The sequence below is a fragment of the Urtica dioica genome, chromosome 4, assembly GCF_054948205.1.
Source record: "Urtica dioica subsp. dioica isolate 48M chromosome 4, U.dioica_male_clone48M_v1_H2, whole genome shotgun sequence".
Lineage (NCBI taxonomy): Eukaryota > Viridiplantae > Streptophyta > Magnoliopsida > Rosales > Urticaceae > Urtica > Urtica dioica.
In genome coordinates this window covers 9,361,525-9,429,290 of record NC_142759.1, presented here as the reverse complement: position 1 = coordinate 9,429,290, position 67,766 = coordinate 9,361,525, and the positions used below count along the sequence as shown (strand labels likewise).

General features: G+C 37.1%; 10 protein-coding genes and 1 non-coding gene across 14 annotated transcripts; 5 read left to right on the top strand and 6 right to left on the bottom strand.

The window, feature by feature from the left end:
* Window positions 1-4,847: 4,847 nt before the first annotated feature.
* LOC149400187 (putative pectinesterase/pectinesterase inhibitor 45) lies at window positions 4,848-7,440 on the top strand. The gene is made up of 4 exons (XM_089610397.1): window positions 4,848-5,588; window positions 5,745-5,905; window positions 6,001-6,161; window positions 6,740-7,440. Exons 1-4 carry the CDS (start codon window positions 4,848-4,850, stop codon window positions 7,438-7,440), a joined length of 1,764 nt encoding a protein of 587 aa, XP_089466523.1.
* A 430-nt stretch (window positions 7,441-7,870) lies between these two features.
* Window positions 7,871-8,467, bottom strand: LOC149400186 (cysteine endopeptidase Rep1-like). Its single transcript, XM_089610396.1, has one exon. It carries the CDS (start codon window positions 8,465-8,467, stop codon window positions 7,871-7,873), a length of 597 nt encoding a protein of 198 aa, XP_089466522.1.
* Window positions 8,468-14,272: 5,805 nt separating this feature from the next.
* On the top strand, window positions 14,273-18,604 carry LOC149400185 (Plant invertase/pectin methylesterase inhibitor superfamily). Its single transcript, XM_089612888.1, has 4 exons — window positions 14,273-14,678; window positions 14,756-15,346; window positions 16,780-17,080; window positions 17,948-18,604. Exons 1-4 carry the CDS (start codon window positions 14,342-14,344, stop codon window positions 18,339-18,341), a joined length of 1,623 nt encoding a protein of 540 aa, XP_089469014.1. The 5' UTR covers window positions 14,273-14,341; the 3' UTR covers window positions 18,342-18,604.
* A 2,434-nt stretch (window positions 18,605-21,038) lies between these two features.
* On the top strand, window positions 21,039-23,935 carry RAD51 (RAS associated with diabetes protein 51). Its single transcript, XM_089612406.1, has 9 exons — window positions 21,039-21,271; window positions 21,687-21,831; window positions 21,947-22,057; window positions 22,166-22,257; window positions 22,776-22,870; window positions 22,949-23,062; window positions 23,171-23,300; window positions 23,392-23,513; window positions 23,604-23,935. Exons 1-9 carry the CDS (start codon window positions 21,182-21,184, stop codon window positions 23,725-23,727), a joined length of 1,023 nt encoding a protein of 340 aa, XP_089468532.1. The 5' UTR covers window positions 21,039-21,181; the 3' UTR covers window positions 23,728-23,935.
* A 2,864-nt stretch (window positions 23,936-26,799) lies between these two features.
* LOC149400183 (sec34-like family protein) lies at window positions 26,800-35,562 on the top strand. The gene is made up of 25 exons (XM_089611645.1): window positions 26,800-26,992; window positions 27,228-27,311; window positions 27,482-27,589; window positions 28,342-28,386; window positions 28,519-28,593; window positions 28,697-28,792; window positions 29,434-29,511; window positions 29,836-29,921; window positions 30,109-30,175; window positions 30,300-30,362; window positions 30,563-30,664; window positions 30,848-30,952; window positions 31,034-31,126; window positions 31,326-31,414; window positions 32,183-32,402; window positions 32,679-32,765; window positions 32,888-33,007; window positions 33,099-33,131; window positions 33,288-33,374; window positions 33,482-33,544; window positions 33,905-34,021; window positions 34,433-34,525; window positions 34,692-34,814; window positions 34,952-35,052; window positions 35,183-35,562. Exons 1-25 carry the CDS (start codon window positions 26,849-26,851, stop codon window positions 35,313-35,315), a joined length of 2,412 nt encoding a protein of 803 aa, XP_089467771.1. The 5' UTR covers window positions 26,800-26,848; the 3' UTR covers window positions 35,316-35,562.
* Window positions 35,563-36,429: 867 nt separating this feature from the next.
* On the bottom strand, window positions 36,430-48,025 carry FAB1A (1-phosphatidylinositol-3-phosphate 5-kinase FAB1A). Of its 3 annotated transcripts, none has more exons than XM_089611642.1 (12): window positions 47,931-48,025; window positions 44,343-45,416; window positions 43,508-44,239; window positions 43,172-43,325; window positions 42,648-42,992; window positions 41,467-42,303; window positions 41,021-41,352; window positions 40,558-40,681; window positions 40,313-40,471; window positions 38,002-39,528; window positions 37,505-37,771; window positions 36,430-37,244 (listed from the first exon to the last, which is right to left on the bottom strand). In XM_089611642.1, the coding sequence occupies exons 2-12, from the start codon at window positions 44,984-44,986 to the stop codon at window positions 36,921-36,923; spliced, it is 5,445 nt and encodes a 1,814-aa protein (XP_089467768.1). In that variant the 5' UTR covers window positions 44,987-45,416; window positions 47,931-48,025; the 3' UTR covers window positions 36,430-36,920. The 3 variants fall into 3 exon arrangements, with proteins under 3 accessions (XP_089467768.1, XP_089467769.1, XP_089467767.1); XM_089611643.1 differs by lacking the exon at window positions 47,931-48,025 and having other exon boundaries at window positions 44,343-45,075; window positions 45,220-45,704; XM_089611641.1 differs by lacking the exon at window positions 47,931-48,025 and having other exon boundaries at window positions 44,343-45,704.
* Window positions 48,026-48,844: 819 nt separating this feature from the next.
* On the bottom strand, window positions 48,845-50,883 carry LOC149400181 (transcription factor LRL2-like). Its single transcript, XM_089610394.1, has 3 exons — window positions 50,824-50,883; window positions 50,634-50,705; window positions 48,845-49,030 (listed from the first exon to the last, which is right to left on the bottom strand). The coding sequence occupies exons 1-3, from the start codon at window positions 50,881-50,883 to the stop codon at window positions 48,845-48,847; spliced, it is 318 nt and encodes a 105-aa protein (XP_089466520.1).
* A 1,829-nt stretch (window positions 50,884-52,712) lies between these two features.
* Window positions 52,713-54,450, bottom strand: LOC149400179 (E3 ubiquitin-protein ligase RSL1-like). Its single transcript, XM_089612899.1, has 3 exons — window positions 53,511-54,450; window positions 52,905-52,975; window positions 52,713-52,812 (listed from the first exon to the last, which is right to left on the bottom strand). The coding sequence occupies exons 1-3, from the start codon at window positions 54,341-54,343 to the stop codon at window positions 52,793-52,795; spliced, it is 924 nt and encodes a 307-aa protein (XP_089469025.1). The 5' UTR covers window positions 54,344-54,450; the 3' UTR covers window positions 52,713-52,792.
* TRNAN-GUU (transfer RNA asparagine (anticodon GUU)) lies at window positions 53,045-53,118 on the top strand. The gene has a single exon. It is a non-coding gene; the product is annotated as a tRNA-Asn (tRNA).
* Window positions 54,451-55,537: 1,087 nt separating the features above from the next.
* Window positions 55,538-58,342, bottom strand: LOC149400178 (RING/FYVE/PHD-type zinc finger family protein). Of its 2 annotated transcripts, none has more exons than XM_089613238.1 (6): window positions 58,216-58,342; window positions 57,051-57,836; window positions 56,704-56,859; window positions 56,408-56,608; window positions 56,103-56,298; window positions 55,538-55,975 (listed from the first exon to the last, which is right to left on the bottom strand). In XM_089613238.1, the coding sequence occupies exons 2-6, from the start codon at window positions 57,789-57,791 to the stop codon at window positions 55,791-55,793; spliced, it is 1,479 nt and encodes a 492-aa protein (XP_089469364.1). In that variant the 5' UTR covers window positions 57,792-57,836; window positions 58,216-58,342; the 3' UTR covers window positions 55,538-55,790. The 2 variants fall into 2 exon arrangements, with proteins under 2 accessions (XP_089469364.1, XP_089469365.1); XM_089613239.1 differs by having other exon boundaries at window positions 57,051-57,803; window positions 58,216-58,333.
* Window positions 58,343-59,545: 1,203 nt separating this feature from the next.
* SMU2 (RED family protein) lies at window positions 59,546-63,707 on the bottom strand. The gene is made up of 11 exons (XM_089613045.1): window positions 63,550-63,707; window positions 63,293-63,433; window positions 63,147-63,196; window positions 62,819-62,933; window positions 62,427-62,475; window positions 62,243-62,332; window positions 61,996-62,064; window positions 61,787-61,910; window positions 60,861-61,222; window positions 60,227-60,622; window positions 59,546-60,148 (listed from the first exon to the last, which is right to left on the bottom strand). Exons 1-11 carry the CDS (start codon window positions 63,594-63,596, stop codon window positions 59,861-59,863), a joined length of 1,731 nt encoding a protein of 576 aa, XP_089469171.1. The 5' UTR covers window positions 63,597-63,707; the 3' UTR covers window positions 59,546-59,860.
* Between the last annotated feature and the right edge of the window lie 4,059 nt (window positions 63,708-67,766).

The window sequence follows — 67,766 nt, the reverse complement described above, 5'->3', positions numbered from 1 at the left end:
AAATACATTTAAAATAGATTACAAAAAACCCGGTTACACCTTTATACTAAGAACCGGAAAACAAAAAATAGGTCGAAAAGTCGAGGCCCGTTGGACGGTCTCCTTGAAGCTTTTTATCGCTCTCCCACAGGTGCTGGAATCCGTGAGCGAAAGCCTCCCAGGATACAACGACTTCAGAGGCAAGGTGAGCACCAACCACTTGACTCTCTCGGCGAACTAGAACCTGCGAGAATACTATCACCAAGACAAAGAAAAATTTCTGGGAACCAGAGAGAATCGGGAACAGTGGGGAATGTCTGGAATTTTCGAGTGCCACTGAATGAGAGCTTAGGACCTCTTATATAGGCCAAGACAGCGAATTTGAACCAGCCATCAAAACGCCCAGCCTTAAAAGAGTTTAATGCTCCTAATGATGCCATTAACGCTCGGTTACAAGCCAACGTTCGCTCCTAATGAGGCCATTAACGTCGTGCCTTCATGGCGCATTGATGCACGGTTTCATGTTTAATTTCATGAGGAATTAAATCAATAAGAAGTGAAATTTGTAGTAAAAAGAAAGCCCGAGACAATTCCCGAACCCCGAACCCGAGCCGAGCCCGGCCCGGCCCGGCCCGGCCCGGCTCGGCTCGGCGGCGCGCGTGTGTGTGTGTGCGCGCGCGCGAGGGGTTAAGAGATAACCCACCCACACTCTCCTCTCTTGCACTTGTTTGACCACTAAAGAGAGAGGATAGTATATAAACACTACCACAACACACATCCCCAACCAACGTGGGACTCTTGGTTTTCACTTCCACAACACAACAACAATTGTGTTTCTTTAGCCTACTTTGAGCATCAATTTCTCATTCATCTTAGGTCCGATTTTGGCAAACAAATATTCGATTTTATAGCCCTCGTTACGAGGAATCCGTATCACTTGGAATTATTCAATTCCGATGAGTGGAACCCACTCAACTTGTTGCCACAAATCAGCCATCCACAAGATAATAAATAAAATTTATTAACACATTCCAACAATTTATAATCATAATTACTAATGCTATATTATACTATGACCCCGTTTGACATAACTTTGTTTTTAAAAAAAGCGCTTTTATAAAAAACTGTTTTTTCAAAAAATGACAAAGTGTTTGGTAAACTGTTTATAAAACAGTTGTTGCTGATAACAAAAATTGATTTAGCGTTTGGTAAAATAAATATATTATGGTAAAAAAACTAAAATAGACATGTTCTTAATAATTAAATAATAATTATTGATATGCTTATTTATATACATATAGATAAATAATATTTTGTACGATGATATTACAGTAATTTATATGGTAAACTTAAAAACACTTTTTCTAAAAGCTATCCTAGCTTTTCTATCTCGTGTACAAAATCTAAAAACGTTTTTGAAATTTTTTGTAAAAACATTTTTGTCAATCACCGGATAAACAGTTTTGTTTTTTCTAAAAACAAAAACAAGGTTTTTTAATCTCAAACAAACGTAGCCTATATCAATAACATACATTATTTTGAGTTTATGTTTGTTTTATATTTTCTTTATTAGTTTCTATTTGATATTTATTTTCATTCACCTTATATGTGTCTCCATATTTTATTGGAAAGCGAACGCAAGTCTTATTTACCCATGAAAGTCTAATCAATGTACAAAATACAGTTTTTACATTTTATTATTCATTTATGATTTTTAAGGGTTTTTTCTTAATTGCCGGTTTCTTTAGTGCCCATTGTTTACAAATCTTGATAACACAAATTAACCTCTACAAATTTTACTTGTTATTATCATTTATAATATGCTAAAATCATTCGCGCGTAGCGCGATGCTAAAAAACTAGTATATACAAAAGCTCACTAATAAATATAATTTATTAGAGTGTATTAGGCAATTACTTTTTGTTTATCTAATCAATATAATTTAATTTTATTATTATTAAACTCCTAATAAATATAATATTTGAGCCACATGGTTTCCCACATACAAAAGCTCACTAATGTAGTTTGAAAAATATAGTACAACATTAATTGCCTTGCACATAGCTTATTTAGGATAGAGTTTTCTCAACTATGGCCATTTGTTTGAGAACGTATCTCAAACACTACTTGATCATGCTATGTTTGTGAAAGTATCATCGGGGTTCCATCAACTCATAATCTTTATAAATCTTGTTAGTTCTCATTCTCTTTTTTCATGTGGGATTCTTAACAATCCCCTTCATGATGATCACTAGGACAAATATAGTCATCCGGTGCGACGATTGTCGCACCAAATACCTCAAAAGTCGCACCTAATAGTTTATTAGGTGCGATAAAGTCGCACCTAAAAGTCCGTCGCTAAAGGTATTAGGTGCGACATGTCGCACCTAATATGTATAGTTTTCGGTGCGACACTTTTAGGTGCGACATGTCGCACCTAATGCCCAAACGGATCATTTCATATCAGGTGCGACTTTGTCGCATCTAATAGGTTATTTTAATTAAAAAAAATAGAGAGAGAGAGTGAGATGTAGGCGGCGGCGGGGCGGGGGGCTGATGTAGGCGGCGGGGCGGGGGAGGCTAGTCACGGCCGAAGGGGCGCGGGGCGGTGGGCTGGCTGAGAGAGAGAGAGAGAGAGAGAGAGAGAGATAGTGAGATTGAGAGACGGTGAGACGGAGAGAGAGAGGGGGGACGTACCGGAGTGGGCGGCGGGCTGGTCCAGGTGGCAGGGCGGGGGAGGCTAGTCACGGCCGGCGGGGCGCGGGGTGGGGGGCTGGCTGAGAGAGAGAGAGCGCGCGGGGGGGGAGGCTGGTCACGGCCGGCGGGGCGGGGGGCTGGCTGAGAGAGAGAGAAAGAGAGAGAGTGACGGTGAGACGGAGAGAGGGAGAGAGAGAGAGAGAGGGGGGACGTACCGGAGCGGGCGGCGGGCTGGTCCAGGCGGCGGGGCGGGGGAGGCTGGTCACGGCCGGCGGGGCGTGGGGCGGGGGGCTAGCTGAGAGAGAGAAAGAGAGCGCGGGGCGGGGCTGGCTGAGAGAGATAAAGCGAATGAGTGAAAGAGAAGAAGAGACTCGGGGTTAAAACCCCTAAAACTATTGGGTGCGACTAAGTCGCACCCAATATGAAATCCCAGATCCGAAAACTTTCAGAGGGATTCGGCGGGGAAGTTTAAATTTGAAACCCATTGGGTGCGACATGTGTCACACCTAAAGGTATTAGGTGCGACAAATTCATATTAGGTGCGACATTGTCGCACCGAATAACACTAAACATTAGCGAAATTTTTAGTCATCGATCCGGATGAATCCGGTGCGACATGTCGCACCTAATATGGGCTTAGGTGCGACATGTCGCACCTAATACCCTTCCGCACTCAATATGTTAATTTGTAGTAGTGGATGGCTCTTTTTAACGATTGACTCATCATCTTGGGTCGAATCTCGACGATTTGACCGATTACCCGTTTTGGTTTAGTGGGTTCTGATATCATGTGAAAGTATTATGGAGTTCCATCTCAAAGCCAATTGATAATGAGATGAGTAACTCATGGTCTTTATAAACATTGTTAGTTCTCATTCTTTTTTCCACGTGAGATTGCTAACAATGTTTGTCATAATTTGTCCTTAAATTATGAACTCGATGTTTATCATAATTTATAATTCTCGAATTGCTTATCCCCAAACCTTACCATTGACATAAGGAGACATACACAACGGGCATCGGCGATGAGACTTGTTGTAGTTACGGCTGCCTCCTCGAACACAAGATCTAACACTACATCGACTATATTCATGTCAAAACTCACAAACATTGCACACAATAAAAATGGAAGAAGGTTTTCATCTATTTGTTATTAAATTGGCACAATAGTGCACACTTTCTAGCAAAGTGAGGTCTAACTCCTCTAATAAGTATTTGGTATGGATCATCTCAATCTAGAAACCGAATGCAGATCCCAATAGTTATATTTTGTGTCATTTTAATATATCCATGTCTTTACTCATATAATGAGCACCCAAATCTTCCCGCGCCTTTCAAAATGCCAATAATTGATTACCTCGGACTAAAAAGGATATAGTTAGCCAAAATTTCAATACAACCTCGTTATAGATACAATTAATTGTACAAATTAAGGCTACGAACAAAGTACAGAATTATCCAGATCCTCCCCTATGTACCTCAATAAAGACAGGGTCACCTTATTGCAACTACAAGTTATTCATAAAAATTTAGCGCCAGCTTTTAATTCATAGAATGATGAGTAATTATTTTATGATTTAATATTATGTATATGGTGCATATTCAATATTTCCCATTAATCAGAAATAATTTAATCTAAACTACATGTATTGACGTTGGTTTTAGAAATTTGTAATGAAAAAACCCCCCAACGAAGTGATAACATTTTTAAGGCAATTTCAGCTCATTCGCAACCTCAGAAAACCAAAACACGGCTTCATTACCAACTTTGGGTGTACAAGAAAAGAAAATGTGCGATTCCCAAAAGAAGTAAAGCCAAATCGATGAGCTGAAAGAACAGATTACGAGGGTAAAAACGTAATTTGGCAAAACAAATTAAGGATTTGCGGGAAATACGGTTGTGAGCCATCAACCGAATTTTTAAAATAGGAAGAAGACCTGAAAAGCCTCCTGGCCAGACTCTCTACGAACACCAAAACTACTTCCTTCACAACAAATATATAATAAAAAAAAAAGAAGATATTTTTACGTGCCTTTATAAAATCAATTCAAAAGAAACCATTTCCAAGGCAGAGGAAGCGTAATATTACGACCTCTCTGCCTTGATCACCCCGTTCTCTTTCTCTCTCTCTTTCTCTATCCGGCGAAGTTGATCTATCCAAAAAACGCCGATGGCGTTCCAAGATTTCGACCAGATAACGGAGCGGCGACGCACGTCGAACAACCAGAAGTTCCGGCGGCGAGTCCTCATCGCGGTGGCCTCCGGCGTTGCTCTCCTCGCTGTCATCTGCGTCGGAGCGTTCGCCGTGGTGTCTCGCCTCAGCCACAACCACTATCCCTCCGGCAAGCCAATGTCGGAGCTGGAGGGCCAGGCTGGCAATAAGGCGCCGGAAAACGTGGTCCGAGTCATCTGCAACGCCACCGATTACAAAGAGCGCTGCGTTTCCGCTCTCTCTCGGGTCTCCGGCGCCGGATCGCCCAAGGACCTCGTCGGAGCGGCGATCTCCGGGGCCCGCTCGGAGCTCCGGTCGGCGTTCGAGAAGACGCGGTCGTGGAAGTTCACTTCGCCGGAGGAGAAGGGCGCGTTCGAGGACTGCGAGGTCCTCGTGGGCGACGCGCTCGAGGAGCTCGAGTCCGCGGTCTCGACCGTCGGCGCCGGCGGGGTTCCGGCGAAGAAGTCCCAGCTCGACAGCTGGCTCAGCGCGGTGATATCGTACCAGCAGACTTGCGTGGACGGGTTCCCCGAGGGGAAAACGAAGGCCGACATGGCTAGGCTTTTCAAGGCTTCGAAGGAGTTCACGAGCAACTCTCTCGCCCTCGTCTCCGAGCTTTCGTCTCTCTTCTCCGCCTTCCAGATCTCCGACGTCGTCCCTTCCCGCCACCTCCTTCAGGCTGCTCCGGTGCCGACTCCGGTTCCGACGCCGGCTCCGGCTGAAGTCATCGTCGCTACTCCTGCCTCTGCCTCTGCTCCAACACCTAAGCCTGCCGTCGTGGCTGCTCCGGTTCCGGTGCCGGCGGTGGCTCCGGCGCCGGAGACAGAGACGTTGTTGACGCCTCACGGATTGGAGGACTTAGGGTTCCCGGAGTGGATGGAAGAGGACGATCGGAGGATCCTGAAGGTGCCGGGAGTGAAGCCGACGCCGAATGTGGTGGTGGCCAAGGACGGGTCCGGGAATTTCAAGACCATCAATGAGGCTCTAGCAAGAATCCCTTTGAGCTCCAATACACGGTATATACAAAGTTACAGTATCAAATATTCTTACACATATGTACGTGATGGAAAGCTTAATGCGATAATTCATGCATGGATATGCATGCATGCAGGTACGTGATCTATGTGAAAGCAGGGGTTTACGACGAGAATGTGATACTGATTAAGAAGATGTGGAATGTGACAATGTACGGAGACGGGTCTCAGAAGACCATCATCACTGGGAAGAGAAGTTATGTAGATGGTTTCAGGACCTTCCAAACTGCCTCATTCGGTATATATATTTATTATATATAATACAAACTGATAAATCGCTCCGTACTGAACGAATGAGTTCTAAAAAAAAAATATTTGATCATTACTCAGTTACTCGCTTGAAGTAACATAAGTATATAATACAGATATAACTATTTTGTTTTTAGACACCAAAAAGACAAACCACGTCTGGATTCATATATGACTAATTATATTTTATATTAAGCTTTTAACCAAATATAGCTCAGATTTTCCGTCCGTAAAATAATATGCTAGCTATTCACATGTGGGAGTTGCATATTAAAATCTAAATGCAATGAGATTTATTTATTAATTAAGCTAGTAGTTATTTTCCAGGAAAAAAAAAAACGGAATTCGTTACAGATGAAATAACTGTAGTATATAATTAGTGAAAAATTGTAAAAAACGTATATTTATATTCTTTCAAACATAGTAAATAGTAATTGAATTTAAAGGTTGACTTTTTATCATGAAATTTGTCAGTTATGGAATAATAGTCAAACTTTGACTCGTTCGCAACGACCGATATACCTAAAGATATATGACACGCTCATAATATATCACTTCAAATTTCAGCCGCTCTGGGGGACGGGTTCATCGGAATAGGCATGGGGTTCCACAACACTGCGGGTCCCGCAAAGCACCAAGCCGTCGCGGCTCGGATCCAGTCGGACCGCGCTGTGCTCTTCAACTGCCGTTTCGAGGGCTACCAAGACACCCTCTACGCGCAGGCCCACCGTCAGCTCTACCGGAGCTGCGTCATCACCGGCACCATCGACTTCATCTTCGGCGACGCCGCGGCCGTCTTCCAGAACTGCCTCATGGCCCTTCGCCGCCCGATGGACAATCAGCAGAACATCGTGACGGCCCAGGGACGGTCGGACCGCCGCCAGAGCAGCGGATTCGTCCTCCAGCGCTGCCGCGTGATAGCGGACCGGACCCTCGAGACGGGCCGGCCCGTTCGGTGCTATCTCGGCCGGCCGTGGCACGAGTTCTCGCGCACGGTGGTTATGGAGACCGTGATCCATGACGTCATCGACCCTGCTGGGTGGCTTCCGTGGATGGGCGAGTTTGCGCTCGACACGCTTTACTATGCTGAGTATGCCAATAGCGGGCCCGGCTCGGGTCTCGGTAGCCGTGTCAAGTGGCCGGGTTATAAGGGTGCGCTTTCTAAGGCTGATGCCGAGCAGTACACCGTCGGAAGCTTCTTGGAGGGACAGACGTGGCTCGACGACGTTAAGGGCGTCCCTTTCCTCTTCACGCTATATGGTTCTTGATGATCATGATCATGATTTTTTTCTTTTTCTCTCTGGTGATCACATGAGATGGAATAGATTTTTTATTTTATTTTTTTAAAGAATATATATATATACTGTCGTCATTCTTTAAATTCATTTGATACGAACGTCCATCTTATATGTAATGCATGACTTACAAAAGTGATCATTAAATACAATACTCTTCAAAGGAAATAGATTTTTCATGTATTCAAAATACGAAACAGTTACAGGTATCAATGCATTAAAAAAGCACTCCAATTAATTTGGCTGGTCACAACTCATGCATAAACCTTCCAAAACAAAACGAAAATTCTAGGTTTTATAACTTTTATTAAACAAGCGTAGTAGCGTTATATAATATGGGACATGGGACATTAAAACGTGGTAAATTTTTTTATTTAAAAAAAAAAAAATTGAGGAGGACTAATTAATAAGGAAATGTAACGGAAGACACAATCTGACACTGCCCTCCTTTGATCCCAGAATTCCTAAGAAGCCTGATGTAACCGGCCTCGCCCCAATTCGGACCCCACTGGTTCCTCATCAGCCAATAGTCAACGCCCTCCGGCGTTGACCCGTACCCAACAAGAACTCCAAAATGGTTAGTCGTGTCCCCGCAGATTCCGGAGAACACTCCCCCGGAGTAGAACTGAAACTCCTTACTCCCCGTCACCAAATACGCCGACACGGGCTGGCGGGCCACGGCCAGCTTCACCGCCTCCTCGTCGTTGGGCGGGTCCACGTGGCTGAACCCCGTCGCGACGTTCAGAGAAGCCGCGGTGCATTGCCCGGAAGCGTAAGAGGCATCGGTTGCGAGGCCTCCGTTTCGGATCACGAAGCTGTACGCGTCTTCCACGGAGCCCGTGTAGCATCCGCTCCGGCCGTTGTTCGCGTACACGCAGTCCACGAGCTGATTCACCGATGCCGATGGAAGATTTCCCGTCTTTATGAATGTCAGACTCTCCAACGCTGATGCCGACGCATACGCCCAACACACGGCTGCCCATGCATGCAATACATGCATTATTATTATGCATGTAAATAGTGTTACGTATATATATGTACGTATCTAATACTTCTAATAGAAAATATATGTTTATACCAATGTTCAAAATATCGGGATATATCGATGATATATCGCCGATATATCGTTTTTTAAAGAGTCTCGATAAAATATCCGTAATAATCGTTATCGTTTTATAAATATCGTTAAAATATCGATGATATATCGACAAAATATCGTTTTATTTAGTAGTTAAAAAATCCAAAATATCGTCCAAATTTGAAAATATCATTTTATTTGTTTGTTTTTATTTTTATTTTTTCTTTATTTTTTATTTATTATTTATATCTTTTACTTATTAATTTTACTTAATATAATGATATTATCAATATTTCCTTATTTATATTTTATAATACATATAAATATATGTATGACAAATAACGTATTATATATAGATATAATATCTATACTAAATTACTAATGGACTAAATAATTAAATATATAATACTATTCTTTTTTATTATTTTTAAGAATATTTGTAATGTAGTAGAAAAAATATTACAATTTCTTTGAAAAAAATTTATTTTATTACATTTTTTAATATTGAGAAAGTAATGTAAATATTAATAATGTATATCTATAAGAAAAAAGTTATAAGTGTATTTTAAATTTGATTGTTTTTTTAGAAATTTAAAAATATAAATAGTGGTACATATATTATTATATTTTGTTATAATATTTTTGTTGATATATCCGTCGATAATCGATATATCACCGATATAATCGGTAGTCGGTATTAAAATTGGTATAAAATATCCGTCGATACTCGATATATCCATAAAATCAGAACTTCGGTATGGGTATCGGTATCGATATTTTCAACATTGGTTTATACAAATTGAAAATTGTCAAAAATTCGCCCTAAAACAATATTTAAAATTATCCCCTAATCTTGGTGTATATATATAGGGACAGAGCTACTTCACTCAATCCTTTTTGTATTTTTCATATTAGCCTCTGTCCTATATTATATATATATATATATATATATATGATAGAGAAACTATAGTGATCAGTACGCAGAAGACAAAGACTTACGACATGTTTCTTGATCTCTGACGGGATTCACAGCGCCTTTTTGCGTCCAATCCACGCTCATGGGAGCTGATGAGTTATCATCATGATGAGGCGAAGAAAATACTTGATCATGGTCAATAAATTGGACGCCGGGGTTTCTGTTTCGAGTAAGGCGGCGATTGAATTCTGTATTGGTGAGGTCGGCAAAGGCGTTGGAACGAAGACGGAAGGTAGTGTTGGGTTTGGAGTTGAAGTCTTTTATGAATTCTATATTTTCTTTGAAAACGTCAAACCTACGACGCTTCTCCAGCTCGTCTGCGTAGACGCGACCGTGTTTGGCAATCCAACGCTCGTGCTTCTTCACCATTTCATCTTTATCGCCGCGGCATTCAACCACATTCACTACTAATACTAATACTATCAGTAATGACCACACATTTGTTCTTGGTCTCATCTCCATGATTTTTTTAATACATTATCCACCTACTCCGCGCGCGCAAATATATATATTCTCAAAACAGTCAGTAATCCTAAAAAAACCGAATACGTATCTTAAACAGCCATAACAACACCCAAGTTACATTTCTATTCAAATATTTATTATTGTTCGAATAAATATTGAATATTGTAACATCTTGCTTATCTTAAAAAAATATGTAACATAAGTAACATCTCGTTTATATTTGCGTACCCATTAATTACCAATATCTAGCAAACGGCCGATCTTGTCTTGGATCTAGCTCCGAAAGAAATGACTTTCCCATACGTATATATAATGCAACAAAATATAGTGTCCAATGACCTAGATATACATGCGTTTTTAAGTCCAGTGGATATCAAAGGGCCCTGAGCAAATGATGAAATAGACTTTTGAGCGTCACAATTGTTATTTACAAAAAAAAAAAAAAAAAAAAAAAAAAAGCGTCACATTATTACCGCTGAAAATTGGACTCCCTAACCAACGCTTACAATTTTGATAATTGCCAAGTATCAATATCTAGTTCAATTTTCACAATAAATTTAAAAATATATACACACGAATAACTTTTTTCATCTATATAAATACTTGGCATAGTCCATTAACTTTATGGAACAATCAGTTCCGTAAACATTCCGTACATTAGTTTATTTTTCTTTCGTCCATTTCCCCTCAGTGTGAGTCACGAGAACGGTGTACTTTGAGCAGTACTGTGTAGTGATTTGGGCAGTAATTATTGGGTTCCCGGGAACTCCAACCAGGGGCTGCCACGTCAGATCAAGAAATTTCTCACGGAATCCGATCAGATGACTGCAAATTCACTACGTACCCATCGTCGTGTATCCAAAGCCCAAACCATGTTGGGTTTGGAAAAATCAGGCTTACTTCAGTACACTGACATGATGATATCTATTCTGGTCAACAAAACAATACAAGAGTCAACCATCGCTAATATTCCAAGGAGTTCTAGTATCGTTTTGAACTCGCAACTCAAAGCCGAAGAGAAATTTCAAAAACCTCCATCTTTCTCAGGTTAGTGTTATTATAATTCACTACCATACGTCCCACGAATTATAGTTTTAATTAGTAATAAAATTGTATACTCACACACACAGTCACAGACGATTGCGAGAATCCCTAATAAGAATGGCGTCAAAACGGCTACAACATGAAGGCTCTCGAGGCCTCGGCGCCTGGGAACAAAGAGGACATCCAAACGTGGCTCAGCGCGGCGTTGACCTATACTAACAGTCCTGCAAGGACTGGGTAGACGAAGGAGGTGACGTGGCAAGCTACGTGTCGGAGAAGATGGGGTATCTGGCCGAGCTCAGCAGCAACGCTCTAGCCCTGGCCAATCGAATCGTCGAAAACCGCCGCATCACAATGGAAGAGGGATATTTCCCCGAGTGGGTCTCACTGCAGGACCGGAGGTTGTGTATTTCAATTTCACCTTATGCATTCATTTACTTCTTGTACCCCTTCCCGAGTAGGCATGCATTGTGTATTTCAATTTCACCTTATGCATTCATTTAATTCTTGTACACCCATTTTGCACCTATGGGTTTACATCATTCCAGCTCTGCTAACTCCAAAGTTTCATTTTTTTTCGATCGCATGTATCTCTTCATCCATAGCAGCCTACCATTTCTTATCTCTCACCGCCTTCTCAAAAATTATATGCTTGGAATCTACCAAGAGACACACAAAGTGTGCTCACTCGTCGAATCGTAGAGGTCTTGCAAGCTCCGCATATTTGGTTGTCTCAACTCTTCTTCATCATCAGATGTTGGAGCGATTGTCATAGTGACCATTTCGGATGCAACTAGTCGTATCCATTTTTTGTTTGGATGCGAGTTGTCCGACGCCAATAATACAGTTTGTCCTAGTGTTAGAGAATTATATAAATTTTGACTAATCCAAAACTTAATTTTAGACGCGACAAGGTTTTATACGCGACAAAAGCCGCGTCACATCTGAAAGTACTAGAACAAATGCGATTTCAAAGGAGCTTCATATTTTCCGAGCATCTGAGGAGTCTTTATATTTTCCGGGATAACCAAACTGAATAGATTATAGAGGGTATGTATTCGTTGTATCGTAGTTTTCATACAAAATTTATCTAGTCTAGGGTTTTGTTAATCAACAACGCTTTTTTTTCATCACTAGAATTTCGCTTACAATTTAATAGCTAAGAGATATATATATATATATATATATATATATATATATATATATATATATATTTTTTTTTTTTGATGATTTTGTTGATCTTATGCGTTGCTTTTTGTGTCCTTGTCAAGTTTTTTTCACGGATTTCAATAGAACACATTATTTTGACCAGCCCAACACTCTTTGTTTGTAGATCGACCTGGATTTATTCTTCTGCTTCGACGAGTCGAGAACGATCACAAGCAACAAGTTTGCATATTCTCTTGCAGTCCGATATATTTGTCTCCGATACTAGTCTTAATTTCATTATTTTATGTATTTATCATTGTAATCTAAATATTACATTATGGATTTTATTGTGAAATATATCCTTATTTATAAAAATTCTTGTTATATAATCTTTTATTAAATTATACATTAAATTAAATTGAATAAGAAAAGAGAATCTTATATTAAACATGAGATCCATATTTACAGGTCATTTTTTCATGAATTTGAAAAAAAAAATCCGACATATGAAGACACTAAAATCATAGACACGCAAGGAAAACAAAAAATAAAAAAAGTGTTGCCCACGTGGACCCTTTTTCAAGGCATTTTTTTCAAGATTTTGAGTTTTTTTTTTTAAGATATGGAGTCTTAAAAAAAATGTTGTGGAACCCTTTTTAAGTAATTTTTTAAGAGATTTAAAGTCATTTTTCTTAAACTTTGAAGACGCTTTTTAAAAGTTATAAAAAATACGGACTTTTTAAGTCATTCACTTAGAGGTCTTTTTTTAGAATAACTCGAAATGTTTTTTTTAGTGATCCTATTTACAATGTTAGCATGTTAAAAAAGGCTATGTACGGTCTACATTAAGGTCTACATTAAGCTCCACGTGCGTGGTCTGAGCAGCTCAAGTATGCCTTGGAAGGTGAATAAGTAATGATCTACGGAACAGCTCAAGCCTTCATTCACTTAGAGGTCTTTCCCTCCTTTATCCATGCGTTCTATATGTCAAAGATGTCCTCTTCCTCTAGAGAAACTCAATGCAATGATATCCTCCATTGATGGTTGAATTAAGGAACGTCGACGATAAAACCACAAAAAAGTGGACAAAAAACAACACTCTTAGTGGCCATGAGCAACATGACCGACTAGAGAGAGAGAAAAAAAGGTATAGACTAAATTTTTTGACATTAAATATTAATACCTTTACTAATTGAGTGTATTTGATTCGAGATAATGCAATATAATCACATTTTCATAAATCTCATTTGATTAATGACATTCTCAAAAAAATGTAATATGTTATAATTTATGGTTGTAAAATCTACTACTTTAAACGTATTATAAAGTAGTAGATTTTACGACCAAATATTGTAATCCACAATCTTGTGCGGTGGGTATGCTATGCTGTGTGAATACAACTTTTGGTTGTAATCATAAGAGTTTTTTTCAATACTAATGCTTATCAAACAACATATTTTTTTTTTTTTGGTAAAATGATTAATACATTTACCTCGTAACAAACGCACCATCAGGTATTACTATATTTACTTGCTTGAAAGACGACATTTTGTTTACCTTATTCTTAGAAACACAGTAACTTTTGCATTCAATAATTCTCAGTGCCTTATGTTTGTCAGGTTGTCCCTGTAACATATGTATTTTATTATATTCTCCAGAAACGTGAAAGAAAGAGATACGTATATTTGCGTACCCATTACCTATATCTAGCAAACGGCCGATCTAGTCTAAATCTAGCTCCGAAAGAAATGACTTTCCAATATGTACGTATAATGCACAACATAGTGCCCAATGACCTACCTATACACGTTCTTAAGTCAAGTGGATATTAAAGGGCCCTAGACCCAATGCAAATAATGAAATAGACTTTTAAGCGTCACAAATTATTGTTATTTATTAAAAAAAAAAAAAAAAAAAAAGCGTCACATTATTGCCGCTGAAAAATTGACTCCTTAACCAACGCTTACAATTTTGATAATTGCTAAGTAACAATATCTAGTCCAATATTCACAATAAATTTAAAAATACATATACGCATGAATAACTTTTTTCATCTATATAAATACTTGGCCTAGTCCATTAACTTTATGCAACAATCAGCTCCATAAACATTCCGTACATTAGTTTATTTTTCTTTCGTCCATTTCCCCTCGGTGCGAGTCATGAGAACGGTGTACTTTGAGCAGTACTGTGTGGTGATTTGGGCAGTACTATTATTGGGTTCCCGGGAACTCCAAGCAGTGGCTGCCACGTCAGATCGAGAAATTCCTTACGGAATCCGAGATGACTGCAAATTCACTACGTACCCATCATTGTGTATCCAAACCATGTTGGGTTTGGGAAAGTCAGGCTCACTTCAGTACACTGACATGATATCTATTCTGGTCAACAAAACAATACAAGAGTCAACCATCGCTAATATTCCAAGGAGTTCTAGTACCGTTTTGAACTCGCAACTCAAAGCCGAAGAGAAATCTCAAAAACCTCCATCTTTCTCAGGTTAGTGTTATTATAGTTTACTACCATTCGTCACACGAGTTATATTTTTAATTATCAATAAAATTGTATTCTCACAGTCACAGACGATTGCGAAACCCTAATAAGCATGGCGTCAAAACGGCTTCGACAAGCCATGAAGGCTCTCGAGGCCTCGGCGCCTAGGAACAAAGAGCACATCCAAACGTGGCTCAGCGCGGCGTTGACCTACCAACAGTCTTGCAAGGACTGGGCCGACGAAGGCGGTGACGTGGCAAGCCACGTAGTGTCGGAGAAGATGGGGTATCTGACCGAGCTCAGCAGCAACGCTCTAGCCCTGGCCAATCGAATCGCCGGAAACCGCCGCGTTACGACGGAGGAGAGGGATTTCCCGGAGTGGGTCTCGCGGCGGGACCGGAGGTTGTTACAGTCGCCGTCGACGACGGTCAACGCTGACGCCGTCGTGGCTCAGGATGGGTCTGGGAATTACAGGACGATCTCTGAGGCCGTTCACGCGGCTTCTTCCGGCGGTGGGCGTTTCGTAATTTACGTGAAGTCTGGGGTCTATAAAGAGAAAGTTAGGATTAACAAAGACGGTGTTACGTTGATCGGAGCTGGGAAATCCAGCACTGTCATTACTGGGGATGACAGCGTGGCTGGTGGTTCTACAATGCCCGGCTCAGCAACAGTTAGTAAGTGCTCTCTCTAGTTAATTCATCATTTCTTTCATATATATACACATATATATTATAATAGATCTTCACTTTAGGCATTGTTGGTCATTGAATATTTATCTTATCTTGTTAGAAATTTTCTTCATTTCATTTATTGCATTTACTGATCTTGAGCACGTAGATATATATAAGTTATAGTCAATAACAGCATGCATGCTAAAATGGTAAAGTGTCATGTATAAGATTATATCCATGGTGCTCTTGCAGATGTGATCAACGTGTTTAACCGAACTAAATGTATAGTTTTAAATTACTTTTGTAATTATATTTCTTTTGTTTTACGTACAGTTTTTAGGCTTGCTATGTTGGTATCATGATGGGAAAAAAATTTGGTTTGAAAGAAATTCCTAAGAAAAAGTGTATCAATGTTATAAATTCCATATTGATAAGAGAATGAGAACCAACATAGATTTATAGCTATAGGCTTCTCATCTAATTTCATACCGTATGGGTAAAATAAAGTCTTCACGAGTAGTAATTGGAGCAATATTTGAGATTTTATCCAAAATATAAGTGAACACAGAAAACCACCATTTTGATATATAGAAAGTCCCTTTAATTTTAAATATGAGAAGCCCCTCTAATTTATTTGACTGTTTCGACGTATTTTTTTTAGTTTATTTGATGAGAAAATTAAATGAGTACTTTGCTACTATAATAACCTAACAAGTATGGACTTTTAATGTTTGATCGGGAAAAAAGGTTGTGTGGGCCATGTATGATTTACTAATCATTCTAACGTTATAAATTAATGTCGTCCCCATATTTAGCGATAGGTCGTAACTAATTGATCACCTTTGCTTGAGATTAGTAAGTGAGTACCATAACGCCATTAATATGCTACATTATTTTTGTAAGTGTGTACTTTTTTTTTTCTTTTTCTTTTTGCTCTAAATTGTAAGTGTGTACTTGATAGGCACCTTTCATATATTTAGAGGAAGCAAAAAAGTTGAATGTCACCTAGCTGGTAGGTATTTTATGGCTGTACTTTTTATAAAATAAAAATCTCTCTACGGTCAATGTACAATGTCCGACATTCGAGTAATTGGCTTACGAAAATGGTAGGTGGTCTTTCCATTTAGTTAAGTAAGATTTTAAAACATTTGTCTAGCAATTAAAGCACTCGATTAACTCGGTAACATACAAATACAATTATGAAATTATCTTAGTCCGTCCTTAACACCATTTATTGCTTTTAAAACGATTTTATAAAAGATAGAGACAATATTTTAAATTGAAAGATGAAAGATGTTATAATTTTTATTTATATTTTATTTTCCCATTTATGGGGTTGAGAGTAACTTTTATTTTCATAAATGAACAACATGACACTAAACACATATAATACTCCAAAATTTTTATAAATTAACACAAAAAAATTGCATCCGCAGTTGTGACTGGCGATGGATTCATTGCTCGTGATATCGGTATCAGCAACACGGCGGGCCCACAAGGTAAACAAGCACTCGCTCTCAACATTGCCTCGGACCGCTCGGCCTTGTACCGGTGCAGCATAGCCGGGTACCAAGACACTTTGTACGCGCTCGCTCTTCGACAATTCTACCGTGAGTGTGACATTTACGGCACCGTTGATTTCATTTTTGGTAACGCAGCTGCCGTTTTTCAAAATTGCAACCTCATCCTTCGGCGGCCGCGTAGGGGAGGCTCCAACGTTATCCTAGCTAATGGAAGGTGCTATATTTATGATTTCTTGTTAATTTCATGGTCTTGAATGGTAAAATTAATTAATATATTCCGATACAAAGACTAGAGAAAAAGATAAAAACCATTTTTTTTGTTTAAGAAAAATAAACACGCTCTTAAATGCCATAATTTATATAATTTTACAATGGTAATAAAAGTTATTAAAAGGTCAAACAAATACTTTAAACACTCTAACTATTAATGGAGTACTAATAACCGAAACAAGTATGACAAGAAAAACGCTAATTTTACTTGAAGCCTAAATTATAATAATAATATTAGTTATATCAGAATTCAAACCACCGTTTATAAATTTATAATTCAAATATTAAATAGAGTGTATAAACTTGAATATTCTATGCGACATTTACTTGAACATTTGAAATTATTTCCCAAGTATTTAACCACATAAGAAAAAATTCCAACTATATGATATTCTACTAACACTCTTTATAATTTGGTGCGATTTCTAAATTTATAATTCGGTGTAGCTCCTAAAAATTCAATTGTCTTTAATGTGATTAAATTTGGAATTTATAATGCCATCTTTCAGTCAAGAATTAATGTTTTTATAATATGCTATTTATATAACTGGAAGTTGATTAATTGGTATATGGACCACATTGTTTCATAATAGAACATCAAACCATCTCAAAATGTCAAATATACATTAATCATGCATAACAATATAGATAAAGTAATAAGTTATCCAAGGATGTGTTAATTACTTAGTTTTGGTAATAAAAAAAATTAATTAATTATTACATTTCAACAATCTCCAGTCATTATTATTGTGTTTGACCAAAAAAAAAAGTACGTACAAATTGTTTATTGCAAATTTATTCTTATATACAGGTCGGACCCGGGTCAAAACACGGGTTTCTCAGTCCAAAACTGCAAGATCACGGCGAGCTCCGAGCTATCTCCGGTGAAACAGTCTGTGAAGTCATATCTCGGCCGTCCATGGAAGGCGTACTCGAGAGCGGTGGTGATGCAATCAAGCATCGATGACGTCATCGAGCCGAGTGGTTGGATAGAGTGGCCAGGCTACGGTAGCCACGTCCTCTCCACTCTATACTTCGCCGAGTACGCAAATTCCGGCGCCGGCTCCGGAACCGCCCGGCGAGTCGGCTGGCCGGGTTTTCGCGTCATCGGCGCCGGAGCTGCTGCAGAATTCACCGTCGGAAGTTTCATCTCCGGGAACTCCTGGTTGCCTTCCACCAAAGTGATCTATGATTCTGGACTCTAATAAGACCAGTATTGATATTTTTTTTTTTTAAAACGAAGGAAAAAGAAAAAGTTCCTCCGTACGTGCTTGTTATGGAATTTCTTACGATTGGATGTTTTCATAGTTTGTTGTAAATGAGATTATTGTTATCTGTAGAACCGATTATAACTCGTTGTGTCAAGAGGAAAATCTATGATAATGCGCTTGTGTGTTCTTGGGTGAAGTCTACTTTTTCTTCCGCTTCTGTACAAAAAATCACCTTTTTTTTTCATTGCATCCGAAAAGTTTCCAACTTTCTAAGATATATGGCTAAGATCTTATAAAATAATGAATGAATTAAGTTAGTATGATTATGTCTGAGACGAGTGTCACCAATAAATTGTAAGCAGGAATATAATAAGTAATTAATTCTAGCTAGAATGTTGTTGAAATACCGATTATATAAATATATATATATATATATATATATATATATATATTAAATAAGGAATATAGGCCGAAAATTTTATTCCTTATTATATATATATATATATACACATATATATAATCAGGTTAAGAATTTCCGATTAGTATAGGCCAAAAATACTTAGTATACATATAATTTAACACGCATAAATTCATTTATAGAGAGTTTCGAGATAAGTACACTTCAATTGTAATACTTTATTTTTTGGGGAAATTAATTAAATAATGCAATGAAAGTTAAAAATAAAATTTAATGTTCTTTAGAGAAAACGGTTTTGTATTATATAATAAATAATAATTTAATAAGATGAAGAAGAAGAAGAATGACGTGATTGATATTTGTAATAAGTTAGAATGATGTGATAATAATTTATAGCAGACATTAAATATCGCTCACATGGAAAATGTAACCCATAATGGTCAATTAGTGACCAATAATGTAAATTTATGGGATTGATATGGATTGTCTAGTTTGCTAGACTGTATCCTATTTATGAATTTTTGTTAATTAGGTCCCCTACTATGTGCTCCAATATTATTTTAATCACCTTCGAGATTCTTTGTTTATAGTCTAAAACACCATTTATGATGAATGCTTAGAGTAGTTGAAAAATGAAGCCAATTGGCTGGTGAGTAACGAAAATAAAGCAAAGAAAGATTGATTGCTATTGTTATGTTGTTCGATCAAAGTTCGACGACTAGTCATTTAAGTTTGTTGCCTCTCTCGTTGCCGTTAGGGAACATCATCCAATTTTAAAGTCATGTAACTAATTCTGTGATGTCTCTTGTTGACTTACATATCTGAGACTCTTTTTTCATATAAAATTTTGTTACATGTAATGTCACATGGAACTGTGAATTCATTGACTAGTGATTAGGATTTAGGACTTTATCTAGTTTTCCGTTCCCTCCAAGTGTAAGATAGTAATGGACAAGCACACATGGTCCAACATTCAGACTATATCAAGATCAAATTGAAAACCAAAAGGTTGCATGCAAACAAATTACCTAATTTCATATGAATATTTTAAAATTTTATATGCAAACAACTTTCATGTTTAGAATTTATGTATGCTTACAGCTCATTAATGAAAACTGTATATTATAAATATATGTTTGCCGTTATTATAAATATATGTTTACCCAAAATGTGGTATCGATGATGGAGGGGTTGGGTGGTTGGTGCCGTTGTTGTTGGTATGTGTGTAAAAGAAAACAACATCAATAAACAAACGTGAATACTTGCAAGTGGGAATTTTAATCGGTTAAAATTAGTCGCTCGATTAATTTACATTTTAAATGGTTAATATTAAGCAATCAGTTAACTTTAATTGTATTTTATAGTTATAAAAATCAAACAAGCGATTCATTTCAATTGGATTATTGAAATTAACGCTGAATTAGTTAATCGTTCTCAAATAAAGCACGATTAACCAGTTAAACCTTTTAACCATTTTGAACGTATAAACAGTTGAATGTTTTAATCGATTAACTGTTTTTCCACCTTTAGTTGTCGCATTTGCAACTTTAAATTGAGGACACAAATAGACTCCCACCAAATGATGGGTTTGGAAACACGAGCGCAAGAAGTCGTATAAGTTTCTTCTCCGGTTACTATATATATATATTTCACAATAATAATAATTAAGTGAAAATAGGCATTCATGCAACAAAATAAGTAAATAAAATTTAAAAACAATAATATTAAAAAATGAGATGTAAGTCCCCTATTTTAAAGAGAGTTACACAGATATCTCTATATCTCATTTGAAAATGATAATTTGAATAATATCTCAAATTTGTAAACATTCCACAAACATCTCTTTAATTTTAATTTTTTTTTAACCAATTTGTCTTTATTTTAAATAAAACTGTAAATGGGAGTATAAGAAAAAATGTAAACAATAAATAAAATAAATTCAAATAAAACAGTAAAAAAAAAAAAGTAAAATTGTAAAGAATAAAAAAATAAATTTTATATAAAAATGTAAATAACGAGTAAGATAATGTTAAAAAGAAGTATTTATCCGATAAAAAAAAAAAAGTAAATGGAATACTCGAGGTTGATGAATTTAGTTTGAAAAAGAAGTCTTGGTGACATCTAGGAGAGGCCCATCAAAAGCAATGGGCTAACTTTCATGTGGTGATTCTCAATTAAGCCCAGCCCAACTTTGAGCTCCGAAAACGAAGCGTCCAAAGTAAGCTTCTGCTTCGCGGTTTTGAACACACACCAAAGTTTCCCTCCAACCCATCTTCTAATTTCTCGCCCATTTCTTCAAAACTCTCTCTCTCTCTCTCTCTCTCTCTCTCTCTTCAAAATCCTCAAATCTTGTCAGTTCAGCCTCGGCGACGAAGATCCGTCTGTAGGGATTGAAGATTACAACACAACTCGAATCATGGAACAACAGCGAAATCCAAAGGCCGTCCAAGAACTGGACGAGTCTGAAGAAGTTCAACATGGTCCTTTCCCTGTCGAACAGCTTCAGGTTAAAACTGCAATTAAGAGCAAAGCTCCAAATTTCGTAGAATACCCATTTTGGAATTCACATTTTTCTTGGGGTTTTAGCCTTTTTCAAGCTCTAACCATCGAATGAAGTCTTAAATTAAATGGGTTTCTTTTCAATTTGCGTCCAAGGATCTTTCAAAGATGACATCAAAGAAAACCCTCTTCTTCGCAAGTTCAATTCTTTCGTCCTTTTTTATTGGGGTTTTTTTTTTCCCCTTTCAAGTGGTTACTTTGTTTGTTGTTCTTTTTTACCCAACCTGCTTTGAGGGGTTTTCTTACTTTAGCTTGATTAATCATTTGTTTCTGTTGACGGTAATTGACAGTGCAAAAGTAGATAGCTTTCTTGCATGATATATGTCTCTTTAGGTATTTCGTGTTTCGATTTTCAATTCCAGGCTTCGGGTATTGCTTCCATTGATGTAAAGAAACTTAAAGACGCGGGTCTGTGCACCGTTGAGGCAGTTGCTTATTCTCCGAGGAAAGAGCTTCTACAGATCAAAGGAATCAGTGAAGCTAAAGTCGATAAGATCATCGAAGCAGGCACGCAATTTGTTATACCCTACTACTATGACTATCCAATCCATAGATATTATAGTGCTTTGCAATGTTAAAGATGAAATCTATGCTGTTTGTTTTTGTTGCATTTGATTGACAGCATCTAAATTGGTTCCACTGGGTTTCACTAGTGCTAGCCAACTTCACGCGCAGAGACTTGAAATTATCCAAATAACGTCTGGGTCGAGGGAGCTTGATAAAATCTTGGAGGGTTAGTCTGATCAAATAGATTTCAGATGTATTTGAAAACCCGATATTCTTGGCCTGAGCTTGTCTCATGCAGATGTGTGACCTTTGTCATTTCTCTCTTGTTTGGCAGGAGGAATTGAGACGGGGTCTATTACTGAGATTTATGGTGAATTCCGGTCTGGAAAGACTCAACTCTGTCACACACTCTGCGTCGCTTGCCAAGTAAGTTGGTTTTACTAGCCTGCTTATTCTTTTAATCTTTTTTGGGTACTTTAGCGCTGTGTTTTAGAGCCCGGCAACGTGTAAAAATGCGAACCAACCATATTTGGATTACGCACCTAAACTTGATAACATGCTTTCCCTTTGTGCAAAGTTGCTCCATCGATCAGTGTGATTTTAATTCTTGACGATTTTTTAGATATTAGTTCTCTCCTCGGTTTTTCACACTCCCATTCCCCCAAATTTTAACATAGAAAGTCAGGTGATTTTTGTCCTATGCAATTTAACAGTTCTTAGTCGCAGAACTGGAGCCTAATTTAGAAACTGGTCCTGAACTATATCATAAAGAGTAACTTGACTCTGAACGCTTTGTTTTCCTTTTTTTCTCATTTATATTTGTTAATAAAATACACTTCTAATCCAGTTGGTTCTTAGATCAGTCAGTTGAATTTCTAGTCAGTCATTTTTAATTTATGTCTAATGTTCGTCTATACACGGGCGTGAACGCTTTGGCATTTCAGCTTCCGCTAGACCAAGGGGGTGGCGAGGGAAAAGCAATGTACATCGATGCTGAGGGTACATTCAGGCCTCAGAGACTCTTGCAGATCGCAGACAGGTATTACACCCCTCTCTCTCTCTCTCCATATATATATATATATGTAAGTGTGTAACAATTGGGATCTGGTGCTCGCAGGTTTGGACTGAACGGTGCAGATGTTTTGGAGAACGTGGCATATGCTAGAGCCTATAACACCGATCACCAGTCAAGGCTGTTGCTTGAAGCAGCTTCTATGATGGTTGAAACAAGGTCTCTTTTTTTTGGGAGGGTTTCTCAAACATACAATATTGGCTTTTTTTTTTTGCTATTTATTGGACCATAATTGAACTCTGAATCATTTTATTTTTGTTTGCGCAGGTTTGCTCTGATGATAGTGGATAGCGCTACTGCTCTTTACCGAACAGATTTCTCGGGAAGAGGAGAGCTTTCAGCTCGACAAATGCATCTCGCAAAGTTCCTCCGCAGCCTTCAGAAGTTAGCAGACGAGGTAAAAGCCCGACAAGAACTCTTTTTTTGAAAAGTTCATACGATCCGTATTAAGAAACGATCTTCTGTTTTTTTTTTCAACGTCGCTGCAGTTTGGGATCGCAGTTGTGATCACAAACCAGGTGGTTGCACAAGTGGATGGCTCGGCGATGTTTGCGGGTCCTCAAGTCAAGCCTATTGGCGGTAACATCATGGCTCATGCGTCAACCACAAGGTTTGCTTTGTCTTTTAGCGCACTTTAGTTTTCTTGTTCTTTTTTTTTTTTTTTTTTTTTTTAATTTATAATAAATTGTGTTTGAGATAGGCTTGCTCTCCGGAAGGGAAGAGCGGAGGAGCGGATTTGTAAAGTAATAAGTTCGCCGTGCTTGGCCGAAGCTGAGGCTCGCTTCCAAATTTCACCCGAAGGTGTTACTGATGTTAAGGATTGATTTGATTTTGATTAGTGTAAATGCAAAGTTTTTGGAACAGGCATTATGTTACAACCCTTGTAGCATTTTGTTTAAACATGACATTACTGCTTTCAAGATCTTGCGGATATATTGCTTTTTTTCGTGTGTTTGAAAGTCGAGCAATTTGAATGAAAGCAGTGGGTAAAACAGTGAGAAACATAAGAAGTATAACTTTTTCACGTTCCACGTGATTATTTTACCACTAATTTTCAGTAGTTAAATTATAGAAAGTTACAAATAACTCATCCCCGTGGGTGAAATTGTGTGTGCATGACCATTGACCACCACCTATGCTCTATATTTGAAAATAAGTTCCTCACGCACGAATTAAAGTGTAGATCCATAATAAAGTTACATGTTTTCAATTTGCAAGGCTAGAAAATATATTAAATTGTCTATTATAACTGTAGGATATATATAGATCCCTTAAAAAAAAAAAATTAGGATATAAAATAATAGCAAAACCAATATGTCATAAAAAAAATCGAAGAAATTGTGTTTTCACTCACCGGTCATCGCACACGTTTCTCGTTAGGCCGCACATTTTTTTGGTGCCATAGGTGTGAGAGCTTTGCATTGAATTTCGTCATTTTTTTCATTAGTTGTTTTTTTTTTTTGCAGTGTAGTAAAATAGTCAAAATAAAATTATGAAATTTGTTTTTAGACTAAATTTCACAACTTTTAAGGACATAACCAACAAGTTTATGTGGCGATAATTAAGGTCTGATTTGTCCTTATTTATTAACAAATTCGTCATTTTCTCTCCCTTACTTTTTCCTACACTTTTTTTTTACATAAAAACTTCAAAAAACTATATCTATCTCATATGAACTCGAAACTGAGTGATTCCAAATCCTACGGATTCGTGACGCTCAGATCTTAAAAAATATATCCATTTTATTTGATTAAAAATCATGTTTAATACCATAGATGAAGAAAAATCACGTTACTACCTTAAATATGGAAATAACTGAATTTTTTTGAAATTATCAAAAAAATAAATGGAAACGTAAATATGATGCATTAAACATAACTTTTCATCCAACATAATGAGTCTATTTTTTAATATCTCGACGCCACGTATTTGTATGATCTAAAATCACTCAATTTCAATTTCGTATGAGAAAGATACTAATTTTTGAAGTTTTGATACAAAAAAAATTATTTGAAAAAAAATAGGAGAAAGAAAGTGACAAATTTGTTAATAAATAAGGGCAAATCAAACCTTAATTATTGTCACATAAGCCATTTGGCTATATACCTAACAATTATCAAACGTAGACTAGATCCAAAATCACATGTTTAAAATGGCTCAGTTAGTTACAAATCTTTTTTTTTTGTTCTTCCGGAAGACGATGAAGAGGGAGAGAGATTCTTCATGTCTTAAATCTCGCCTATCTTCTTCAATTTCTTCAAAATATCCTCTTTTGAAGACATTAAAGTGACATTTTTTTTCCCAGTGATTTTGATTCTACGAGTTGGAGTTAGAATGCTTGCTTCCAAAGGCAACCCAACTTAGGCCCACGAAGGGTTTAAAACCCTCTTAAAAAAATTACACTTTTTACCCAAATTTTTTGTTTCTCTTATTTTTACCTTAAGGATTTACAAATTAGACTCCCCTAAATTATGTTTTTTTTACTCTAGTCCCTAATAGACTTTGTTTGGTAGAAAGAATTAAGAGGGAATTGATTGATTCTTTTAATAGGAAAAATAATGGAAACGAAAAGAAATGATTAAATAATTTTTAAGTAGTTTGATATAAATAAAATCATTTTTTTTACTCCACTTCTCTTTCCTTTCAAAATTGAAAAGATAAAAATGGTGGACCAAGTGAATTGTGAATCTATCCAACTCCTTTTTATTTACCTTTTCTCATCCATACCAAACAAAACATGTCTCATCAACAAAAAAATTCATCTCCCTCTCTCTTTTTTCCTCTATGAAACAAGGCCTAAGTTTGGAGTCTAGCTCCGTCCCTGCTTACTTCATAAAGGATTTATGCTCTCCAATACGGTCAATAAAGAGCTACTGCCAATTTTTTATTTTGTATAAATGAAGCTGCGCTTAATCGATTGGTTTTGGTGGTTCAAAGTTTGAAATGATTCAAAAGATGATTTGCTTCTTTATATTATTATTATTATTATTATTATTGCGGTGTCCGAGTTAGACCCGACTAAAATCCACAAGGCTCTGGCATTATCGATCGAGAGACTACTCCAGTGGTCCCAACTGTTGCGTCTAGAGAGAATCGAACTGGAGATGTGCAAAATCCCAAAAATCGTCCTTACCACTAAACCAACCCCTTGGGGTTAAAAAAAGAAGAAGAAGAAAAAAGATGATGTTGTTTAATAAAAAGAGCCCTATAATAAATTGCTTTTCAGGTGCCAATTTTTTCGTTTAGGGTGCTTTATCTACTAAATTAGTCCCTTCGTTCTTGCCATGACATTAGACGATTTGAAATGTAATAAAATGACATTTATTAGGGGAGGAAAATGTATTTTATTATAAAATAAGATTCATAAGTCGAGTATTGAATGTATGGAGATAATGACATTGTGTGACATTACTTATTAATGTTTTTTATTTTATTTTAAAAGTTAAATCATATAACGTTTGGTAATTTTTTTTTAAGTAACTAAAAATTATATTTTAAATATTTTTGTACGCAACTTTTTATTTTGGTTTATATTTTATAACTCTTTTATGCTGATACTTTAACTTTTAATTATAATTATTTTTATATTTTTTTATCAAATAATTTTTTGATGTCACAAAAATTTAAAATTTATTTTTTACAATCCATAGACTCCTTTATAATATATTTGTTGATATACCTAAAAATATATTATTATTATTAATTATATTTTAAATAAATAATTATTAATTAAAAATATTAATACATATTTTATTAAACATTAAATCTGATTTTGCTAACAGTTACAACTATTTTATAACAATTTACTACAAATTTATATGGCTTTTGAAAACAACAATTTTTTCTTACAACAAAATTTAAAAACATCTAATCCATTAGAAATAAGCTCCTTTCTTAAAACTCGCGTTTTGAGCAAGCATCAGCATATCCCGAATTCAGTCTCTTATGAAGAAAGGCAGACATGACAAGCGAGTAGAAACCGAACCACCAAAAATGGCGACCAAGACGAACTCTGCTTCCTCGACCGGCCTTCCCAAATCCGGCGGAGCCATTTCCAAAGGCTACAACTTCGCGTCTCACTGGGAACAGGTCTTATTCTTCTCCTCTCAACTTCATAGATCTCCTAATCGGATCTCATTTCTTTAATCTTAACAATTATATATATATATATATATATATATATATATATATATATGTATATATTTGCGTATTAACACACAAGAACTGGTTTTTTTTTTGGCTCTTAGATCCTATATCAGTTAGATCTGTGCGCAAAATTGAATGCATTTTCATGGAGTTTCCCCTTTTTTTCGTTTCTTTACAGAATGCGCCTTTAAATGAACAGCAACAATCCGCTATTGTAGCTCTCTCGCACGCCGTCGCCGATCGTCCGTTTCCTCTCAATTTGGTCTGATTTTGATCCCGTTCTTCACTTTTTTGGCTGCGCGATTCGTATAACTGGTCCTACATTGTGGAATTTGATTAATTGGCACGACTTTCAGTCAGATATCATTTCGAATTGTAGGAATCTATTTTATAGTTGGTGATTAGAGTAATAAGGAATTAATCAAAATACAGGCACAAGATCGTGCCCCTGGTCAGGATAATGGGTTGTCAATTTCAACAAAGGAGGATGCTTCTGGCTTTGAACACTCTGTGGAAGACGTTCTTGTTAATACAAATCAGGTTAGTTCTAATTCCTTACGTGTAATCTGATTTGATTTATCAGTAGTTCACATGATTGTGTGCTGATCTTTTATACTTGCAGCTCTGTAAATCCTGAATGCTTGGTTTGTTTATCTTCCGTTGATATGTGAACTTAGTTTTACATCGGTATAAGATTCTTTTCGATAATTTTTTTTAATTTTTAAAAGAAACAACTGGACTCTATTAAGAACCACATCAAGCCAGAAAAGAGTACCAAAAAAAAAAAAAACCAAAAACCCCGAAAAAAGGGGATTACATAGCGCTAGATCAATCCCTAGCCAAGTCCGATAGAGAGTAGGACTTGAACTCGTTACCGGAGGAAAAAGCCAAAGGGCGATACAATGATTTATGTCGATCAAGCTATTCTGTTCGATAGTTGTGTACATATTTTTAGTATTTATCGGAAGATATCCCTTTTTTTTAGTGGAAGATTTTTTTTATTGATTGATTCCAGTGCATTGAGCAGAAGCCTGACTTTTGGGATGTTTGATGAGTATGAGTTAAAACTTGAAGTAATAAATCGTGATCTATGGTCAGTTTATTGAATAAAAAAATGTAGTACAATATGTAGATTTAAAGGGTTTTTTTTTTTTTCGTTGATTAGTGGCTGTAAAATAAGATGGGCTTATGAATAAAATGGTCATAAAGTTGTCGTGTCTTTATAATCTCTCTCATGTTTTCTCATCTTAGGTTTTCGATTTTTACTTCCCTTTCTTTTTTTCTTCTTGCAGTTCTACAAATGGTTCACAGATCTTGAGTCAGCCATGAAGTCCGAGGTTAGCATTTATGTTGCGTTAGTTTTTATTACCCTCTGGCTCTGAGTCTGTGGTGAGTATATTATCTCATAGGATGATATTGAGCATTAATCAATATACACGGATGACCCGACCTGTTTTTCCCTTTAATAGACGGAGGAAAAGTATCGGCAGTATGTGAACACATTGACAGGGCGTATACAGACTTGTGATGGCATACTACGTCAGGTGATTTTGTGTTACCCTTACAGATCCATGATTATTTTTAAGTTCCCAAAGATCCATTCTATTTATTTGATGTTAGTAAATGGTCGAACTCTCTGCTCTACAGGTGGATGATACCTTAGATCTATTTAATGAGCTCCAACTGCAACATCACGCTGTAGCAACAAAGACTAAGACCCTTCACGATGCATGTGACCGATTGGTAAGGTTTTGTCCATTTGTTACCACTCATCCATTTCTGTTTTTAATATTTTCCTTGCGTATCAACAAATTTCAGTATTAAATTGTAATTACTGTGTTTTGCAGCTCTAAATTTTCCTATAATAATAGTAGTCTCTATAATGATAATAATAAATTTTTATTTCAGTGTCTTGGTAATCGCCAAGCCTTACTGATATATATTATATGTTTCATCCAAATAAGAACATACGTGTTCTATCTCTTTAGCCCAAACTTATATATTATATGTTTCTGTTTTTGGAAAATGGTGTTTTATTGCTGCTTGTCTTCCTTGAGCTATTTCAATAGGTCGAACAAGTTTGATATCCTGTGACACATAGTTTTGTTTATTTTCCTGTAATTGTATTTTGCTGAAAAAAAAATATTGTTTTCACCTTACTTGTTTGTTTTTATAAGAGTTTCACCTTACTCGTGCTTTACTTTTGCTGTAATCTTTTCAGCAAAAGTTCTTTTCACCTGGTTTTTAGTTCTTTTCAGCTCGTTTTGCTGTAATCTTTATGGCTGAGCCGTTTTATTAATAAAGGATGAGTTTCTTTTAAAAAAAAAAAAAAACTTTTGCTGGTTTTGGTTATAAGACATACCAATCAATATTTTCGTATGCAGGTTGTAGAGAAGCAAAGACTAATTGAATTTGCAGATGCACTTCGCAGTAAACTCAACTATTTTGATGAATTGGAGAATGTAAGGTTCGAATCCTATCTTACGTAGTGTTCAGAGTTTGATTTTTTTCTTAAATAAATATGGTAAACAATGGGTTTATCTTTGTTTGATATAATATATGGGTTTATTTTATTATTTTCTATGGGACTTTTAGCGTTAAACAAAGAGGGAACTGTGAATAGAGAATCTTATTTTCGTTCAAGAGATTTTTGGTAGCCGTTTGTGAATAATTTGCAAGCTTTTTATAGTTGTGGCACTGCTCCTAATAATTCACTCCATAGATCCACCAAATCCGGTTCTTTATTTTATTTCCATATGAACTCATGTGTGGTTAATGCTGTGCAGATTTCAACCAACTTTTATGCTCCAAATATGAACGTTGTTAATGAAAACTTTTTGCCACTTCTCAAGCGCCTTGACGACTGCATATCGTAAGTGAATAATTTATAAGTTCTTTGATTATAAATTCTTTGATTTTTTAGATTCACATGTAGGCATCATTCATTCAAAATATCATTCATATTCAATATGTATGTATATATATGTGTGTGTGTGTGTGCGCGCAACTTTTAGAGTTTTTTTTTCGTTGTGGCCTCATACTTCTTCTGCTGGAATTAGGTATGTTGAGAACAACCCTCAGTATGCAGAATCCGGTGTTTACTTGCTCAAGTTTCGACAACTGCAGGTAGAAACACTATTCTGCCGATAGTCTACGGTTACACGAGAAGTATCCAAGGCTTGTCGTTCTTTTTTAAGTTATATTCATATGGAAATTGATTTTTTTTTTTTTTTTTTTTTTTTAACATCAGTCTCGAGGCTTGGGCATGATTCGTTCTCATGTTCTCTCTGTTCTTAAAAGTGCTTCATCTCAGGTATATTGTTCAGGCTACTGCTGGATCTTTATATATTTATTTATCTGTTTTGGCTGGGTTAGTGGACTGGTTCTTTTATTGGCACTCCTTTTATTCTGTCATTGATAAGAGGATGCGCACAAAAAGAATATTGTTGCATGCTGTGATGTTTATGGGACATAAACATGACATCTGCATATGGTTACTCCTTTCTGCATCAGGTCCAATCAGCAATGCGTAGTAGTAGTGGCAGTAAAGCATCTTTTGCTGAAGGTGTGGAGTCATCTGTAATATATGTCCGCTTCAAGGCCGCAGCAAGCGAGGTGAAGTTTGCTCTTTTTTTGTTTTGTTTAAAAATGATTCTATTGAAGTAATTGGTGTGTTGGTACTGTATTCTATTTGGTAAAAGCCAAGCACAACTGTGCTGTGATTCATTTTTTAGACAACTCTAATGTTTAAAACTCAAATGCTCATGTTTGGCATAACTGATTACTGATGTATTGCAGCTCAAACCAGTGCTGAAAGACATTGAAAGCAGATCATCTAGGAAGGAATATGTTCAATTATTAGCAGAGTGCCACAAACTTTACTGTGAACAGAGGCTTTCTTTGGTGAGCTTTGATTTTTACTTTTCAACGGAATAATATTTTCTTTCAGTTGTGTAAAAAACCTTTTATTTTAATGATATCAAGGTTAAAGGCATAGTACATCAACGGATATCAGAATTTGCAAAGAAAGAGGCCTTACCATCATTGACTAGATCCGGATGTGCATATTTAATGCAGGTAAATGTAATGTCTTTTCTGGCAGTACACAGGTGTTGTTAAGAATAAAATGTACAGTACTTGACTACCTATGATAATTTGCCATATGTTTAATAAGGTCTTTTATGTCCTTTACAAAGGTGTTTCTTGGTAATATGAAATTGCAATCTTGATTTTAATATATTTATTCCATTATTAATCGACAGTCCTACTCTTGTAGGCTTGTCAGCTTGAGCAACAACTCTTTGATCATTTTTTCCCAGCTTCATCGGAGGATGTTTCAAGCTTGGCTCCATTAATAGATCCTTTGTAAGCATTGTCTTTTTTTAATAACTTATTATTGATATTGGCTGACTTTGTTCTATTCTTATATGTGTTTCAAATCTAATAAATTAGACGTATGAATTTCTGTTGAATGCTCGAAAAAAATGAAATTTTCTTGAAAAAATGAATGTATCTTGAATAATTATGAACAAGAATGGATAGATCTTTCTCTTAGCTCGTAATTTTTCTATTTTCTCTTAGTGAATTTCTTAATTTTCCTTGCCAGAATAAAAAACAAATTCAAACAAGAGTTTACAACGTTTGGGAAATCTGGGGATTTTGGCATATACATGCCACAACAATGGGATCATTAAATAAACTAAAATAAGTATAATTAGACATGGTAAAATTCTCTACACTTTTCTTGGTTTAAATGTTTGATTCCTTGGGTACTGTTTCCTTTTATACAACTCAATGCATGTACTAAATAGAGGATTTCTGGTTCTTTACCAAATAAAAACTAGTAAACCCTTGACCTTTCACTATATTAGGGTTCTTAACGGTACTTGTCAGACTTGTTAAAGGGCCATCTGAATCCATTATCTAACTTTTTTAATATAAGAATAAATAAAGGCCAATTAACAAAAAAATCAGTGCGTTTTCGGTGACTTACCTGGTTCGGGACTGTTCCAGTGCACTTTACTTTGTAATCCCTTGTTATGATTTTCCTGTACCTTGTATAAATAATATAATTATGTTTCTTCAAGAACAAGGCTTTTACGCAACCATCTAATGTTGCTATTACTGTTGCAGGTCTACATACTTGTACGATACGCTAAGGCCAAAACTTATCTATGAGACAAATATTGATTTTCTATGTGAACTGGTTGAAATTCTTAAAGTTGAAGTTCTAGGGGAGCAACTTAGTAGAAGAAGTGAATCTATAGCTGGTTTGCGGCCTACATTAGAGAGAATTCTAGCAGATGTACATGAGCGGTTGACGTTCCGTGCTAGAACGCATATTCGTGATGAGGTAATTAATACTGAAAACCACTAAATTGTTACTATGACCTGTTTTTATTGTGGCTCTAGGGTTGGTAAATAGGGTATTGGTTTCCATCAACGGGTCTGATCCTCCTATAAAAAAACCAAATGGTCAGAAAAAATATCTCATTTTGAAAGTTGGTGCTTCATATTATTCCTAATTATACGTTTCTGCAGAATATTTTCCAAGTACTTTTTATTTTTATTTTTATTATATCTAAAATAGCTTTCCCCTCAATTTTTTCCTCACTATACATTTTTTTAGATTGCGAATTATTTGCCGTTGGATGAGGATTTGAATTATCCTGCCAAGTTGGAGCAGTACACTGAGAAGAAACCGGACACAAATTCTGTAAGATGCCTTAATTTCGACAATTTTTGTGCATAACTAGGCACGCTTCTTTTTTTTTTTTTTTTTTTTTTTTTCTAGTGATTTCCTTGACCACATTTCTGAAATCTTTAATTGAGCTGTAGGGTGATGAAGAGAATTCCAATGTATTCAAGTCATGGTATCCTCCCCTGGAGAAAACAATATCATGTCTCTCCAAATTATATCGTTGTTTGGAACCAGTAGTTTTCACTGGGTTAGCTCAGGTATTCTAGTTACAGAGCTATATGACAAGCGTATATTTGCTCCCAAATAAATTTACACTTGTCTTGACAATTCGATATTTTTGTGTATTAGGAAGCAGTAGAAGTTTGTTCGATTTCTATCCAAGTGAGTATTTCTAATAACAAATATCTGAACTGCATTCTTGCATCAATTATCAATGCCCTTGCCTTATCTAATAGAATTCGCTCACTTTTGGGGCTGCAATATTATGAGTTGCATTTTGACATCATTTTTGTGAACATGATTTTTGCCTCATTGCAGAAAGCTAGCAAGCTCATAATGAAGAGGTCATCACCAATGGATGGACAGCTTTTTCTCATTAAGCATCTTCTTATCTTGAGGGAGCAGGTGTTTGCAATTTACTGTATTTTAAAAAAAAAAATACTGTTTCCTTGGTTGCTGTTCTATGATAATAACCCATTCCAATTCTTTATGTCTTTTCCTTTTCCCCCCAGATCGCACCTTTTGATATCGAGTTTTCAGTGACGCATAAGGAACTTGATTTCTCTCATTTGCTGGTTAGAACTCAAGCTTTTGCCTTGGATACAATTCCAGACTGTAGTTTCTAGTTTGTGCTGCCATCTAAATTAATCTCCTCTTGCTTCCCTATCTTGATATAATAAATCCTTTAATGTGCCACTTGCTTTCTATGACTGTTTGATCTCCTCTTTCTTTCTACATATTCAACCGGTTTTAAACTTCTTACAAAAGTCGTCGTATTCCTTAGCTGCAAAGAGGAAAATGAACTATAATGTCTTCTCTTGATTAATGCTTTTTTTAATATGTGTATATTTATGAAGTTCTCCTGATTAGTGATTAGTCAGTCACTAAAAAATTAGATAACTGGAAGTCTTAATCTGTTGCAACTATGTATTTAGGATCATCTTAGACGGCTTCTGAGAGGTCAAGCCTCTCTGTTTGACTGGTCTCGTTCTACTTCGCTGGCAAGGACCTTGTCTCCTAGAGTTCTGGAAAGTCAAATAGATGCCAAAAAGGTTTGCAACTTTTCCTTGGTCTTGCCTTTTCTTTGTTTCTCGCATCCTTTTATAGTTGGGAAAATCAAGAAATATAATTTTCATCTTAATTTTCTCTAGAGGAAACAACTTTTATTAATAAGAAATTGAGAAGAATTACAAGAAGAAAAAAAAAAAGGAGAACGAGAACATGAAAAAAACCTGCTGCTTCTCATGATGTTAAAATGAAATATTGTTCAATAACAGAACCACAATTCCTACGACTATCTTAAATTTGTGTTTTCAATTGTATGAGCTTCTGTTTACTCTTAGTTAAAACTTTGCAACAAAATCTTTACGGTGATTACAGAGTGAGACAGAAATAAAAAGTTAAAATATACATGAAGCCTTCTGTTCCACTTACATAAACTCATAACAACCAATTAATTTCAGGAGCTTGAAAAAAGCCTCAAGGCTACTTGTGAGGAATTCATTATGGCAGTCACAAAGCTAGTTGTGGACCCGATGCTTTCATTTGTTACCAAGGTAAGTTTGAGTAGCTTTTTATTGCCAGCATTGGAAATGAAACCTCATAGTTATCAAGTAGCGTGATTAGACCAAATTACATCGATATCCTCTGGGGTTTGAGAAGGCAAGATATCCTTGGAGCTAAAGAGTTAAATTTGTGTCTGTTTTTCGTCACGTTTTTTAGGTTACAGCTGTGAAAGTTGCACTATCAGGTGGCCAGAACCCAAAGCTTGAGTCTGCCATGGCCAAACCACTCAAGGATCAAGCTTTTGCTACTCCCGATAAGGTGGCCGAACTCGTTCAGAAGGTACTTTAGGGACATTTATCTCTTGAAAAAAAGGATGAGAAAACAAATATGAGACACGGTTTCTTAAAATACTCTTTTTGTATTTCCTACTTATTTTTTTAAATCGACCAATTTGAAAATTATACTTTTGGGAACAGGTAAGCGCTGCAATTCATCAGGAGTTGCCTAAAGTGATGGCAAATATGAAACTTTATCTGCAGAACTCATCAACACGAACGATACTATTCAAACCAATAAAGTAAGTTTATGAATCACATGTTTGTTACGGTTTGTGCTTTCGTAACACTGCTATAAATCAATATCAGTCAGTATCTTTTTTAAAAATTGCTTTATTCCTTTATTTATTCATCTTTATTTACTAAATGTAGGACAAATATCGTGGAAGCCCATATACAAATACAGACCCTGCTTCAAGCCGAGTATTCGCCTGAAGAAGTACAAAGCACCATAAAAATGCCGTCGATACAGGAATTGCAAGCACAACTTGATGATTTCCTGTAGTCTAAGAGTAATAAAGCCACCGTTTCCATTTCCTTCAGCCCTCGGGTCACATAAGTATTTTTGTAGTGAAAAAAAAAAACTTGAAATATTATGACATGACAATTACGGGAAAATAGATTTATTTTAAAGCATATAAACCTTCATTTCACAATTAAATCTTATTCTCCGAATTTGGCAATTTGATTTGCAATTGTAGTTTTTGTGTTTATGAATCAAATATTAATGCATACATTTGTAATTTGTCAAATGTGTATTAATCAGGTGATGATTTCATAATATTGATGGGGATGGGAATGTATGTTTAAACCTAATCATAAGTTGTTTAGATTAGACACAGTTTCAGCAGTGCAAGTTGATATTTACTAATAAACTTTTTAACTAAACGCTTAGGTGAGCCAAGCGTTGGGTCTTGGCTTTAAACAGCTTATGATTACGAGCCTAATCCCAAGAACATCCAAAAATCCTGGGCCACACGCCCGGGGTCGGGTAAGGAGACAATTCCGACAAAATAAAATATGTTTACAGATATATTAAAAGATTGAGGTCAAGTCCCAAATCCCAACTAAAACCTTGAATTTGCTGCTACAAGAGGGCACATAGTCCAATGCCGAGGTTTATGGCATTGATACTCCGTGAACCCTTCAAATTCTTTTGGCCAACACACTATCGATTCTCTTATGGAGACTCGAGACCAAGCTAACTAATAGAGGCATAATGGCTTGTTGAAGCCGAATTTTCACCTTGGCCGTTCTTTAATCATTTCTTCCAGTGTTTTTCATATTTCCGTGAGACGGCACCTTAATTCCCTTCTCGGCTGAAAACTCAGCAACAAGAAATATAACGTGAAAAATTACCTGAACCATCTCATTTTAAAACATTTTTCGAGAATATTTTAATGTCAGTTAATGTTTATTCGACTTTTTTTCTTTATTTTTCCTTATTGTCAACCGATTATTTGACTCTTTATTAATGTTTATAATTTCCTTTTTTTCTTAGATGTTCACGTTTTATTTAAAATAACTACAAAATTATTTTTTAAAAAATGAGATCTATTAGATATTCAAGAAATAACATTTTCTTCCACAAATTTAAAGCGACATTTACCAGTCACGACTGGAATGAATATTGAATAATGTATTATTCTTGGAATTTGGTGATACAAATCGAGAATAATTCCTGAATTTCATCCTTCAAAAGTACACTTGAAACAAATAAAACTAAACACATTTCCTTGTATAAGGATAGTAAAAACCACAAGGCCAAAAAAGTCGGATAGAGCAACGACCCAAATAAAGAAAACAGAGCAACGACCCAAATGAAAGCTTATGATACATTTACTACATGGGAAAATAAACATAGCCTATAACACTACTATACCCCTGTTGAAATTTGTATAGGGATCTTCCCATCTTGTGACCCAAACGAGGGCCAAAAAAAAAGGTAAAGAAAAACAATTGTTTATATATACCACAACAATACACAGATGACCATAAGAAAATACATGGCATGAAAAGGAAGACAGACAGGAGATTTATAACCCAGCAAATAAAAAATGACATGAGTTCAACTTCATCTCCATGTCCAAGAAAAAGCGGCTCCAAGTTATTATTCGAGGGACCCACCTTGATTGTTTTCTTCACAAAGCTCGGACTGAGATCGACTCGGGATGATTGTCGCGGGGAGCCACTGGTCAGGCACCATGAGAAAGTACATGGACATGGCTTTCCTGAACCGTTTCTTGTACTGTTGCGGCGAAATTACAGTCGGGGCTGCGTTATTGGGTCCGCCGAGGAAGCCCGAGGTCTTCACCCAAGTTTCGAGGTGTTTATCCCATGTGTACTGCCTCACAAAATCAATGATCCCAAGAACAAGTTCGTGCCTTTCCTCGTCCACGCCGACCAAGAGCGAGTAGTCCATCACGTCAATTGACTGCAAGACATTTAAACGACAGTAAAAACTACTATACGAGGATCAAAGACCCCTGAGTTATTGGAAATTTTAACTCAAAGAGGTCGGGAATAATCTACTGATTCACTCTTTTTTTCGTTCTCAAATAATTGTAGGTTAGTGATCATCTAGGATTGTGAAGTATGTTTGAAATTGTCATCAACCTTGGAAAAAAAATTAGTAATTGTGGAGGTTCTAAACTTGCAACTGAGTAACATGAGCTGAATCAAATTTAAACTTACAGCGAGGAACGATGTGTCATTCCAGACAGCTCTCTCTAGTACCCGCTTTGCTTTGTTCCCCACAAAAATGGGAGAAGTTGACATTGCTTCGATCAGATTCTGGTCCAGGAGAACTGTGTTAGTCCCACTCGTATCTGCATTGTATCGGGACCGTGTAGATCCTTTAAGGTCATAGACCCGAGTGACTCTTCGCCTGAATAAGAGATTCTCCATCACCAAGACATCCATCTTAAATTCTTTCCCTCCTTTAGCATGCTTTGATGAAACCTTCAAAACAAGACGACCAAAATATAGTGATAGCAGGTCAGTAACGAAACAAACAGATAACTGATTCAACTGAGCACTTTGACCAAGATTATGCTCGTAAGCAAAGAGTAGAAAGATATTTTTCCACGGAATACCAATTAAACTTGAAAAAAAAAATTGGTAAATACAGGGAGGAAACTGAAGTCTTCGATTATAATAGAGAATTGATTCATACGTCAGTGTGATTATACCTGATAAATGCCGAGGATCTTTGCCAAACAAGTTGGACTTCCTGTGCTGATTGACTCAGTCAAATACTTGAAATAAGCTGGTCCAAACATGATAAATGACTCTAGCTCAGTCTTTGTAACTTGCTTGATAATGAATCGATCATCCAATGTTTTCGCGAAGAAAACCTTGCTTTTTCCGCCCTGGGCACCCCACTTCTTACCCCGGCTAAGAGATCGTACAAAATCTAACTCAGAAGGACAACACATCCTCCTTAAAGCTTCAAAACCTTTAGCGTAGTAACAAGTCACAGTATACTTCACCTTCCCTAGAGGACCATCATCTGTAAAGGAAACTCTAGCATGCAGATCCTTTGAAAACTGAGTTGGATCCACTACCTGAGAGCCACGAGACGCGGATGTGGATAACATGCTTTCATCACCGGCAGAAAAACTTCTGTAGGTATCAGCCATGGACTCGTCAAAAGAATTAAGTGAGAGAAGATTCAGTGAATCAAAGATTGGTAAAGAGATTGAAGAATCCCCGTTATCTTTCGGCTTCTCAGATTCAAATATCTGTAAATGGTAATCTGATGAAACTAGCGCGTACGCTATAATACTAGTGGGTTCATCATCATAAACAGGGACGACAGTGTCATTGACACCAACAGGCAAAAGCAGCCTTGCACCACTCTGTCGTTCCAATCCTCGAAACAGCGGCATATAGATAGGAACATTTTCACCTATTACAAGCTTATGAGAGCCAAAAGATAAGCTCTTGGTTGAATTGTTCCCTCTTGAAAAGGGAAGGCTCACCAATCTTGTCATGCTTTCTAAATTTCCCCGCCCACTTAAAGGTAAACCAGAGGCAACAGAATGGATCACCTCAATCTTCCCTTGATTGATAGTAGGATTTTCGAAGTTGGCCGTTGCTGTAACTGTCTTTACAACAGTTGAATCAGCAGACATATAGCCATCCTCCATAGGAGCCGCACTGGCTGGGCATTCACCGGTCCATGCAGCGTCAAGCGTATCAGATAGGTCTGCTGCAATGGGATACTCTCCATCTGAATGAGCATTTCTCAATGATTCTTCATCGACCATAGGATCGTTTTTCTTATCAACATCTTCCTCGGAAGAAAGAAACACGTTATTCTCATCCTTCAAATTTTCACCTGAGTCAGTTTCATTACTGTTCTGAAACCCATCTGGCTGGAAAGTTTTTCCAGATTCTTCTTTTTGGTCAAGACCTGCTTTTGTATCAGTCAGAAAGGAATCATAACTACTAAAGCTTTTGTTTAACTTTGCAGGCACACTTGTCTGGATAATATTCTCCTCAGAACCGACAAATTTCTCCTTGAGTTTTGGGGTGGAATTGCTCAAGCTTTCTAGGAGACTATTTTTCTTATTCAAACTAATCGTCTGCATCAAGCGTTGCTCCCAGAAATAAGAGTGGAAGAGCATTAGTCTCCGCAGCTTATTTATTTCAAGAATATCGATGGCAGGTATTCCCACTTTTAACTCATTGCCAACTGCTTTTTGTAATGATTCCTACAGGAAAAAAATCAAAAACAAGAAACAGATGACAAGTAAATACATAACTTCTTGAGAGAAGACTAAAAAGTAAAACAATAATGGAGAACTGTGAAAAGGCTAAATATATTCTGGCAAACAATTTTGGAACTTCCAAGTTATCCTTCGTATTAACCAAGTATATAGTCCCTAAAATTTATAGGATTGGAGAAGACTTCTCCAGTCACTAGTTTCCTGTCGAGAATAAGACCTCCCAGTCGTCCAATTCCATTGAACACTATCATCCACGGACATCATCAATTATTAAAGGTATAATTTATGCAGAGTTAAGAGACTAGACATTTCATCTTCTTTTTTATTTTTTATTTTATTTTTTATTTTTTATGGCCTTCATTTCCGAAGGCATGACTTCACAAATCCCAAACCCCGAGGCCCCTCGATTTTGAAGATATGCGCAAGAGATTTTTCGGTTGGGGATAGAGCTGAAGCGTTAAAACCATACTCCCCATTGCACTTGAGAGAAAAATATCAAGTTGTTAAAAAAAAATTATATTGGAAAATATTACCCACATATGTTGATTTTTTTCTTCTGATGAACATGTTAATAAAAATAATTATAATTCTATTATTTTATAAAATAAAATTTGTAGGTTACGATATTTCTGTCAGTAAATGATCCGCGTGTCAGTAGCGGTATTTCAAATTCATATAAAATTTTGATCCGTATTTCCGTCGCTGTTGGTTTCGATCCTCAAGTAAAACAAAGTGTCCTATTCAAAATTTAGCAAAGGTTTATGTGTACCCCAAATTCTTTTCTCTCTTGTTGTAGCATATGCTCCAGTTCTTCGACTTGTTGCCTTAACTCAAACCCTGTCTGTGATTCCACAATTTCTGACTTCTGTAGAATCTGACGAAGAGCATTCTTGACTTCAGTAAATAGGAGTTCTGCCTGTTCGTGTACCTGCTTGACAGGTCATTTACCAATGAGCATTTAATAAGTAATAAGAATCCATGAGCAAAAAGAGAGCGACGCTTCTAAAACTCTACCTCATTTGCTTCTTTCTGTATCCATTCCTGATCGGCATAGTAAAATTCAAGTTTTGGGGGTGGAAGGTGAACAGAAAGAACATCAATTGAGGCGTAACGGAAGCAAGCAACCATTCTCCCAAAACTGCATAAGCAACATTAACAACACTGGCATAAGATAGCAAGTCAATATAATATCCATTCCACCAAGATCAAGTTTGTTAGCAGACTTGGCTCCTGATTTTGTGGGTTGGTTTCGTTATTCTGATAATTTGTTTTATAAAAGCCACAGCTTCTATCCCTAAAAGAAGTGAAATTAACTCCCAGAAATTCAGTCACTACATCCAGAATTCTTTGATTTACGAACTGCACCATGAATTAAACATGGCTGATTTCCTAGCTGAGCATACAAAACAATACAGTAAGCACTGACAACACGATATACTGCACAGAAGAAATACATTATGGGTAAGCGAAGGCATACCCGTAAAAGCGAAGGCAATCTCTGTGAAGAGAATGCCCACAACTGGCAACCCTGCTGGCTGCTGCGTGATTTGAAAAGCTAAGCTCCAGAAATTTTCCGAATGACAAACCCCACGCGGCGTCAGACATTACTATTCTCGGAGTTGCTGGAGGGAAGCCACTGGTCCGACGACATTTCAAGCACCGATGCCACATCCATATTTTACCTTCCTTTTCCCCTGGTAAGAGAAACTCTGGTAGTTTTTTGACAGATATGGTGAGACTCCCTTGTCTGTGAGTATAACAATGAACATGCGCCTCTGATTGCGTACCACACGAGCGGCAGAGATAATTCTGGTAAAAGAAATGGTATATTTTTAGTCTCAGCCCTGTTCTCACATAAACGATAAGATGAGAGATGTTTGAAGATGTCTAAGATATTCCACATGTCTAGAGAGCAAGGTTTACCTGATCAAACAGGTGGTCACGTAAAAACCGTCCCAAAGGTTTGTCGAAATTTCCATAGTATTTTATCCGGAAAAGATGGGCGCGCTCACATACGGTTCCCTTCCAAACGCATCGAGTTGATAAGGACACTAGAATGCTCTGATTGTCCGATGGTGATGGAGGAAAGTCTTCTTTCAAAGGCTCCATATACTCGGTGCGATTGAGAGTTATTTGGGGAACTAGAGCCGGTGCATTTCCATCAGCAAGACCAACTAGCTCAGAGCTGCCATACAAATCATGAACCGAATTCGGGTCCAAGACTAGTTCTCGCGTGTCAGATACATTATCTTTAGAAAGCATTTCAGGACCATTACCATGCATGCCCTCAATGTGGAACACTTGTTTATGGGAGCCATCGAAGTTATCATGTCCAACAGCCAACATGGGGGTGAGAGAATCAGTCAATATTGAAGAGTTTGGGATATGCCGAGGAGCTATATGTTTGCGGGAAACATCAACTTCCAATTTTGGAAACGGTTTAAAATTGGTGGATAAATCTCTCTCTAAACTGGTTGTATTGATAGATTTCTCTGTTCCATAAACAACCTCGTCATGCGTGGACTTCGAACTCGGCAGTGAATTGAAACCAGGTATGGTGGAAATCGATCTATCGATGCTAGATGGCTTATCAGGTAAGGCAACAGTTATTGGCGACTTTAGAGGTAGCTCTGGAATTGAAGCACCTTCATCAGCCAAAAACGATGTCTCGAGAGCGAGGTGATAAGCAGCGAAAACTCCATATTGAATAACATGTTTCACTTTCTTTAACTCCTCTGCACTAGCACCTTTAAGAAGAACCTAAAAGAAAGAAAACAAATACTTCAAATATATATCCCACCATTCTAGATTGTATTTTGCTTCTTCATAGTAGAAGCTTTCGTTTTCCTCTTTTTTAATTTTATCTTCGAGTTTCTTTATATATATATATATATATATATATATATATATATATATATATATATATATATATATATATATATATATATATATATATCCACCATTGAGAAGGCTCTGTTACTGAAGCTACGAACACAAAGATAATAAGTCCACACATCCAGTGTTGATTTCAAATATTTGGAAGATTTAGTCAAGGAAACGCCAATAAGACAAGAATTTTCCTATGACTATTATGCAGGACTTACCGTGCAACCCAATGGTTTTGGGCACCCCTCAAAGAACATGAGAGTCTTTATTGACTTCTTCCCACCTTGCCCTGCACTTCCATGATCTTCAAGAAACTTATCCACATGGAACAGATCACAGTAGCCCAGTTTTGGTGATGTAAGATGATCAATAGAAGAAACTATTTGTGCACCAGTGCATCGCGCTACGCGCTCTAAAAGCGGCCTCTTAATATTCAAAACAAGTGATATATTTTTAGCAAGCAGGTATTCTTGGGCATGCCGAGATACTGACTTCTCTACCAAAAGAACATCAGGGTGATGAGCATCAATCTTAGCAACTGCCATCTTCAAATGGTCCATTTCCTAATCAAATACAGAGATATGAGAAGATAAACACAACCAGAATTGCCTAGACAAATAAATTAAATAACAGAGACTTGATGGGGATATCCCCAGCCTTGAGTCTCTTCTTAAAACTTCCTAACACTTAGGATTTAGCTAAATTAACTTGAGAAAATGGAAAAGGAAATTGATAATCGGACCTGTTGCAACAAAGTATCAAAACTGGACAAGAGATTAGAAACGCGTTGATATTCCAAAGCTCCTCCAAGAATAAGAAAACGCGGTTTTTCTATCCTTGATGTCATTCGTCGATGAGCCATATTTTTCTTACAAACAACTCCTTTAACCACCATACTAGAAAATAAAATGTAATTAGCAAAACAAGAGGTATGTAAATGATAAAAACAAACAGGACCGCTAACAAATATTTTTATTTTTTTAAAGAGACATGAACCTTATTCTGATAAAAGTTGGTCTCAAACTCCAAACTACTAATAATAATAATAAAAAAAAGGAAATGCGGTTGACCCAATTACCTCTCGCTGCGTCGCCCACAAGCTATGCATTTAACCTTGACGTATCCCCCGGGATCCATGCCTCCACCTTTACTCATATCAGGCTTAAGAAGCGTCGCAGCTTCCCACGACAAAGAAGTAACGATCTCCATCCAGCCCTCTTTGTCATTATCATCATCGCCCACAGGCAGGTTCTCAGCCTGTAAAAGCTGCGCTACCAAAGCTTTGAAATGCCCTTCCACCACGTTTTTCATGGCATTTCTGTGTCCCTCGTTGCACTTCTCTTTAGCTGTACGGTACTCTCCGTTTCCAAAGCTGTTCGTAGAGCGTAAATATCCCCACTCTCCTGTACTACCACATTCCTCGTCATCATCATCGAACAGTGCAGCTTCTCTATCGTCTTCTTCGTCCTCTGGCGGAGGAGGTATCCAAAGCAGTCCATTATTCTCGAAATCCACAGCGTCGGAATTCATGTTCTCTTCATGTTCATCGCGAGCATCCAGTTTATCACCTTCTTCCCGTTCTCGTGTAGTATCGACCATACCCGGCGTATCGTAATCCTCAATTGAGAGCGAGGCTTCCAAAGCTTTGACATCGGTATTATCTTCATCGGACTGGACGTTGTTATGAGGCCCATAGACCTGGTCAATATCTTCAATACCCACCGCACCAAAATAAGCATCGTTTTGGGAGAAATCTCTGGTGTCTGTACCATTCGGATACGGACCATAATCATCATCCTCGTCATCACTCCTGAATCCAAAGAATACATTAAAAAAAATATTATAAATATAATGCTTCTAAATACACCTTTTTTTCATAAGAAAAACCTAAAACAATAAAAGGCATCCACAACCTGTTGGTAAAGTAGTCGTATTGGTCGGGCAAGGAATGCTCGGTCGCCGTGTCGAGATTCAAGCTCCTCTGAGACGCTAAGCTGCTCTGTTCCTGAACCGCCGCCGGGTCTAACTGGACCGACTGGCACGGGCTCAGACCGGGATCGGAGGGCACGTGTTGGTACGGACCGGTCGAGTACGGCGTGGAGCCAGCCGTGCTAGTGCTGCTCTGGCCCGTGCAGCTCGATTTTGAGCTCACCAAGCTAGTAGCGGACTGGGATGGGCTGAGCCCACCGCCGGCGGGCCCGAACCCGGACCCGGGGGCGCGGGCGGTCCCGAAACCCCGGTCCCACTGGCTGTAGCAGAAGCTACAGACGCGGATCCTCTCGGAGTCCTCTCCGGGCTCGGCCGGAGAGGCCGGGATCGAGTTGGCGGTGCACTTGGCGCAGAAGACTCGGCCGCAGATGCGACAGTGGTGGCGGCGGTTGAAGACCGTGAACTGCGAGTCGCACTCGTAGCAGACTCTGCAGCTCTGGTCCGGCATCCAAAAGTCCCGGGAAACATTCGCCGGCTCCGACCGCCGCGGGATCCACGACCTCACCATGTCCACCAGGTCCGGCATCTTGTTCTCCGGGGTTCCCATCGGGGACGACGGTTCCGCCATACCCGAGCCATCACGAACCACGGCAACGATTCATTATATCGTATCGGTCCTTGAGCATCCAAACTGGCTTCGAACGCACTGAAAAAACCCTAGCAAACCGAAATTGATGAGAAAGCAGTACCTGAGTAGTGAATCAGACCAAGCTTCCTAACAGTAACATCACCCGGCGAATCGGAACTCAGTGGCTTCGAAGGTTTAGTCCAAAGTTGACTGAATGATCTTCGTGAACTTACTTGATTACGATGCTAGGACCGACTTCGATCCGAATTATTCCGAACTAGTAATCCGGAAACAAAGACGGTCGTTATTCATGTAAGAATAAGACTGGGAAGTGAAAGAGCCCTAAAATGCAAACAGACGCACAAAATCTCCATTGGACCCCACGAAGATTTGTTGTTGTGAATCACCATTATCTCGTCTCATTTCAGAGCTTCGGAGAGCAACCAGAAACATTTGCAAGAAGATTTCGAAATAAATAAAAATAAAAAATAAAAATAAAAATCTGCTTCGAAGTTCGGACACACTCTTATCCAACAAACTAAAATAATTATGATAAAACTAAATCACTGAAAACGTTGCTTTGAAAAGAAATTGAAATCTAGAAGAGAAAATAGGACTAGAAATGAAAAGAGTGTGTATAGTATTTGCGAATCATTTACGTCCTAAATAAATTTTAGCATTTTTTTTCCCTTCAGAAATTTCAGCATTAACATGTCCACTTTTACGAGTACACAATTCATATTTGCCTAATTAATAACAGTATTTATTCAATTGAAAATAATAATAATAATAATAAATAACACAAAAGAAACTTTTCTTTCTTGATTATTTTGACACGTAATTTCAATTATAGCTGTCTGAAGCATATCGTATACACACATACACGCCCATGACAACTCAGCCCATAAAGTATTCACGTAAAAATATTATTTTAATACATGAGTGACAGAAGAAGAAAAAAGCATCACCGTGAGTCACCTATTATAATAATGTTATAATAACAATAATAAGTCTTCAAATCTGGCAATTTGTCACTTCCACTTTGTGTGCGAGAATATTCAGCGATAATAACTAATAGGCAGGAGGATCACGTACAAAAAAAATAAAGATAATACCTAGATTTTTTTGGTATTACGGATTTGGCAAGTCTTATTCAATTTCATTGTAGTTTTATATTTTGATTTCAGAAATTTTAGAAAATATTTAAAAAAACATACATAATAAGATTCATATACTAAAATTGTAAAAAAAAAAAAAAAGGAAAATTATGGTTTTTTCTTTGTACTAAAATATTTTTAAATCGTTGAATACCAAAATATCCTTGAAGACAAAAGCTTTATTACGACACTCCGAATTTGAATGCAAATAAAAAAAATTGCATCCCACTATAACAAGAAAGAAAAAAATAGCATTCAAGTATGGTGTGTTGCGACCATGAACTATGTGATCGTAGTTTTTTGGATTAGTTTTTGTTTGAAACGGTATTTTGGTCTGAAGAGTCCTATTTTTCTAATTTTTATACCCTTGAGATAGAGAATCAATTTAGATTTTATTAAATTTTTTTGTGCTTTTCAGGTATCGTGTCGAATTAGAAAAGGAAAAAGATGTCCGTGTTTTTTTATCTGATTGAAAAAATTATTAAAATATGTATAGTATATGAAATTGGTTTTTTTAAGTTAAAGATGTTAAAAATTTGAAGTATTTGTGAATGTGTTTGGTAGTTAACTCAAACTATTTTTTGTTTTCTGTTTTTTAATTTTTGTAGTTGTACTGAAAAACTGTTTTGTAGTTGTTTTCAAAAAACTGTTTGGTACAGTTTTCATTTTTGTTTTTGAGAAAGTGAAAAAACTGAAAAAAAGTGTTTGGTATAGTTTTCATTTTTGTTTTTGAAAGAATGAAAAGAGAAGATGAGGAGAAAGATGAGAGAAGAGAAGAAATTTTTTTTCAAAAACACATTTTATTTGTTTTCAGTTTTCTTTACTTTTTCCAAAACAACTTCAAAAATTTTTGAATTTTTTTTCCAAAAACTTAAACCAAACATGTTTTCAATTTTTGTTTTCAATTTTTTCAACTCAAAAACAAAAAAAATTGTTTTTGAGAGGAATACCAAACACAAGTGTCTTTGTACTTTCGGGCAAGAATATCTTCAAATATTATTGAAATTATGTGTATTATTTTGCTCCACCAAGAACAATCTAATTAAACAAGTTCATCGATAAACTTCAAGCTAATACACGAGTTCAGTAATACTTTTTGAGCTAATACGTGATTCTTTAGAAATTTCGTTGAGTTCATGTTATTTATTTATAAAAAAAATTGGCTACGTAAGCCACCTAAACTATAGGAATTGTAAATTAGTCAACCTTTGGTAAATACTTTGTAAATAACCAATTTGCATACGTGACAGTCTATTAAGGACCTTTTTTTACATGTTTGGTTGGATTAAATAAGTCTTTTACTAATCTGTTAATAAGTTAACTTGGCTATTTACAAGAAATTAACGAATGGTGGGCTATATCTCAATTCACTATAACCGTATGGCTATATAACTTAATAACCCTTTATTTATTAATTACATGTTTAAACTTGATCTTAACCCTCAGTATCTAAGATTATAGCTATTTGCCCAATTGTTTCCCTTATAGGATTATAAAGTGAATTTGTTTGGCCTTTAATGTTGTTTTTTTTTTCGATGTGAAAAAATACTCGGTGCTTATTTTATTTTGTAAATATTCATATTACGAAAACCAATTTCATGTACATAAACGATCAAACAAATTTCTTAAAATAAATTACACAAATCGTGGTCAAGAAATTATAGCCTATAATTTTTTTTTTTTTTTTGGGACATGCATTAAAAGTTATTGTAGTTCACGGCGTAGTGTTTCACCATCTTGTATGAGCTATTTCTAGCTTAGTACATACATAGTGATTCGGGGAATACCTCTTCTTCACCCAAAAACACGGGTTTTGGCTCGAATTTGTGCAAGCAAATTGTCTCGTGATTGTCGTGGCTTGAAATCGGAATTAGACAATGGTTGAGTTTATATCATCGAAGATATTCGTGAACTTCTCAAAGAGCTAAGCAATCGTTCTTGTCACCAAACTCCCCACGAGCGAATCGAGTGACCGATTCACGTCTGCTCGACATTCCTAGAGATTTTATTCTCTAATGTTTACTTTAAGTGTTCTTATATATATATATATAATGCTATTGGGGCGGATGATGTTTCTATTTAAAGAAGCGGTTACTCTTAATAATAATAATAATAATAATGATCACATATCATATTTTGAAAGATATTTTTCTCAGTTAATATATAACTGCATTTTTTTTTACTGTTTATATAGATATTTTTCATTCTTTCTTTCTTTAATGTCAAATATCTAATCATATCTAATCTCATCACATTCCCATGGCAGGATAAGAGGATGAGAAAAGGATCACGCAACTTCGTCTTTTTAACTCTCTCTCATAAACATGTATAAATGCAGATCCTAATTTCATGTGAATAGTCACCACACACGCGACGTCAAGTCAACGTTAAGATTGTCAAATGCATTATTGGTTTTCACTTTTCAGACTGTCCGACTTTCGTCAAGTTGATGCCTCCAAGTGTAAATAATAATAAAATAATTAAAATACCAATAATTCCGTGAAAAGAAATTTAAAGTTCCAATCAAATGTTGACTAAGTAAACTTTGCTGAAAATCGAAAAAAAATAATAATAATTCAACGACAGTCAGTATTATTCAGTAAACAACATTTCAATCTATAGTTAAAGAACCCCTAATCTTCATACTAATTTGCTTAATACCTTGGTTTTTTTTTTTTTTTTGAAAGCATGCTTATTCATGTCACACTTTTGGGGCGTCGTTGTGGGTCCCACGGTTGGCAGAGATGGCAGAGGCGAGAGGGATAGGGAGGAGGGAGAGGCCTTTGGAATGGAGGAATTGGGCAGCGTTTGACTGATCCATCAGCCTCGCCAGCTCTCTCTCAAACGCTACCGATGCCGATACCAACATCTCATTGTCACCGCAACCCTGAAACCAAATTTACTCATGTACTATAATCAACAACTCAATGAATCAAAATACGAAGACGATTTTTTGGGCGTTGTAGTTATTTAGTCAATTTCAAACTTGATTTTAAGAAATCGGTCAATATTTTTGTTTATTTTGGTAAATTAGTCATTTACCAAAATTAACGTATGAAAATGATAGGGACAATCATGTAAATACTATTCGATTAGTGAGGTCACGTCACCAAATGTGATTAAATTTTAAACATGCATAAAACGTTGGCTAGATTGCAAATCCAACGTTTCAAGTGACTTAGTACGTGAGATTTTTCTTATTTTTCATGAAACTGGTTTATTTCTATTCATTTTAATTTTTCGATCTTTTTTCAAAATTTCAACAAAAAATTATCTAAAACCTGAATTTTAAACGATATTCTATCAATTTTTATTTATTTATTTTTCGTAACATTTTTCTTTTATGTAAATAATGACAAAAACCTACAAAATCTTTGAAATTAAGTTTTTAAATAGACATTTTGTTTATAAACGACGGTTGAGTTTATTGATGATCTTGGCCATGAAACTGGTTAATGTCTATTCATTGTAATTTTTTCACTAGTTCTCAGTAATTATGGCAACATAAATTTTTCGAAAACCTGAAATTCAATGAAACTCTGAATATATATATATATATATATATATATATATATATATATATATATATATATTCTTTTAATAATAAATTTTTTATGTAAATAACGAAGATAACCAACAAAAGCTTAAGGTAAAACTTTTAAATGTACATTTTTTTATTTATAAAATCATTGTCGACACCAATCATCAACAACCGTACTTTGTTTTGAGCTTATTGATCCTCCGGTCACCACCGGAAAGTGTTTCTATTCATTGTATTTTTTTTTCTCTTTAGTGTTAAATGATTTTGGCGAAATTCCAACACGAAGTTGTCGGAAACCTGAAATTTAACCAATATTGTGGCAATTTATATTTCCTTTTCTTTTAGTAACAACTTTTTAAGATCCCTAAAAGACAATTTTTTATGGACTTTTTAATCCAACAAACATTGAAATTTTAATGGACTTTTTATTTTATAAAATCTTTTTGATATTTTCATCGATCGCTGAGATTTTCATAAAATTGAAGATTCACCTAATCATCAAAAACCGTTGTAGATTTAAAAAAAAAAAAAAAAAAAAAAACGTTGCACTTTTTTTTTTTTTTTAGGGAAAACCGTTGCACTTTAGATCTTATTGATTAAGAGTTATTAAGACCCAGTCTATGATCTCTAGGTCCACGGGCTGACTGACTCCGTGAAGCTAGGGAAATTTAAAGTTTCGAAGGGCATTTAAAGGACTAGAACTTTTTCCAACTTCTCGGGGAGTTTTTTTATTTTATTTTATATAAACATAAACATAACAATTGAAAAAAAAAAGACGTTTGGAATTGGAACTTACATTTATAATGCATGCCATTTATAATTTATTTATTATTTCAGAACGAATTTTTAAGGCTGTGGGACTTTATAATAGGCTACTTCCACCTTATATTTTATATCAAGACCTTCCTAAAGATAAATAAATATATATATATATATATATATATGTTACCTCGGCTTGGCTATCGTCTCTAGCGAGAGGCATTACTGCATCAGTTGATCCATGCCTGCTCATGCTAAGTACCTTCGGGGAAAACATAAAAACACAAAATAAAATCCAGTCAGGAATTTTTGGTGCAAGCTCAATTGAGGCCATAAACTAAAAAAAAAAAATTAATTAGGAAACGTTGCCCATTTAATACTTTTCCAACCTTTATTTGTAGCTGAAGAAACTTGACGTACTCGATGATCTCGTCCAGCATCGACGACTTGTCCGTCTGTGTACACAAATCATCGGAAAAGGCAATAATTTTAAATTCTCTTAAGCATTTCTCAATTATATTTTACCTTTTTTTAATAACTTTATAAATGTGATTTTCTAATACTAAATGTTACTCACGTAAAAAATTTCAAAACTCACACTCACCTTGTTGGGATTTGGCAAAAGCTCTTGCAGGCTCTTCATCCTATCCGAGATTTTTTCCCTCCGAAGCTGACGCAAAACGTACAATCAATTACGTAACAACAAGAAACCATATTAAAAAACACCCGAAAAACTCGATCAAGATAATTTAATCGAACAAATAATTACCCTTTCGGCGATGCTGTGGGGATCGGTGGCCTGGCCTCGCCGCGCCCTCATACGAGGCTTTCCCGTTCCGTTACATTGATCACTACTTGCACTACTAGCCTGTATTTAATATTAGGAAATAAATACAAAACCAAAACCACAAAAATAAATAAATAAAAACAACCTGTGACAGAGAGTGTAACTCGTTGGACGTAGCAAAAGTAGGCAACGGATAGTTTAGCACGTCACTCCTATCTTTACCCTGCATTATACACGAATAATCGTCTGAAAATATTGAAAAAATAAATTAATATGAGAGAGATCCTAGAACATTATTATTACCTGGTTATTATTAGTATTGTAGTGGTGTTGGACAGGATATAAGTCGCGGTCGATATACTGATCGAAACCTCCGATGAATCCATTGTTGTTGAGTTGCATTGGAAGGGCTTGGTGGTTGTTTTGGATAGGATTGCATTGCAAGTTATTATTTGGGACAGAGGTTGAAACGACACCGTTCGTGCTGGTCTGAGCTGAGAAATCCGAGTATATGTGTTCGTCGTCGTTGAAGTTGAAGTACTGGTCTAAGCTCTCGTACTCGTCCATCTCTATCAGAGTTAACGAGACTGTTCTTTCTTTCTTTTTTTTTCTATTATTTATTTCCGATGATGATGATGATGATGATGATCTCACGGTACAGTTTTGACTTGGAAATAGTCAGAGCTAGAGAATTTTGTGGTGGTTTATTTTTGCTGACCGTTAGACTGGGAAACCCAACGGCCTTGACAATTGTGCTGGCAGTCAGTATAACGTTACTCTCTTAACTCATAAGCTGAAATACTCACCTTTTTTTTTTTTTTGGCTCAAGGCATTTTTTTTTTTTGAAGGCAGCTTCGCTGTAGTGGAGATTGAACCCACGACCTCCACACAAGAGGTGATGTGGAATTACCACTAGGCTATCATAGATACCACGGCTTAAGGCATTTTAGTCTCTTAAATTTTTTAGTAGCAAAATTATCCTCGACCTTTATAGTTTTTTTTTATTGAAAATGTGATTGTCACATAATTGATTAATCTCATCACATTCAACACATTACAAACAAAAACTGTAAATATCTTCGAGTATCATTTCATTTGTGTTCTACAAATTATATCGCCCAAAGACTTTGCACTTTTGGAATTGTACCAAATTCTTTTTTACGGTGCAATGCAATGACTTTACGTGGCAGAAAATTGTTTGATGCGTCGGAAAATTATGTGGCATCTTATTTATGTACAGAATTAGCTAGAGCTGTCCCTTGTAGGCTTGTCAAAAATTATGTGGCATCTTATTTATGTACAGAATTAGCTAGAGCTGTACATAAATGTTTTTTTTTTTTATTTGTATCTAGTTTTTGGTCATTTAAGCATGTCAGTTTAAAATTTTTGAAGGGTAGATTTTTACCCCCGGACTGACGTATAAATACTACACATCTGATGATTACGGTATACGTATAATAAAACAGAGAAGACAGACAGAGACAACATAAATAAAATAAAAATATATATCGTTGAAGGTGCGAGCGAACAAAACACGAAAATGGTAAATTACAAGAGTCACATTAGCTCCAAGTTTTGCTACCTGTTCAAACCGTTTATAGAAAGTCAACGCCACGATTTTGCTATCAACTCTTAAGAACACACACACGACACGAACATAATATTAGCGCTTACAGTTGGTGCAGTAATGGCTGTTGTGTTCCGTGTACACGTTTCGGCAGTTGTAGCAGAAAGCGATTCCACACCTGTACAACAATTAAAAAAAATATTCAAAAAGCGTTTAGTACTAATTAAAATTAGATGTTAAACAAGTAGCTGGAATAGCTCAGTTGGTTAGAGCGTGTGGCTGTTAACCACAAGGTCGGAGGTTCGACCCCTCCTTCTAGCGGATTTAGACATCTTTTTCTTTGAATGGGTAATTTAGTTAAATAGCTATTTGCTACTTTTCTAAAATGTAATAATCAGGTTTTAAAAAATTTCAATCTTGACGTCAAGAATAATTTTTACTACTTTTCTGAAAATGTGAAACTCTAGTCATTTTGCTGATTAATTAGTTTCATTTGGGTATTTTGTATAATTTTTTATTTTTACAAAGGGCCATTTATTTGATAGAGAAATTTTAGAAAATATGTGCCAAAGTGCTCAAAATCCAATAACTATTGCGCTGTAAGGTTATTTTGCATTTGAATTTTGAATTTTGAATTTCGTATAATTTCACAAATAATTTTTCTGAAATTTGGGGAATGAAATTGAAACTCAAGACTCAGAGCAGAACAAAACCTGCACTTCATGTAGAGACATCCCTCGGAGCGCTCGACGTAGAACTTGCAGCGGGGACACCTCTGCCAGTTCTCCGACGCGGCGAGCTTCACCAGCATGATGTCCTCCGCCGCGCGCTCGTCGGCGCCCAGCCGCCGGAACTCCTCGCACGTGACCCCCGCGTGCCACCTCACCCGGCACGCCGCGCAGAACATCCGGTGGCAGCTCGGACACGACGCCTCCGCCACGTCATCGCCGCCGTCGTGGAGCATCGGCGCCGAGCAGTCCTTGAACGGACAGTAGAGCGTCTTCCCCGTCCCCAGCACCAGCGCCTCGCACAGCGCCATCCCCCACCGCTCGAACACCTCGCCGGAGAGCACCCTCCGGCACCGCTCCGGCTCCAGCGTCGCCGCGCACTCCGGCCACGGGCACGGAATCGCCGTCACGTTGTCGGAGAGCTTCGCCGCCACGTACTTCGCCGTGCAGTCGGCGCAGTAGGCGTGCTCGCAGGCTCCGCCGGAGAAGGACTCTTCCCGCGGCTTCTCGTCGGCGCAGATCCCGCACTCGAACCGCGGCGGCGCCGAGGACTCGCCGGGCTCGGTGACGGAGGAGAGGAAGGGCTTCTTCTCCTTCTTCAGGGGAGTCTTGAACCAGAGGACCTTTACGTCGTCGTTTCCGTCGCAGTCGTAGGACTCGACGGAGATTGCGTTGGCCTTCGTTGTGCCTCTCTTGGTTGGCCCGGAGATGAAAACGACGTCGTTTTCGTCGTCGTTTTCGAGGTCGACGATCTCGTAGAGGTTTTGGGTCTCCATTGCGGTCCTGTTGCGTCGTCGAGGTCGGGAAGTGGAATTCATGGCAGCTATTTATGGTCACGGACTTTATGAGTCTCTTCCCCTTCTTCTTCTATTCTTTAATGAATGTCTTTTCAGTTTCAAAAGAAAATATGGCGATTAATTTGAATCATTTAAATGTATATGCAATATTATGTAGGGGATCTTTTTTTTTAAAAGCATAGATATAGGGGATTTAGTTGAATCGTTTATTGCGAAATACTACTCTACTTGCGTTTTGCAATAAAATCAAAAGGAAAGCACAGTTAAAAAAAGAAAGTACGAATAACGTTTTTTTTTACTATTTGAGTACAATTAACTTTTGTGTATAAAATATAAATATTAGAAAATCTTGTTTGGGGAAAATGCATTCTTAAGAAGAAGAAAAAAAAATGCTCTATACTATTTTTGATATAAAAAGACTTTCTTGTGATAGAAGTATTATTCATACCATAATTAATTATGCTATATTCTCCTGTTAAGATATCAAGGATTATAATAGAACTTTGGTCTTTCGAGAGGACTAGTGATCTTTGATCAGTGCTTTCCAAGGAAAATCTAATTAAACGAAATTTTTTAACAGATACAAATACCGAAATAGGTATACTCGTTCATACCTGTATTCGTTGCCATCCACTACAGACTACAAACATGAGGGTCCTATCAAGGACTAGGTCGAACACTGCTAAGCTTACTTAATTAGGCCTAAACGCATGCAGACCACCTGGCTTGACCTTCTTTATCAAAGGTTTTGAATGACCAACCTCTTTTGGAAAAAAGTCGAACCAAACCAAACTTGTTGAAGAACCTAAGTTTGTCTTAGGGTATAGGCCCTTGAGCCCGACCCAACTTAAGCCCTCAAAAAGCTTAGCTCAGGCCCAATTATTCATAATAAAATTATTTCAAAATAAAAATTATACATTTTTATGTATAAAAACTCATTTTTATGTATAAAAACTCATTTTTATTTGTAAAATATGTTTCTACACTCAATAAAGTTTAGAAGCTCAAGTTAGACTCTTCTAAACCGGAGGACCTAGTCCCGAGTTTGGTCCTAAGGTGCCCAAACGCTTCCCTAATAAGAAGGTTTGGACCGTGCCTCGACCTAGGCCTCCCCTCGGCTTAAAAGAAAAAAAAAAAAAATCACCTTTAAGCGTAGCCCGACCTCGTCCAAGCTCAAATGAAGAGTATGGAGTAAATAAATATTATCACAACATGGCAATAGTAAAGGCTATTACTTTGTTTTTTTTTTTTTTTTAATTTAGGGAATTAGAAACACTAGCAATTGCTAGTGTACAAATGTGATTCCTTCAGAAGACACAATGAGAAGTGAAATTGACGACTGTTTTTTTACCCTTTATAGACAAGTACTTATCCACCTAAAGAAACTACACTGTACAATTTACAGTTTTGTGCATCAATGATGACAACACCGGAACACACAACACAACACAACAGTTAAAAACACAATCTAGTTCCTCAAACTTGAATAAAGGTCTTCGAGTGCAGTGTACAATGGCTCGGCAGCCTTAGGCCTATCCACCGTCCCGAGTAGTATATCTGCTGTGGTGAGGTAAGGATCGCCGTAGAAGCGTAGATTCGTGTCCATCCTCGTCGTAACAACGTTTCCTTCTAGCGAGACTCCCACAAATGCACCTATTAGATACATAGACAGAGACAGAGCAACTATTTGTTCAACTTTCAAGCTTAGCCATATATTAATGTGATCTAAAGATGACGAAAACAATCAACCCATCAGTAGAAAATTGTGAGACGCGTTCACCTTTGGAGCAACTGTACGTGTAACACATGCCAGAGCCTCTGTCCCCGGCTCTGAGATCTGCCTCTGCAATCCGGCCGATGGGTCCCGCGGCGGCACTACACCCGGCACCGAGAGAGAAATGCATGCGACTGCAAAAAGTCTTAACGGCTTTTGAGTTGTGAAGAACAACGATAAAGTCCATGAGCTCACCCCCAATCTGGCATCACAGAACAAGAACAGTGAACTCGGCTAGCTATCTTAATTATGTCTTTTTAAGTATATATATATAAATATATATATATAGCTGTTTACTGATTGATTTTCACCTGAGCGCCCCAACCTAAGCCGACAGAGGATATGGCAGACGGCGCAGACCAAGTTCCATCCAACCTTCTAGCAATGACCAAACCAGTCCCGAGTTTGTACGAAAGAACCACACCAGCTTTAGCAACCGTCAGAATCGCCAAACCTCTCGCTCCTTTCAGAACCGCCAGGGGTATTGTCCGCTCCGAATTCAACCTCGAAATCTGCAAAAAAACCAAACCAGAAAGTCAACAAAACAAACACACACAAAAACTGTCTCCATAAACAGCACATCACATCGCATCACATCACAAGAGACCTGGGAGTAACTTCTGAGCGTATTGCACGCCTTGTATATCTCGTGCTCCATGGACAGACCGAGCGGGAGATTCAGCCACCCTCTCGCGCAAGTCCAGTCCACCACGTCGTGCTTCGCGGACTGCGCAGCGTTGCTGACGCTGTTGATCAGAACGCCCTGAAATTAAAGGTGGGCATTTTAATCGATTGTAACGTTTTGGTCAAAATTAACCAATCGGTCAATTTTAACCGGTTATTTCATGTATAACCGTGGATAACAAACACCAAGAAAAAAAAAATTGAAACTAACAGTTAACTGGTTAACCGAGTTTTTTTTTTCAAAATGGTTAAAATTTTAACCGATTTTACCTGCAATGGATCGAGCCTGTCGTAGCAGGCGTCGCAGACCCGCTGAGGATTCCTCTCTCTGAACCTGACCGGCAACAAACACCTTCCTTTCGTGCACATTCTGCAGAAAATCCCGCCGCAGAAGCGGCAATGGTGTCTCCCCCGAGTCACCGCCGTGAACCGCGCAGAGCACTGAAGACACGCCGCGGCGGCGCTGTCGGGGAGCCACTCGGGCGGCTCGGCCTCCAACACCTCTTTGTAGCCGCTGTAGCTGATTCCTCCACCACCGCTCGGCTCGAACGTCATCGGCGGGGCGCTCGGAATGTACACCGACGAGTGTAAACACGGGTCGTCTCCGTTCTTCGCCGGGCCGAGGAACAATGGGGATGATTTGATCGCGGGGAGGCTCGTGGGCTTGTTTTGGCCGGTCAGGATCGCAACAATGCCGTGCATCACGTTCTTTAAGTTCACCTCCGGAGGATGAGGAGCCATGTTGGCGAGCGCCGAATTCTCCGCTTCCTCGGAGGAATCGTACCCATCATCATCGTCTGCGAAGTCTTCGGGTTCTCTGGGAAACTGGAAGAAGCTTTCTTGTTTCGGGGAGTTCGATACCGATGGATACGAAACGCCGATTCTGGGCAAGGCCCATTCACTGTTGTTGTTGTTGTAGTCGTCGACGTCGTCGAGATTGGAATGAGGGCTTTGTTTGTCGATCTTTGAAAGGGAAGAGTATGAAACTTTCCCTTCCAATTTCTCCATCATTTATTCAATGAGCTATATACCGAATCAACAAGAGGTTTAGGGGGACTGCCAATTTGACCAAGCAAAGGTGAGACGAAAAATTTGGATGAAATGATCAAAATGAAACACCCAAATCAAAATTCACAAAACCCCAGAGCTTTCATACTATATCGCGGAGATCAAAATAGGAAACTCAATTCAGCTATAATAATTACATGAAATAATATAATAAAAGGCACGATTCGCAGACCTCGAAAGCCTAATTCTAAAGCAATCCTATCTGTTAGACTTGACACAAATTTCTTACGACTCGTAGATAATCTAAATTCTAAAATTAAGAACCCTGGAGGGTCCCAAACTGCCAGGCAACTCCTAAAAGGAATAGAAAACGAAGAGAAACAAAACCCAAAAAAAATCGAGCTACGAAATAGACGATTCGACGTACCTTTCCTTAATTCAGGAAGTTTAATTCAAGAAATTTGAAAGCTTTGAAATTCGAACACGGAAGCCGAAGCGAACAGCAACAAGAAGACGAAAAACATACATCTAAAGATAGAGATGAAAAAAATATAAATATTGGATGATGTTATAATTTTTTTTTTTTTTTTTTTTTTTGAGGAAGATGCTTTGAATTTAATGGAGGCCCAACCGATGAGACACGCACGCGCGGCTTTTGAAAAGCTATGGACCAACATATTTAGGCCCAACTGATGAAGTGGTTTGATTTGGGCCAGAGTTTTAGATAAAAGGAGAGGAAATTATATTAGGGAAATTTGCGTCAATGTCACAAATTCGTCGGGTTTTTGCATTTGTGTCACAAAGTTGTCAAAATTGTATTTGTGTCAAGTATTTACATTCGTGTCATATGTGCAAATTTCAAATTACTCTCTCTCATCATTTAATCTTTTTATTAGTTACTCCATGTCTTCTGAATTTTTACAATACCTCTTTAAAAATCACTTCATCTTTCGCTAAAACTATCTAAAATTTTTGAGTGTGACTTATTTGCAATTGGATTGCCAATTTGTGACATAAGATGCAAATACCACATTATATTACTATCTCCAAATAGGCACAAAATTCCCTTTAAATCATTCCTGAAATACATCATGAGCTAGATATCACGAAAAAAATCTCCTTGAGATTATACTTAATACCAACTACATAAACCTAAATTGTTTCGTTTTTGTGAATATTATCTCAGAGTCTTTGAACTCGTTTTTAACGGAGACGAATGCAGTAAGACCATAATAAAAAAAATACACGCCTGATTGATGTATTCTCATAAAAAGGACGAGGAGCGAGATATTACAACAATTTTTTTTTAATGAGGTAACTCAAGTACTTTCCGCTTAAAATAAGAGTGAGAGAGAGAGAGAGAGAGAGTTACAAATATACTTCATGAATATGTTATTTTACTAAATATGTCAAACTTTTAAACCTTTCACAAATATCCATTTATATTTAATTATTTTCATACCATTTTTCTAAAATTTTAAATGAAATTGTATAAAACAAAGAAAAAGTGAAGTGAAATTGTAAACAATAAAATAAATTCAAATAAAAATGTAAATAAGGAAAATTGCTGTAAAAAGATAGATACTTTTGAATTAAAGAAATAAAACAGGTATTTGAGTTATTAAGATTGAAAAGAAAACAGGGACTAAGTTTGAAAATTAGACAAGGGAAGGTATTCGAAGGACTAAGTTTGAAAAGTAGTACAATGCGTGTGATCAATGTTGTAACTTGTAAAGTTGAAAATAGGTTTGTAAACCATCAAACGTCTAAGGTATACTAATGTAACATCGGTTGATCTCCACTGTCAATTACAAAGGATCAAATGTCTTGTTGTAATGCAAAGTTAATTTAAGGAACATTGGTCGATCTCCTCAGTCAATTCAACAAGACAACTTTATGCAACCTGTTTGATTAAACCTTCGGATCAGCTTTTCCATAAAATGCATGAGTTCATACAGTCTCCAACCAACAAGCCAATCTTCAACATTCTAACAAGACTATTTTCTGAAGACCAATAAAAAAAAAAAAAAAAAAAATCACATATAATTAATTAACAAAAATTAAAGGCTTCTTTAAACTCGAAGCTTTTTCCCGGGCTGCAAATCCTCGTCGAAATGTCCTCCTCCGTCGCCGCCGGTGTCGCCGCCGTCTTTCTCAGACTTCTTCCGGGAAAGGATCTTGTTAATCTTGTGAAGCTCGTTGTTGATCTTCTGGTCCTTGTTCTGCTTTCGAGTCTTGCGACCGTCTTGCATCTTCACCCCGAACTGGAACGCCGCCTTCGGCATCGCCTCTTTCTGCTCGTTGTACGTCGCCCACTCTTCTTCCGTCTCAAAGTCCCACCGATGAAGCCGACCTTTCGCCTATACACAAAAAACACACATCAGAGCCACGATGTTACAAGGGTTTCTTCTAGTCCTCGGGCGGGGAACGGTGCTCACTCGGCCACCCATGTCCATTTTCGACAAGTCGTCTTCGTCGTCGCTCCCGACGACCTCTCGGTTGTACTCTTGGTACCCGGGGTAGCACTCGGAATAGCTGTCGGAGATGAAATTCGGGTCCTTCTCTCGGGCGTCTTTCTCCCTCAACTGTTGGAGTCTCTGGTCGTCTCGCTTGAAAACGGATCCCAAACCGCGATCCTTCTCCTCTTGGCTCATGAAGCGCGGATCTAGCAGCTCGTTGTTTTGCTCGGCTTGCCCGTCGTAACCTTGCATGTTTTGTTGGAGGTATTGCTCGGGATAAGCCAATTGTTGCTCGGCGTACTGGTACTCTTGCCAGTCTCCCTGGTAGGCGCTGGCGGCCAATGCTTGAGCTTGTTGCAACACATCGTACGAGCTCTAAAATCGGATGAAGAAGATAATAAGTGTTAAAGAAGAGAATACAATGATAGTTTTTCGTGTGTGAGCTCTCCTTAAAGAACTTCTTCCTTCCTCTACTACACTCTCAACAATATTCATATAATGAATAACTTCTTAGTACCCCAATATCTAAAGACCTGACAAACTACCGAGTTAAATTCAGACAAGTGTTTAATTCTATATAAGAAAAATTATTTGCAATGATTGATTGACATACGGGTTCTTGCCATTCTGGAGGTAGAGCGGTTTCGGTTGGTGGGACAGGACCGTAAGCGGGTTCGGTGAAGTAGGAAGTTTTCTCCTTAATTCTTGGAGACTCTTCCATGTCCTCCGACAAAGGACTTTGGGTCTCGTCTTTTCCAGGGACGACATAGTCCACGCCGTCGCCGACAAAGATGTCATCTTCTTCTACTCTGGCAACAGTTGGGCCTTGATTCTCTCTCGAATCTGTCGGGTTTTTCCTGAGAGGAGGAGGCGGCGGTAGCACAACATCTCGTTCAGCTTTATTCTTTGATATCACATTCTTAGAGTTTGGCTTATCATCTTCTTCATAGTCGGTACGAATGACAGAAATCTTCCCTGAAATTTTTTATTATAACAGAAAAAAAAAAAATTTGTTCAGAACATAATTAAACTGAAAAAAAAGGAGAAAGATTTGAGGAATATGACAGTGTAACTATGCATATGAGAAAGAGACTACTGTATTTTAATTATTGGTGAGACACGTGACACAATAGGATGATTGGTAGGTGCTTTGTCTTCTCCGATATCACTAGTCATTCAAAAAGTAATGCTTACTAACTTCACGAGCATGCACAAGGGATACTATCTCCTATAAGTAATATTTCTCTTCCTTTTTTCTCTCTTTCTAGAAATTAATTGCTTTGATACTGATGCCATTTTCAAGAACAATAAAAGATGATGTTTCGAATTTCCCATGCAAACGGTATTAGAATTGTTCATACTTCATACACATAATAAGATGCTGTTTTCTTAACGGCCAATGCGTGGTTATAATTATATACCTCACTTATCAGGAATCGCGCTTAAATGACTTTTATCTAGTCTATATTTATACTCAATGAACCGACCACATGCCAATGTCCCTCAAGCTTCTAGCTAAGAATTTCTTACAGAAACTACCTTTTGTATTTTTGTCCTTTTTCTTCTTTTTGAGAACCTTCCCAGAAGATCCAAGACGTAGATATGACATAATTTTAGCAATCTGGTCCAGAACAGTGCCATCAAAACTTACAGTAACCAGTTCCTGCACACACACACACACGCAAAATCAATAAAATATTTTACCTCTTATAATATACCGCAGAAAAAAATATAGAAAGAGATTCAACCTCAGGCTCTGGACAGTCAGCTTTACTTTTGTGCAAGGTTGTTGGGATGTCATGAGAATAACCATTCTCCTGGTATGGCCCAAATGAGAGAGTAAAGAAAAAGAGTGTCAAATAGTTGCGCTAAGAGGATCATATTAATCACATACTACAGTCTTCAATAACCTCAATTTGGGACTTGGACACAAATCAAAATTCATAATATGGACCCGAAAACATATTGGTAAAAAGGAAAAAAAAAAATATTTACCATGTTATAAATGAATAACATTCGACCAGGTAGGAACATCTCATTTGACTTGATAATGGTCTGTGGCTTCACAATCGAATGATAAACTGACTGAAGCACGCAAAGAACTCGTCAGATAAGCAATTAATGGTCTTAAAGAGATCGGGGGCGCTGTGTTTTATCAGAGAAAAAAAAAGTAGTAAACCTTAGCAGTTGCGGTGCGAAATGCCACTCGCTGGTCTTCCTTAGATGGCCTGTGACATAAAAAGAATCTTTCAGTGCATGTTGAAACGAGGGTAGTATAATAAATGACAGAGAAGCATGAACTTTTTCATTTAAATATAGAATCAATAAATAACATTCTGACTTTCATCACCTAGACTCCGACTAAATAGAAGGAACACAAAATAAGAAAAACACAAAATCTTCACCTTAATGAAATCTACAAAACGAAAAACGCCAAGCTAAGTAAGACATAACTAGAATAAGAAAAGAATTTACCACGATGAAAATATACTACTAAGCATGGCGGGTGAAAAGCTACAACGAAATCAAAGATTTTGAAAAAGTTCAAAACAGAATTACAAAAAAAAATACCTAGGCTTCTGATCATTCTCATCATCAGAATCTGGTTTCTTGTCGATTTCACTCCGTACTTTGTTAAGCAAAGCATAATCCAATCCCTTGACCAAATGGGTGTGCTCAACATCGCCTGAGCAATATTGCACGAAACGATAACTTAGTAAAAGTATATGAAGTTCAGTGGCATCAGCACAGAATGTCCACAGATACACATGGCTTGTTCTTCTTGATTGAGCCAAGTATCAAACCGTTTCACACCTTACACCATAATATACCAAACACAATGAAAACTGAATTCGATGTCAAAATCTACGAAGAAGTCCCAATCATAAAGAACACAAACCTCCGAGGTATTTGCTCTTCTCGATGGACAATTTGTTCTCATCGGCTGACCTACAAATTTTGAAAACAAAAGAACTACAAAAATCAAAAATTCGATACCCAAAAGAAAATTGAAAAAACCGGAAAAAAAAAATATTCTATCGTAACCTTAGGGCAACAGCTCCAGGAGGAGCAACGGCGTGGAAAGAGCCTAATTCGGTCTGCTCATAATCTGGATTCTGATCCTCTCTTCGCTCCTTCGCTCGGTCTCTGTACTTTGGCGTTTCAGGTGGCTCTGATTTTTCTTCTCTGCCGCGAGACGAAAAAACAAACAGAAGTACGAATTCAATAAGTTCCCAAGGCAAGCAAAATGAGGTCGGGTTTGAGCTATACTGTGATTCTATGAATGGATTTCGAGTACTCACTTGCGACGAGCGAGTTTCTCCTTGTAGTTCTTCTTCGACGAGCTCATTGTCTTCCCGTTTCGTTGTCAGCGACTGATATAATTTGCCCTTCTTCGACCGGTTCAGCTTTGACAGAAAAATATTGTTCAAGCTCAAATACGCCTAGTATTTTAAGAAGGTAGATTGTAATTCTAAAAAAAATAAAAATTATATGCTAAAAGATTAACATAAAAAAAAAACAAAACAAATTGCGTGAAATTAGGCTATTTTTCATTTCTTAGTAAAAATATTAGAGTCGATTTTTACTAAATAGTACGTTTGCTCGATGACTCTTTGATTAATTTTGTGGTGCTCTTGGCACAGTGAGACGTTTTGTTGCACAATGAGACGCATAACTCGTGAGTTCATGAGTTATGACCCTCCTATTTATTGGAAAGAGTAGGAGGGTTTTGTATCACAAAAATAAAAGGAAATGGTAAAAAAAAAAAAATTAATAAATAAACATATGTTGGTCGAGTCGTTCGTGTAGTTTGGACGAGTCATGCGTTTGTTCGAACGGTCGTGTATGTTGCTCGGTAATACATTCAGATTTAGCGTGATTAGTGTCACACGCCTATAAAATTGGCTGGCTCAAGCCGTGTGACTAATCTGGCCCAATGAAACTCTCATTTTACATAGAGGTTTTGGCCCAAGACACACTTTGGCCCAACATTCTACAAGGTTCAAATAAGATTTCACCCAAACACATTCTAGAAGACTCTACAAGTGTCTCAAATTCAAGAATCCTCTAGAACGTGTCTAGGTTCCATGTATCCCCTACTGAACATATTAGAAATGGCATTTTTGTACTTTTCTAAGATTCTAGAGAATTCCTTACTTGTAACACTTCCTATAATTAGGAGAGCCATTTCATTTCGTAGGCATCCAAAAATCCTTCTAACCAAGCCTTGTATTCGGAGTATAATACAAAGTTCTCACTTTCAAACACTTTTGTTCTTGTTTTTCCGACTATTTTCCCCTTTTTATGCCAAGTTTTCAGGCTGACTTGTCCTATTGAGGGAGCTAAAGCCGCACGGTTTAGTCAAGTAAAACTAAGCTCGTGTGGTATTTGTTATCAAACAAAATTAATCATTATTTGTAATAAGGTACGAAATCAACTATTGTGATATGTTTGTCTGTCGGCCGATTATGGTTAGGGAACTTGAGTAGACTAGTCAATAAAAAACATAACTTTGTCAACATAGCTAATGTTTGATTTATTTTGTGGAATAGTCAATAAACCACATTAACCCATCTGATGAGACCATTATCCCTCCATTAAAATGTGCAAAGTTGACGAGATATTGAATTCAATTAAAGAATCAATTTGAAATCCTCCCGATAAAGGGAAATAAAGTCATCATCACAAAGTCACATCCACACGGCAAGACCTGAATCTCGAAAGTAGAGCAAACTAAAATCTCCAATTCAATTTGAAATCTTGTGAAACCTCATTTACGCGAAATGAAAGCTTCACTCACTATGGCGCTCGAAGGTTGTATCGTAGTCTAACAGACATTAACACAAATAAACACAAATGTACTGACATTACGTAGACATTAACAAAAATTAAAAGAAATATACACAAAATGCATTAATACAAATAAACAAAAAATATACCATCTCCAGGAACAACACCCCGGCTGGGACGGTCCTGTCGACGAGGATCTGGGCCCTTGACATTAGCACATATTTACATAAACATTAACACAAATAAACATAGATCAAGTTCCGGTCTGGATCATTTAAGATCATCACCGACCCACCTTAAACGTCGTGTCTTCGAGTCGCTGATTGGTTGTCATTGCGTTTTCGACCGGCCCGTTGGAGGCAAGGAATTGATGGAGGAGATCCGCAGCCTCATCGCGGACCTTAACGCGCCTAGATCGGCCTTGTCGTGCCTCGTTTGACGGTGGCAAGCATGGCGGCGAGCATGAAGCTGTCTCTGGTTCGACTGAGATTTTGATTTTTTTATGTTGAGAAAATTCCTTTGAAGAAGGAACGTACGAGAGTGATTGTGCGCCTTCTTGGCGGCAACATCGTTTTTGGTGCTCTTGTATTCTTCTTTGCGGCGACACTTTCGGAGAAGACGAAGCACGCGAGGTGGAGGAGAATGAGGAAGAGGAAAGAGGAGAGTTTACCATGGAGCGGCGACGAAGCTTTGGTCGCCGCCGTTAATGGCGGTCGTGAGTGAATCGGTCATTGATGTTGTTGACAACGCCATTAATGGGAAAACAACTGATAAGAGATTATGATAGAGAGAGAGACGTGAATGAAAAAGGGAATAATTATGACGTGAAAGAGAGAGAGAGAGATTATATTAAGTGAGAATATTAGCTATTTAATTTGTTATATATTTGGCTACCGATCATATTATAAAGAGAAATTGCCCCATTTGCCACCAATTTTATAACATTTTCTCACTTTCCACCAAAACATTAATTTGGCCCAAAATGCCACCGAGATGTCAACATTGTTGACATCTATGTCAACAATGTTGACATCTCATAGTGAAGGGCAAAAATAGATGTCAACATTGTTGACATAGATGGTGACATTGTGGGAAAAATTAGTCTTTTGGTGGAAAGTGGAAAAATGTTATGAAATTTGTGACAAATGGAGCAATTTCTCTATTATAAAATAGATTCCAATGAGAGAGAGAGAGAGAGAGTTAGCTATTTAAATTAGCTACTGATTATTCAAATAAAGGGCAAAATCGTAAGCAAAAATTTGATTTAATTGCAACATCATCAAAATTGGTTAGTTTGCAATTTCAATGTTCGAGGTTAGCTAATTCGTGTAATTTTTCTTACCATTATGTATCCAAATTAATAATGTCTTCATTTATAAATAGATAAAATAGACTGTGAAATTTCGGTTAGCTTTTAATAAGATGACTTGAAGAATAATATGTGTGAGAGAGAGATATCTAAAAAAATATCAACTTTCTAAAAATACAGGATATTGATTGTGTTTCCTTTTATTTAATTTATCAAATTTTTTTTCATATTCAATTTGTTTTAAAAACGTGGGCTAGTAAATATGAGAGCATTGTGGTCCTTATTAACTCGTTTATTTTCGTTAAATTCTAGATAATAAAATGAATCAAACGATAACGATGATTAGCTTGCAATCTCAAGATTTGCTAATGACTATTTTAATTCTCTTACCTTAATTACTCAGGATTACTATTTCACATGTAGTTTTGGGTGTAGAAGTAGAATCCAACAACATCATGTTTCAAACCAAGTTCACGGTTATATCAGTGCACATTCAAATGGTAAAAGACACGAGGTTGAGATGAAATGCTCATACACAGGAAGCAAGATTTGCGGCGTATTGTAATATACTCGACGTAGCGCCTCAGATCGTGCAAAAAATATAAATCGGGCGAAACACAATATACATGATCTCGGAGAGATCTCAATATACATTTTTACCTCATATTATAATGTCCAGGTGGGAGAATTAGTTTAACCGGTTAGTAGTTGATTGTGTCACACGATTATTGATTAACCTTTAGTCGTATCACTATTAAATAAATACATAGAATAAGTTTGGGAGTCTTTGCCCATATTTAGGTGTTTTGGTGTATTTTTCTAAGGGAACGACATGTGGGTATTGGGTGCTATTTTGTTGTGTTACATGTGCTTTGTTGGTTGTCCAAACCTGATGTAACATTAAATAAACAAACTTGGTTTTTAGTTGTACGTAAGCTGTATAATTATTATTATAAGAGTCTTACTTTTGCCGTCTTATAAATCTGTTTCGTCAATACTCAAAACGGCTAAAACTAGCGGTAATCCCACTGTGGCAAAACTGGCTGGCTAATTATATTTTGAAGCAAAACAAGTACTTTGGTTTCTATTTATATATAGGTTGTACTTGTACTTTATTATGTTTAAACATAATTGAAAATATTGTTAGCATGGTAACTATATTTATTATGATATTCGTAAATAAACAGTTGAATAAATATCTCATTAGAAAAATAGTCAATTTAAACGTTTGACATTGATAAATAGCCAACGTTTGGTAAATCTTAAGTAAATAGCAATTTTCATGTATTTACAGACGTAAATCTTAGATAAGTAGCCACTTCCATATATTAGGTCATGTCATTATTTACGGCTATTTACCTAAGATTTATCAAATGTTAGTTATTTAGTAATGTCAAACGTTTAAGTTGATTATTTTTT

What these genes read in the sequence shown, in the direction of transcription:
- LOC149400179 (XM_089612899.1), bottom strand. Translation starts at nt 54,343, where the DNA reads ATGAATTCCACTTCCCGACCTCGACGACGCAACAGGACCGCAATGGAG. An exon ending in TGTCTCTACATGAAGTGCAG is followed by an intron (nt 52,976 to 53,510) that starts GTTTTGTTCTGC and finishes ATTGTTGTACAG; the next exon opens with GTGTGGAATCGCTTTCTGCT. An exon ending in CAGCCATTACTGCACCAACT is followed by an intron (nt 52,813 to 52,904) that starts GTAAGCGCTAAT and finishes CGGTTTGAACAG; the next exon opens with GTAGCAAAACTTGGAGCTAA.
- FAB1A (XM_089611642.1), bottom strand. Translation starts at nt 44,986, where the DNA reads ATGGCGGAACCGTCGTCCCCGATGGGAACCCCGGAGAACAAGATGCCG. An exon ending in TACGACTACTTTACCAACAG is followed by an intron (nt 44,240 to 44,342) that starts GTTGTGGATGCC and finishes CTTTGGATTCAG; the next exon opens with GAGTGATGACGAGGATGATG. An exon ending in TACAGAAAGAAGCAAATGAG is followed by an intron (nt 40,472 to 40,557) that starts GTAGAGTTTTAG and finishes CCTGTCAAGCAG; the next exon opens with GTACACGAACAGGCAGAACT.
- SMU2 (XM_089613045.1), bottom strand. Translation starts at nt 63,596, where the DNA reads ATGAGCTCGTCGAAGAAGAACTACAAGGAGAAACTCGCTCGTCGCAA. An exon ending in CCTGGAGCTGTTGCCCTAAG is followed by an intron (nt 63,197 to 63,292) that starts GTTACGATAGAA and finishes CAAAATTTGTAG; the next exon opens with GTCAGCCGATGAGAACAAAT. An exon ending in CTGACTGTCCAGAGCCTGAG is followed by an intron (nt 61,911 to 61,995) that starts GTTGAATCTCTT and finishes GTGTGTGTGCAG; the next exon opens with GAACTGGTTACTGTAAGTTT.
- RAD51 (XM_089612406.1), top strand. Translation starts at nt 21,182, where the DNA reads ATGGAACAACAGCGAAATCCAAAGGCCGTCCAAGAACTGGACGAGTCT. An exon ending in TCCCTGTCGAACAGCTTCAG is followed by an intron (nt 21,272 to 21,686) that starts GTTAAAACTGCA and finishes TTTCAATTCCAG; the next exon opens with GCTTCGGGTATTGCTTCCAT. An exon ending in CACTCTGCGTCGCTTGCCAA is followed by an intron (nt 22,258 to 22,775) that starts GTAAGTTGGTTT and finishes TTGGCATTTCAG; the next exon opens with CTTCCGCTAGACCAAGGGGG.
- LOC149400187 (XM_089610397.1), top strand. Translation starts at nt 4,848, where the DNA reads ATGGCGTTCCAAGATTTCGACCAGATAACGGAGCGGCGACGCACGTCG. An exon ending in CCTTTGAGCTCCAATACACG is followed by an intron (nt 5,906 to 6,000) that starts GTATATACAAAG and finishes GCATGCATGCAG; the next exon opens with GTACGTGATCTATGTGAAAG. An exon ending in CTTCCAAACTGCCTCATTCG is followed by an intron (nt 6,162 to 6,739) that starts GTATATATATTT and finishes TTCAAATTTCAG; the next exon opens with CCGCTCTGGGGGACGGGTTC.
- LOC149400185 (XM_089612888.1), top strand. Translation starts at nt 14,342, where the DNA reads ATGAGAACGGTGTACTTTGAGCAGTACTGTGTGGTGATTTGGGCAGTA. An exon ending in AAAACCTCCATCTTTCTCAG is followed by an intron (nt 14,679 to 14,755) that starts GTTAGTGTTATT and finishes GTATTCTCACAG; the next exon opens with TCACAGACGATTGCGAAACC. An exon ending in GCCCGGCTCAGCAACAGTTA is followed by an intron (nt 15,347 to 16,779) that starts GTAAGTGCTCTC and finishes TTGCATCCGCAG; the next exon opens with TTGTGACTGGCGATGGATTC.
- LOC149400178 (XM_089613238.1), bottom strand. Translation starts at nt 57,791, where the DNA reads ATGATGGAGAAATTGGAAGGGAAAGTTTCATACTCTTCCCTTTCAAAG. An exon ending in ACAGGCTCGATCCATTGCAG is followed by an intron (nt 56,860 to 57,050) that starts GTAAAATCGGTT and finishes CTTTAATTTCAG; the next exon opens with GGCGTTCTGATCAACAGCGT. An exon ending in CACGTACAGTTGCTCCAAAG is followed by an intron (nt 55,976 to 56,102) that starts GTGAACGCGTCT and finishes TGTATCTAATAG; the next exon opens with GTGCATTTGTGGGAGTCTCG.
- LOC149400186 (XM_089610396.1), bottom strand. Translation starts at nt 8,467, where the DNA reads ATGCATGTATTGCATGCATGGGCAGCCGTGTGTTGGGCGTATGCGTCG.
- LOC149400181 (XM_089610394.1), bottom strand. Translation starts at nt 50,883, where the DNA reads ATGCTGGACGAGATCATCGAGTACGTCAAGTTTCTTCAGCTACAAATA. An exon ending in TACAAATAAAGGTTGGAAAA is followed by an intron (nt 50,706 to 50,823) that starts GTATTAAATGGG and finishes TTTTCCCCGAAG; the next exon opens with GTACTTAGCATGAGCAGGCA. An exon ending in GAGACGATAGCCAAGCCGAG is followed by an intron (nt 49,031 to 50,633) that starts GTAACATATATA and finishes ATTTGGTTTCAG; the next exon opens with GGTTGCGGTGACAATGAGAT.
- LOC149400183 (XM_089611645.1), top strand. Translation starts at nt 26,849, where the DNA reads ATGAAGAAAGGCAGACATGACAAGCGAGTAGAAACCGAACCACCAAAA. An exon ending in GTGAACAGAGGCTTTCTTTG is followed by an intron (nt 30,953 to 31,033) that starts GTGAGCTTTGAT and finishes AATGATATCAAG; the next exon opens with GTTAAAGGCATAGTACATCA. An exon ending in GAACGCATATTCGTGATGAG is followed by an intron (nt 32,403 to 32,678) that starts GTAATTAATACT and finishes ACATTTTTTTAG; the next exon opens with ATTGCGAATTATTTGCCGTT.